Below are 72089 nucleotides of genomic sequence, written 5' to 3' on the forward strand. Positions count from 1 at the left end.
CCTACCTACCCTATACACTAAAAATACCTTTGCCACCCAAATACCCCTACCCACTCTAAATCCTAAAAATACCCTTGCAATGCAAAAACCTTTACCAGCCCTCACTCCTAAAAACACCCTTGCCAATCAAATCCCCCTACAAGTCCTAAACCCTAAAAAAGGCCCTTGCCACCCAAATACCCATATCCACCATAAATGTTAAAAATACCCTTGCAACTCAAATACCCTTACCCACCCTAAACTCTAAAAATACCCTTGCCACCCAAATACCTGTACCTACCCTAAACCCTAAAAATACCCATATGTGTTGTAAAGGATGAATGGTAATGCTATTGCGTGTTTACGGCTGCGTTGTAAAGGCTGTTAGCCAATCCAGGCCTATTGGCATTGCCAATGCTTGTTGAAATTTGACTTGTACGGCACAGGTATGAACTCTGTATAAACTAAATGTATAACATATATTATTACTTATAAATCAATGTTTCTATCTTTACAATATTTGAAAACTAAAAAATAAGATAGAAGCTGTATAAGTAGTGCGTGATGTACACGTTTTTTATTTGCTGAAAAGTCCCATCAGTAAATAAAATCTGTCTCATATTGGGATTTAGTTAATGATAACAAATAATACATAGAATTATAAATGGGTAACAGATAATAAAGGGAATGTTTTTCACCAAGGGTTTCTGTGCGAAAGCAAATAGACCAGAGTGAAGATCAAGTTGTCTAAGATGTCACTCAGAACCGGGGGTGAAAACCATCGCCTTTATTCACTTTTTACCCTGATATAATGTTGTTATCTGAGGCGCCGATACAGGGGCAGAAGAATAATGGGAGCCATTACGTACCATGGCCTCCCACTCCCCACCCCACAAGTAAAAAAATAATCTCTGGCTACCTACCACCCACCCCCACAGCTGGATTCTGCAGTTCCAGGCTATCGCTGTGTGTGAATCACTTTTTACTGCAGACGTCTAGAAGGATATGAGGCAGTACACAATTTACCTTTTCCCATGTGACTTCAGGCAGTTAGGCAGCATTTACCCAGGTGTGACGGAAAACAGGTTTGTCTTCTTTGTAAGAGATACTCGTGTTCACACAGAAACTGTTGCAGAAAGAGGGAGGTTTGGGGGTTGCTCGCACTGCCTTTTCAAGCGTGTAACTAGCCAGCATTTCTTTTGCAAAGTTTACTTAAGGCCTCGAACAAATGTATGTAATATTTTTCAGAAGTCTCTGTCTGAAATAAAATGGTCACTGCACTTTAACATGTTTATGAATAGGATTCAGAGATTATGTTTGGAAATTGCTTTACAGTTTTGTTGAATTGCCAATTAAAATCTGAAGGGGTTAGTTCTATAAAATCAGCATCATATGTTTGCCAGCCACTGTTTATGGTGCCCTATCCCCTTTGTTCTTCATTAAGAAGCCTCTTCCAGTTGCTAGGTCAAATCCCACTCTACATGCCTTTGCCTCACCAGTATCTTTTCTAGCACAAACCGTCAGCTAAAGGCGCACCTAGGGGCACCAAGATAAAATAAATCCATTCAGTCAATCAATCAATCAGGGGTTTATAGAGCGCACTACTCACCCGTGAGGGTCTCAAGGTGCCATTAAAAATTATTTTTTGTCACAAACAAGCAGGTGCATTTCATTGATTTAGAAGCCCTTGCACAGTGACTCCCTTTAGGAGTTTTCGAACGTGGCCATCATTGAAAGAGTGGACGGTTTATGGTGATGTAACTCAAGTAAAATGAGAATACCTTATTTCTATGTCCATTCACGAAACATAGTTATCCACAGTGCTTGATACGGAAAAGCAGAAGTGCAGGTACCCTACCTCTGAGTGCGTGTTTGCTTCTGCAAACTGGCGGGACTGTCCAAGTATTGCACCTTTGCTGAGAGATACTGGTACTTTTCCTTTTAAAATAAAGAAGTGCAGGTACTGCCCCGCTTAAAGCATGTTATCCATGTTTTAGTTATGCTGAACCATGGATGGTTATGGATACAGGTCCTCATTTAGGGCCTGATTCTGAAAGGGCCTCCACACTCATGGCAGTGACCCTGCTGTCGTGGGGAGTCTCCGGAATTGGGGCAGAATCACCGCAAAGAGAATTCTCGTCGAGCATGTGGGTCAGTTACCGGATTGGTTACCAACAAGTCTTGGCAGCAGTCAACACAACAAAAAGCTTTGGGAACTTCACAGGGTCTGAGGTAGTAGCGTAGTGGCATAAAACTGCGGGGCAGGTGAGACCACAATGCACTGGACCACAGGTATTTGGGCAATCCCTCAGAGGGCCCGATGGCCATTGATTCTTGAGATCCAGTGACTGTTTTTACCTGCAGTTTGCAGGGGACTAGTGCCACTAGTCCAGGGGAGACTGAGTGTGCTTCTGGCTTCCACAAGGGTCCTTCTCTTTGAGAGTGTTAAGTTTTGGCCAAGGGCAAAGGCCATTCACCCAGCTCCAAGTCTGTTGCCTCAGGGACAAGGCAACCCTCTTTTGCTTTGTGCTGCTGGGCAAAGTCCTGATGTTGGCAACACAGGTTTCCTCTTGGTCCTTCTTTGATGTAAGTGGTTCAGATCTGAGGTTCTGGTGCCAGGGGTCCCTTAAATCCTAGATTTAGGGGAGTTAGAGGTGGGTGAGCTAGTAGCCAATAGGCAGCTAGTCCCTGCAGCTAGTCCACCCCTGTGATGACCCCATTGGAAGGTGTAGGTCACCTTTTTTACCCAGAACCCACTATTTCTGCCCTCCTAAAGATGGCAGAACTCAATTTTAGGTGTACAGACCAAGCTGCCTACCATAGAGGTGTGGCTAGCCTTCCTGGAGTGCACCCCTCCTGCAAAGCTAATGTTGCACCTTGCCTGGATGGAAGAACACCTGGGGCAATGGAAGGGCTCTTTTCTCCTCTGTGGGACAGCCTAGATGCATATCAGAGGCAGTGTAGCCTTTGAAGCTCACTGCTCTCATGTGCCAATTCACTAGACATCTGGGGGAGGGAGGTGTGACCTCCTTGCTGTCCAGCCTTTGTTTCTGACTCTTGGAAGTGATCACACTGCCTAACAGGAGGTCAGAATCCTGTATTGGATGAAGCAAGCACTGGAAAGTGCAGGCTGGTCAACCAGAGAACACTACAACTGGGGGCAACCTTTAAGGTGCCTTCTAAGTGCATGCCACATCACCCAGGGCACAAGAATCATGTCAAGGGTGAGAGGGCATGTTGTTCGATACCAAACATGACTTATTTAAGCTGTACCATAATGGAGCTGCCAGCCTCAAGAGTGCCGAGTAGGCAGCCCATATTATTCTATTGAACGCTAACACATATCGTAGTTTCCAATGGGGAACGTTACTATAGGGATATATAGACTTGCACTTATATGTCCACACCTTTAATATAATGCACCCTGCCTCCTGGGCTAAGGAGGCCTAACAAAGGGGTGCCTGTTAGACCTGGCATCTTTTGGCATGCTTCCCCTGTCTTTTTGCTTTCTGGCCTCCTGTTTTGATGGTGTGCTGGACTTTGTTTTGCTGGATTAGTGTCTCTGCTCACTTTTTCACTGCTATTCAGTGCTAAAGTGCAAGTGCTCTTACTGTAAATTGTGCTGTGATTGGTTTTCCATGACTGGCATATTTGATTTACTTGTAAGCCCTAGTAAAGTGCACTGTGCATGCTCAGGGCCTGTAAATCAAATGCTACTAGTGGGTCTGTGTAGGAAGCTGGCTCTGTATAAAATGAGGTACAGTGTGCACAGAATCCAGTGGAACCCTAAACGTAGGCAGAAGTAAAAGTAGATAGCATCTTACTCTCTATTTGTGGTAGTGTGGGCGAGCGGTAAGGCATTATCAGAGGGTAGTGTTAAGCTTTTGTTCAACACACTCAGGCAAGGTTGATGTCACACACTCAAAGACTGTACTCAGACCAATTTGATTATATAAAAATATTATTTAGTTATATTTATTTTCTAGAACCAAATAAGCCTGGCACAGGTAAGTGTAAATGGTACTTTTCAAGGCAGGTTGAACAATACAAGCAAGCTGAAGAAACATGACTTTGTTACAGGTATGTAAATACTTTGAACACAGTGGAAATTACGGTTAGATTATTTTATATTACTTTTTAGATTACTTTATGGATTACTTTTTGTACTCAGGGTGATATACCTAGATGTTTTTGTTAGTTTTTAGATATTTGCAGTTTTTCAAGCTCTCATACAAAACCAACTCTACACACAATTTTCACAAGAAAGCAATCAATGCAGTCCTATGAGAGGAAATGAGGTTATTGTTTTCAAGGTAAGTAGTTGAGTTTGGGAGTTGGTTCTCTGGGGTTAGAACCTGTGTTCCCCCAAGGTCAAGGATGCACTCACAAAGTACCCTCAATGGCACTAGGGCAGCCAGATGCAGAGTGCTGAGGCCCAATGTTACCCAATAGGGGATAATGGGCCTCTGGTTGGTGGCTGCTCACGAGCAGGCCACAAGGTTGTGGGAGCAAAGCTCCTGGTGTTAGGCTCAGGGCAAAGGAGGATCCGAGTTAGCACCTAAAGTACACCCGCAGTGGCGCATGGGCAGCGGGCTGCAGGGTGCTGTTTTGGCGTCAGGTGCCCTGTTGTTTTCAATAGGGATTCTCCAGTTGTAACAAAGACTGCAGGCTCGGGGATGAAGATCTTCCGGAGGTGAACACCAGTTGGAGAGGTAAGTTGGGATGCCTGGGGATGCTGGGACACAGTCGGTTTGGCCACCCAAGGCCGTGGGACTTCAGGTGCAGGGGTGTCTTTAGGTATCCGATCTTCTTACCAGCTCCGGTCGAGGTCGTGTGGTCCTCCAGAAAGGGGCTGCAGATGTCGATTGGAGATTCGAGGCAGGTCAGAGATCACCAGATCTCAGGTCAGGATTGCTGGGGAGACCTCCTCGTGGTGTTGGGCCACTCGAACTCGGGCCGTGGTCATCGGATGCAGAGTGGTGCAGACTTGCGGTTTCGGTTGGGGCCAGAGTCTGTTGGTGAGCAAATCCGGTGCTCACGGGAGACAAAGTCTTGCGATCAGAAGGCAGGGCAGGTCCTTTGGGTTCTTGAGGGCTGCTGGCTGCAGGACACACTGGTATTTCGCTGGAGCAGGTTCGAGGTGCGGACAGACCAGTAGGGCTGGCTCCAAGTCAGTGGGCGTCCTACTCTTCTTAGTTCAGCGCAGCTTCTTCCGTCCTTCTCCTTCTCTTCTTCTGGTAGGTTCTTGTCTGAAAAGGCAACGTTCAAGGTTGCACCTAAATACTAGATTTAGGGCGTTGCAGGTAAGTAAAGGTCAGGACCAATGGGTCCCTTCCTTGGGGTGGGTACACCGCCTATTATGCCACTCTCCAGTGGGAGGGGGGCATATGCCTCTCTCTGGTTGGCTGAGTCCCCCATCTGCAAGATGGCAGGGACTGAGAGTTGTGCTTCACCTTGCATCCCCACCTGAGGGGTGGGGTTGACAAAGGTGGGCACAACTCCCTTCCTCACTTGGTTTTTCTGCCGATTCTACCGCCCAAAGTGGGGGTCAGAACTGGTGGGGGCCAGTTGCTGGAAGCAGCAAATGGCTGGGGTAGCTCACAAAGGTGAGCCCATCCTGGAGGAGTAGGCTTGGCACTCGTCCTAGGATGTGCATTGTTCCAGACCTCCAAGAGTGGCAGGCTCTCGACCCAGGGGTCCAGAAACATGTCTGGTGGTGGCAGCTGGTGACCAGCCACTCAGCCAGGACACTAGAGTTAGGTCGTTTTTCAGGGGGCATCTCTAAGATGCCCTCTGAGTGCATTTTTTATTAAATCCCACACTGGCATCAGTGTGGGTTTAATGTGCTGAGAAGTTTGATTCCACACTTCTCAGTTTTCAGTAAAGCCATTATGGTGCTGTGGAGTTCGTAAAGACAAACTCCCAGCACCATATACTCTTAATGACATTACTGCACTTACAATGTCTACGAATTGGCTTAGACACTGTAGGGGTACCTGCACCTGTACACTCACCACTGGTACAGTGCACCCAGCTAGAAGGGTGGCTGACCTAGGAGCAACATGTGAGGATTATTGTATATAACCTTGAAAGAAAAGAATCAACAAACCATGTGAAGGATAACGGAAGATACTTGTAAGTGCTCACGACAAAGCCACTGTGAACGAAAGTGTAAATGACCAATTAAACACCCTACCCGTACAAACTGCAGTGCTCCAAAACTCAAATGCCATCATGCATTATATATGTTGCTTACGGAGGCTGCTAAATGTTATTCTTGCAGGTTGGAGACTTCAACCTGAAAACAACCGTAACCATCCTGGACTGTACTCTAAAAGGGTAAACATGAGACAGAAGTAAGTGAACCAACCAAATCCTACTAACCATGGAAGAAAGCTTACCAACATGAGCGTGCTCACTTACGTGTATATACTGGAGCCTCCAGAAGAAACAAAGTATACTGCTTCAGTGTCTGACCAAATTGGGTATATGGTGGTATCACAGTATAGGAGGAGCCCTTGTCACTGCAAGTAAACAAACTGAAATAAAAAGGGTGCAATGACATATGCAAAATTGAAAAACACCCGTGCGGTGCACCCACTTGCCAGGCCCTAACCTTCCTTTTTTTCACAGGTAAGTCACCCCTAAGGTAGGTCCAAGGTAGCCCCGTGGGCAGGGTGCCATGTATTTAAAAGGTAGGACCTGTATAGTGTGTTTTACATGTCCTGATAGTGGAATACTGGCAATTTAATTTTTCACTATTGAAAGCCTGTCACCCCCATGTGTTATCATTGGAGATGCCTTGTAACATTTTACAAGTGTCACTTTCAATTCGGAAGAGACAGAAATTTAGAACTTAGGTTCCCTGAACTCAGTATTCAAAAATACATATTTTGGTAAAGGTAGTTTTAAAATTGTGTGTTTGAAAATGCCACTCTTAGAAAGTGGACATTGTCTTGTTTAACCATCCGGTGCCACTGCTTGTCTGTGGAATCAATGTCTGGTTTTAGATTGACAGAGGTTTGTTTGTATATTCACTCCCCCCACTCACACATAGGGAGCTGAGGTGTGCCCTGCATATGCTGATGAGCCTACCTGGACTAGAGTGTTGGGAGGAGTTGTCACTAGCACCTGAATAGGCTGTGGCTGCCCTGCACAATGCTGTCTCCACCCCCTGTTGTGTGGCTGGACCAGGGAGAATAGAACTGGTTTTGCTGAGCATGAGAGACTTTCTGAGTAAAGACTTCAAAGGGAAAAATGGGTATACATATTAGACTTAAAACTCCAGAATTTTAGATTGCTTTTGGATCAAGAGGACCCTCTGCCAAGGAGAAGGACTGAAAGCAATTAGGGTTAGTACTATCCATTTGCTGTGTGTTGCTTTGCTGGGTTGTCCTGCAGTTGCCTGCTTCTATCTGAAAGAGGAGAAAGACTGAACTTTGCTGTGAATCCTGATTGAGAAGATTTCCAATGGCTTGATGTAGAGCTTGTCTCCTGGTAAAAAGCCTCAAGGACATAAAGACTTCACTTGCATCCCCCCTGAACTCCACTGCTGGGAGTTCTGACCTGCCTTGTGGTGCCAATCCCAGTTTTGGGCCACTGGTAGTGTTTGTTGGGCTGCAAACCTCAAGAAAAGGATCTCCGATGCCATCTCCGACGACGCTGCCTGCACTGACACTGTGGTCACCACTCGCTGGGTGAGCGCAGCACCGACTGCAAGAACACCTCAGCCCTGACTTTTGAGACCTATATTTTTGTAAAGAAACCTTTTACAAGTGTTATTTCGATATCTGTACGTTGGATTTTTGTTGTTTTGGTCCTGTTTGGTTTAGATAAAGAAACTTTATTTTTCTAAACTGGTGTGGCATTCATTGGTAGTGTTTTCACTGTGTTACTGTGTGTTATGTGCAAGTTCTTCACACATTGCCTCTGAGATAAGCCTGCCTGCTTGTGCCAATCTCCCAAGGGGGTGACCAGGGTTTATTTTAGAAGTGTAAACCCCTTACCCTGACTAGCAGGAAGGGTCCTTACTTGAACAGGGTACAAACCTGCCAACTAGAGACCCCCATTTCTAACATTGGTGGCAGCGGTGGGGTTAGGACTTGCACTTGCATTAGTACTTGAAGCACAGTGATTGGTGTACACCACTACTGACAGCCGACCACTACGTGCTGCATACTGTATTTCCTTTCTTTGGTCTATTTCTGATCTTTCCATTTGTTTGAACTAAAACTTCCTACTGCATCATGCCTGAGTCAAGAGCATCATTAATTGCATCCCTAAAAGTGGCCTTTGAGAAGAATAGGTTGGAAACCTATAATGTGAAGGAGTTGAAGGCTATTTACAAAAATCTTCAAGTCCAAATCAGAGGCCTTACTAGGAAAGAGATGCTGCAAAAGGCGCTGAGGGCCTGGCTAGCAGCTAAAAATACCAGGAGGCATTCTGAGGTTCCTAGTGGGGAGGTCGAGGAGCCAATTCAAATGGTTGATGTGCTTTTATCCAGGCCAGGCCAGGCAGCAGTGGTCTGTCTCCATAGGACCTGGAAGATAGGAGAGAAGCTAGGAGGCATCAAATAGAGTTTGAGAGGCTCAATATGGAGTCACAAAAGATGATCTTAGATCATGAGAGTGGTATCAAGGAGCTGGATTTAAAGAGTAAATCCAGCACAGATGGTGGGTGCAATTCCTAAGTGCACTGATATAGAATAGTACACATTCCCAAGGATGTAGGACAAACGTACCTACCACAAGGGAGATGTCATGCAGAGGTGGTTTCAGGGCTATGAGGCATCTATCCACATGAAAGGGGTCCCTGAGAGAAATTCGGGGGGCAGGATTTCTAACAGTGCCTTACAGGCATTAAAGGCTGTGTAGGTGACTGTGCCACACATGGCGGGAGCACAGTCAAGTTCGAGCAGGTTGCATTGCTCCTGCAGTCTGCAATGGCAGGCCTGCTGTCATTAATTTGAATGGGTCACCCAGGGTGGCGCAAAACCGTGCTGCAGCTCTGGAGACCCCTTTACCACCAATGCCCTGGGTACCGTTTACTATGAACTTATAGGAGGGTAAAGATTTTGCCAATGTCGGATTACAAAGTCAAACATAACAGTTTTAGGATTGAGCACAGGCACTAGGATCTGGGATGCAGACTCCAGTGCGATGTCATAGTTCATTACCATCAGCATTTGGAGCAAAAGGTGGGGGGTGACCATACAAAAAGGGGAAGTTTCCTACAACAGCGCCAAGGTAAGCCAAACAATGGTAAACAATGGGCTGGCTCTACATCCCTTAATGTTCATGGTGAGCCACAATACACCTCACAAGAGACAGCGAATGCGTTTTTTAGTAGTGGGCTCGACCTAAAAAGCCTTTAAAAGCTCTCAGTCCACCCGAGCCAAGAGTGAATTATGCCACACATATAAATAAAATATGTGATGAGGAACATGCGTAAGAATCATATGTAAACTGAGTCTGTATGAAGATTAAAAAATGTAAGAAATGTAAAAAAAACTTTGAATACAGAGAGCATATTGGTGTATTAACGTTTAAGACACAACTTGTTTGTCTTTTCCCCAGTAATATCTTTGCAGAAAGGTCATGAATTTGGGGATGATGTAGGAACTGCTGTGGTATCCACGTCAATGAGATGATCATTTAAGATCCTATTAACAATGTATGGTTAGCTTATGAACATTTCCAACATAGCTACTAAGCAAGTGCTTAAAGGTATATTTTCAGGATGACTGTAGAGAGGTTATATTATATTATATATTATTATATTATATTTATTTATAAAGCGCACTATCACCTACTGTAGTGTAGTTCCTATTTCCCTAATAGGCTCTGCACATTGGAATAATATACCCTATAGGTTTGGCATAGGACTGAGGTCAGTATGCCCCTATCGAGTATACTAAACTTAATTAATTTGTACCAGCTAACTCAGAGGCCACTAGAAACTCCTTATAAACAAGAAGGGAGTAGTTTCTGGCAACCGCATAAACATGACAACTTTGTTTCCCTTTAGAATCGGAACACTCTCAGAATCATGGAAACAACAGAAAGCAGTTTCACTCAGCTAATCGTGCATGCTTAGTTTCTTCAGAGTTACACAGAAAGAATAGACGGGCGTTTCAATAAAAGGATTTATTGAACAGTCTTGTTTCTCGTGTAAGAGATATGAGCTGATATAACCACAAGACAGTATGCAAGATATATTATGTACAGCGTAAGCAGTAGAAAGAAATAATACAGCGCTAGCATTATCTTTTAGCTATGACACATATATTCATATACATAAATAACATAGGCTAAAAATGCGAGTACTAGTTCTACCCCAGTGTACCTAACCTAACCTAAGTGTAGTACTATGTAAGAAGTAGGTGCTGTATTCTATAGGATGTTATTCTATAGTTTAGTATAGGATGCCAAGAGTCCCTCTAGGTTCTAGTCAGCTCCATACCTTGAGAATGAGAGAGGTGGGAATCTCTTTCCGGGTCTCAAACTCTAACACCCCATGAAGGGAGTCAGAACACTGGAAGCTGGATTCTCTGCGAGCAGGGATGACAGCGTCTCTTGTCAGTGTGTCAGGCCGGGACACGGGCTCCTCTAAAGTCGTGATATCCTCCTTATTTGCCGTACTTGTCGTGGCAAGGGAAGGTATAATTATACCTGGAAGGTGCTTAGGAATGTTTGCATTGACGCAAAGTCGGGCAGAGGAAGACGTCATGAATGAACCCTTAAGGAATAGTGGTTCATGCATAATAAATGCGTTCTTGGAGAAATCAATAATCCTGGGCTAGGGAAACTCTCAACAGCTTAAGGGTCTGGTTTCTAAGAACTTGTTGTGATGTTGGGGTGGACGGATGTAGGTGACCATGCCTGTATTTGGATAGCATGGCTAATGCCTACATAAGGACTGGGATCTTATGCTTATATAAGGGCAATGCGAATTGTGCCTATATAAGGACATGATTCAGGAAAACCTATATACGGACAACTAAGGGGGAATACAACACCCACTCCACTTACGAATGAACGATAGTACTAAATGCTAAAACATAAAATGCGAAATATTTAAAACTTGGTACCACATGTTGATAAAAACATTTGTAAAAGCATACTAAAAGAATTTCTCTATTAAAAAAACTTTTGCTAGACATGAAATGCAAAGGTACTGTACATAGTAAAGCAATGTTTCATTTTAAGCATATTTTGACAGTAACTGCTAAATGAATGAACATAAATATATACATATGGCGTAATGGTTCACAATTATTCAAAACTCAAAGCCATTTCTTGTCATGGTACTTAAATGAAAGTGTGGTAAATAAAGGTGACAATGTGTCCCTGGAAGTATTCAAAGAAGTCCGTTCTATATGAATAGTTCTACTGTTAGCAGATTAAATTGCCATGAAAATTCGAATTTAGAGAAAAAAAAATTAATTTTTAGGAAAAGTTCCAAGGTTTGTTTTTGTTTTTAATATATGGAGGCCAAATTCATAGCTTTCCCGGTACACTGTGAGCCAAATCAAAAGTCAATGTATGGGTCTGGTGAAAACATGAAATCCTCAATTCCTGTAGACAAAAGATCGTCTACCGATGTCGGTGATAGTTGGAATACCTTGTTTAGAAGATTAACTGCACATAGATCTGAAGCATCGCCTTCAGCATTGGATGCTACAGCAATGTTCGCGTCTGTTGTTACCTGTGTGCCTGTTGATCCATCTCGTACCTCAGCAGTAGCAGGAAGCGTCTGTGAGATCTCAACAAATGCCATCATCAGGATCGGTAGCCTCTGGGGACAACACAGAGCATGGGCCGTTATCGGGTCCAGCAGAGTATCGATATCCGTTGGCATGACTGATGGGAGTGTTAGACAGATGTCTAGCACGCATTCTTCACCGCAAAGCAGGCAGCGTAGAACAGGTAAGATGCAATCTTGCCAGATTGGTCTGAATGACAGAAACCATGTTGTATTTAATTCTCGTAGATGAGGTATGCCCAAAACTTGCACTATGCACTCACTGCACTTCCGTTCTAGGTGAGCTTTCTCCTGGTTGCTGGGAGTGATGCCGGTGGATAGGCTTGTCATAGCGTAGTAGTAGGAATAAAAATAGGATTCCTGGAACGAGTGCTAGAATTAAATGGCGGACCACCAAACACAGAGTGCACAAAGTTTAGAATGATTCTGAGGACTGCCTGAAACGGTGTTAACAGTCCAGAACATATGGTCTTAAATACGGATCTCTGACATATTATCGACAGACACATTATCGAGCTACACAAATATCGCATCAAATATATCGACATCAAAAATATCGACATTGTATACTTATTTAAAAAATGACACTAATATCGACACTACAATATCGAAATACAATTATATCGATCACACAAAAATCGCACACATAAATATCGCAATACTAAATATCGACATGAGTAAATAAATATGACACATGTCACAAATATCGATAACCAAAATATAGACATCAATAATATCGTTTTTTTTAAATATATCGACAATTCTAACACTAATAAAACCAATATTTTAAACAACATAAAGACAATATTTTCCCAAAACATAGATTTTTCAAATGAGATTCTACTTAAACATAAACATAACATTTATAGCGATCTCAATATTTAACAACATAATAAAAAAACAATGAAATAATTATCACATTGGCATTTCGAACACATTTAAAAAACATTCACTACACATTATAAACAATCTTTTTATATATAATGATTTAAAACTCTCCTCCTTTAAAACTAAATATACTCTTACTTAGCATTTTCCATAAAAGGAAACCAATTAACTAAAAAAAATTCAAACCATCCAATAGAAAGGCCACATACAGAAAACAACCAATAACATTCAAGAAACAATTTAAAACCACTATATAAACCAATTAAAACAAGTCTTCTACTGTGCCTTAAACCAAAGCATTGAACGAAGAAGAAACTCTGCTAAACAGAAGAAACCTACATCCTACTACTATTCTAAAAACGTAAGTAAATATTATTTTCTAACTAAACTGCCAAATTAAACTAAAACACTAATTTATCTTTACTCAAATAAATAACTAACGTATATATTCCATCTCTTTATGTTTCCACTACAGATATTACTCCAAACACCTAAAGAAAATATTATACCTAATGTATTTCGTGTTTCTATGGGTGATGTGGTTAAGCAAAACATGCGTTCTGATGATTGGGATGTTCACGCCATTGAAGCACTGTTTTCAGATTTGAAATATTATGCCGCTTTTGATGCTAAAGATTTATATGAAAATGCGGCTAATTATGCGGAACAATATTGTTTTCAACATTATGTCAATCACTTTCTGCATAAAACAAACACTTTTCGTAATGTTGTAAATTTTACCCAATGGGAACACTGTCCCACTCCCTCTTTCGGCAGTTCACCTACATTAGTTGATAAGTATACTTATGTTACTGATTTCAGTGTTTCCGACCCGGCTTCCTTTTATTTTAAGGTTATGCCTGAGTCTGCCACAAAGGTTAGACTCACACACACCAAGTTACTTTATTCTAAGTCCTTTATGGACGAGTTGTCAATCAAAGGTTATAATCTATGGAAGGCTACTATTGATCTTAAATCGGTTTGGGGTTCCAAACCGTGGCAGGTTCAGGGAACTGAAGCTTTGCATCGTGCCTGTCTTTTACCAAATCATATGTTGTTTTTAAATTCAACCATCTTCCGAACCACCTGTTTCGGATTGCACATTTCTAAACAACTAAAGTCACCTTCTGTGCCGGATCTGGGTGCTTACCCCAATTGGAATAACCACACACATCTGTCCCTTCCTACTTTACAGTCATTGATTTCTAATACATCTTTCAATATTTCGAAATTTAGTAGTGATGGATGGTTAGTTTGGCAAAGCAGTTCAGATACATGTCAACGTCGTTTTGTAGGTATGAAACCGGGGTATACTCAGCAACGAGTGGACCCTCGGTTTGAGTCGTCACATACCGTAACTACATACTCTGTAGGAAAGTTATGTCAATCCTGGCTGCGACATTCCACCTTGGCATCTGTCAAAGTTCATTTATGCAGATTACATGACAAAATAGATTACAATGATTTTGTTAAAGGTCCTGTGGGTGGCAGATCCAAAAGATGGGCGTATGCTATTTACAACGAAGTATGGAAACTGTCGCAAATAGAGGCAGCGTCATGATTGAGAGCTATTGATCAGGCTAATATGGAAAAGGTATTAGCAGTTATTGATAACAGCATTACCACTCTTTCTTCCCGTATTTATACATTGGACAATATTGTTTCTTCAATTGTTGATATTGTGCATGATGATGTGTCTGTATTGTATCATGGTCAAAACCTGTTGCGTTCTGTTATGCAGTTTGCATGGACATTACAAACGTTAAAGGCAGGGAAGTTCCCCTGGGACTATTTTCCACCCCCGCATGGGCGGCTGGATGTTTCCATCTGGCCTTCGATTCCGACCTTGAAGGCAGAGTTCAACAAGATGAGCAGAATAAGGACGCTATTGTCCCAAAAGGAGGTGCCATTGACTTCCTCCCGTGAAACATTTGTCCTTCACGTTGCAAATACGCGTACTGAGGTACAGGCGCTTTTGAATACTGACCTCCCCCTACATTTTGGTGCTTTGATCCAAACAATTTTCAAACTATTTTTGGTGTGATTCCGGCATTTTTTCATTCTATTTTCTCGAGCATCTTTGGAGGTGTCCTGCTGATTCTGGCGCTTGTGGCAGGAGTGCTGCTTTTACTTTTCATACTGCGAAATGGCTGCTCTTTCTCTGCCACACGACAACCTGTCCCGTCTGCATCTTCTCCGTGACAGGATGCTTGACTATTATGGTACGCTGCCATTGGCGACTTTGAGCCTGGCGTATGGATTATCCTTCCGGTATTCCTACTTCACCTGCGTACAGCCAGTCTTTCACTGCCTAGATTGTCCCTTTGAATGGCCTTTGGATTTGTGCTTAACCAACACGGTGTCTCCGGTGCCGGATTATGATCGACTGATGAGGCCCTTAGTGTCTCACGAGTTTGCCTGTTCTGGTGTTCGGATTATGGCCTGTGGTGCGGCGCATGGTATCCTGGGTAATTGGGACATCGCAAGAGCAGCCTATGATTTCTTGAATATAAGCTATCTGGAGGAACAATTTGGTTGCCCTCTGATTGTGCTAGAGGCTCCGCTCATTGAAGAACATGTATGTTCCTTTTCTTTGATTAATTGGACGGCTGAAACTTTTCGTGGCTCTGCAAACGATTTCTTGTTGGAAGCAGTGGCCACGTATGCTGCATATACGTTCAAGTGAACTGTGGTCCTCTAGGTTTTTTCTCCCGTGCCTTTGGACTGCTGTCCACAGCAACATTGTAAAATTTTTCCCATCACACGTTTATGGTATTTTGGTTTTTTCTCCCCTTTTCGGTTTTCATGTTTTCGGCTTTTGCCTGAACTATAAATTGTTTATTAATTGAATACGCCTTGTTCTGCTCTGTCGAAACTGAACTTTGCATTCTCTTTGTTCTTGCGTACTGTATAGTGCTTCGATCAAGGGGGCATGTAGTGAAGACTCCCTTAATACGTACATACATTGTTAAGTTAGCATAACCGCGTTAGATGTTAGAAAGCCATCTTGCCGCTTTTGCGCACGACACTGCGTTTACATGTTATTGCTTAAACAAACTGCTGACTCGAGCTTTGCCTCACACGGAAGCAATCTGTTGTTACCATCCCGAGCTCTGCGCAGCGACCTTGGTCTGTACATGGCGTGACAAAACAGTCTGGTTTGTTAGACAATGCATGTTTTCTACTCTAGGTTGATCGACCCACTATTTAGACATAACACACAGGCAGCTGTAAATACCTGAAAGTTTGTGCTTTTAATAACACAGACATCATGTTTATTATTCACACTAAAGACGAGCCTTCCTGCGAGAAGACTCCTGATGCTCCTGTGATGTGATTTCACTAAGCTGATCTTTGAGGTATGGGGTCCCCTATTCAAGCCTAAGATACCTTCTATTACCATAATAATAATATTAGCTTCTTAGTAAAGGGAAGGTGGTATTATCCACTGTCATTATAATATGATCACCCCTTTTATAATCTATGGTATTGTAACGATGCTGATGGTTTTGATTTTAATCATTTGTCTGCTTGTATTAGCCAAAGTACTGCATCTTAGGACACGTGGTCTATAAAAATAAACTCTTTTTATTTTCACCGTGTCTCTGTTGATTCTTGTTGTGGACTGATGTGAGAATAATATACGAACAGGTATTTCCGATTCCCACCATTCCTGAGAGTATACTGAGTCGCTTGTTCTGGGTTGTCTTTTCATTGGGATCTCTGAGCCTAATCTTGGATAACGAATGGGACACTAATACTAGCCGGATACTGGGTTCTGGGTTCTGAGGTGAGTTTCTGGTACACCACAATTCAATGAGTTGGCAGTATGTGCTGAACACAGAACTTAATTAATTTACTATTCCCACTCCAATCTATATAATTGCTGGACACTGAACTTAATTAATTTACTATTCTCACTCCAATCTATATTTAATTAGGATAGATGCTGGACACTGAACTTAATTAATTTACTATTCTCACTCCAACCTATATTAAATTAGGGTAAGTGCTGGACACTGAACTAAAATAATTTACTATTCCCACTCCAGTCTATATTAAATTAAGCTAAGTGCTGGACACTGAAGTAAAATAATTAACTATTCCCACTCCAGTCTATATTAAATGAAGATAAGTGCTGGACACTGAACTTAATTAATTTACTATTCTCACTCCAACCTATATTAAATTAGGGTAGGTGCTGGACACTTAACTAAAATAATTTACAATTCCCACTCCAGTCTATATTAAATGAAGATAAGTGCTGGACACTGAAGTAAAATAATTAACTATTCCAACTCCAGTCTATATTAAATGAAGATAAGTGCTGGACACTGAACGTAATTAATTTACTATTCTCACTCCAACCTATATTTAATTAGAGTATGTGCTGGACACTGAACTGAATTAATTTACTATTCCCACTCCAGTCTATATTTAATTAAGATAAGTGCTGGACACTGAACTTAATTAAGTTACTATTCTCACTCCAACCTATATTACATTAGAGTAGGTGCTGGACACTGAACTTAATTAATTAACTATTCCCACTCCAGTCTCTATTACATTCGAGTAGGTGCTGGACACTGAAGTTAATTAATTAACTATTCCCACTCCAGTCTATATTTAATTAAGATAAGTGCTGGACACTGAACTTAATTAATTTACCATTCTCACTGCAACCTATATTTTCTTAGAGTATGTGCTGGACACAGAACTTAATTAATTTACTATTCCCACTCCAATCTATATTTAATTAAGATAAGTGCTGGATACTGAACTTAATTAATTTACTATTCTCACTCCAACCTATATTTAATTACAGTATGTGCTGGACACTGAACTTAATTAATTTACTATTCTCACTCCAACCTATATTTAATTAGAGTATGTGCTGGACACTGAACTGAATTAATTTACTATTCCCACTCCAGTCTATATTTAATTTAGATAAGTGCTGGACACTGAACTTAATTAATTTACTATTCTCACTCCAACCTATATTACATTAGAGTAGATGCTGGACACTGAACTTAATTAATTAACTATTCCCACTCCAGTCTATATTATATTAGAGTAGGTGCTGGACACTGAACTTAAATAATTAACTATTCCCACTCCAGTCTATATTTAATTAAGATAAGTGCTGGACACTGAACTTAATTAATTTACTATTCTCACTCCAACCTATATTTTCTTAGAGTATGTGCTGGACACAGAACTTAATTAATTTACTATTCCCACTCCAATATATATTTAATTAAGATAAGTGCTGGACACTGAACTTAATTAATTTACTATTCTCACTCCAACCTATATTTAATTACAGTATGTGCTGGACACTGAACTTAATTAATTTACTATTCTCACTCCAACATATATTTTCTTAGAGTATGTGCTGGACACAGAACTTAATTAATTTACTATTCCCACTCCAATCTATATTTAATTAAGATAAGTGCTGGACACTGAACTTAATTAATTTACTATTCTCACTCCAATCTATATTTAATTAGAGTAGGTGCTGGACACTGAACTTAATTAATTAACTATTCCCACTCCAGTCTATATTACATTAGAGTAGGTGCTGGACACTGAACTTAAATAATTAACTATTCCCACTCCAGTCTATATTTAGTTAAGATAAGTGCTGGACACTGAACTTAATTAATTTACTATTCTCACTCCAACCTATATTTTCTTAGAGTATGTGCTGGACACAGAACTTAATTAATTTACTATTCCCACTCCAATATATATTTAATTAAGATAAGTGCTGGACACTGAACTTAATTAATTTAATATTCCCACTCCAATCTATATTTAAATAAGATAAGTGCTGGACACTGAACTTAATTAATTTACTATTCTCACTCCAATCTATATTTAATTAGGGTAGATGCTGGACACTGAACTTAATTAATTTACTATTCTGACTGAAATCTATATTTAATTATGGGATTAGTAAAATTCTAAATTATAATTAAATTTTATAAATAATTATTTTTTAAAATTTAAAAATATATAAACATTTTAAATGAACTTCCCAACCTTATCCCCTATAACCCAACATTCCGCTCCTAAAATTATTTGTAAAATTCTAAATTTAATTTACAATTTCAAAATAATTTGTATTAAAAATTAACAAATATATAAACATTTTTAAAACACTTCCCACCCTTATCCCCTATCAACCAACATCCAGCTCCTAAAATTATTAGTAAATTTTAAAATTTAATTTACAATTTCTAAATAATTTGTTTAAAAAATTAAACATTATATAAACATTTTTAAAACACTTCCCACCCTTATCCCCTATAAACCAACATCCCGCTCCTAATAATATTTGTAAAATTCGACATTTAATGTACAATTTCTAAATAAACTTTTTAAAAACATTAAACAATATATAAACATTTTTAAAACACTTCCCACCCTTATCCCCTCTAAACCAACATCCCACTCCTAAAATTATTTGTAAAAATCGAAATTTAATTTACAATTTCTAAAGAATTTTTTTTAAAAATTAAACAATATATAAACATTTTTAAAACACTTCCCACCCTTATCCCCTATAAACCAACATCCCGCTCCTAAAAATATTTGTAAAATGCGAAATTTAATTTTCAATTTCTAAATTTTTTTAATATAAAATTAACAACTATATAAAAAAATTTAAAACACTTCCCACCCTTATCCCCTATAAACCAACATCCCGCTCCTAAAAAATTTGTAAAAATCGAAATTTAATTTTCAATTTCTAAATTTTTTTAATATAAAATTAACAAATATATAAAAAGTTTTAAAACACTTCCCACCCTTATCCCCTCTAAACCAACATCCCACTCCTAAAATTATTTGTAAAATTCGAAATTTAATTTTCAATTTCTAAATTTTTTTAATATAAAATTAACAAATATATAAAAAGTTTTAAAACACTTCCCACCCTTATCCCCTCTAAACCAACATCCCACTCCTAAAATTATTTGTAAAATTCGAAATTTAATTTACAATTTCTAAATAAATTTTTATAAAAATTAAACAATATATAAACATTTTTAAAACACTTCCCACCCTTATCCCCTATAAACCAACATCCCGCTCCTAAAAATATTTGTAAAAATCCAAATTTATTTTTCAATTTCTAAATTATTTTAATACAAAATTAACAAATATATAAACTTTTTTAAAACACTTCCCACCCTTATCCCCTCTAAACCAACATCCCGCTCCTAAAAATATTGGTAAAATTCTAAATTTATTTTACAATTTCTAAATATTTTTTTGTTTTAATTAACAAATATATAAACATTTTTAAAACACTTCCCACCCTTATCCCCTATAAACCGACATCCCGCTCCTAAAATTATTTTTAAAATTCTAAATTTAATTTACAATTTCTAAATAATTTTTTTTTTTAAATTAAACAATATATTAACATGTTTAAAACACTTCCCACCCTTATCCCCTATAACCCAACATCCCGCCCCTAAAACAATATAAATATTTCTCATATTATATACATTTTAACTATTTATACAAACAACTTCAAAATATTTACTAAACATACGACGATATTTTCACATGTCGATATTATTACTAACGATATTACTTACATCGACATATCAGTAAAAAAAAAAACGATATTTTTAACATCGATATTATCGATTTCGATATTTTGTGCATTCGATATTTTTGACTCGATATTTCTGTCCCTCGATATTAAAAAGTCGATATATAGACTGCTCACCCTTAAATACATGTACAATGCTGCTCGTAACAGACATGTTTAAGATACGTCCCGTCATTTCTGCGAAATGTATAGGGTAGTTTGTACGTAACAGAGCCTGTATCTCAGCCGAAGTCCTTCCAATTTGTAGATCATAGGTTTCTTTGGCCGAGGTCAAAGGCACGGTTTGTTTCAAAAGCATGGCTTTCAGTCTGCTTAAAGTATCAAATCATATAAAAGAGACATTCAATGAAGGCCATAGAGGCGACTCCCTGACTGTGTCTATTTGGGGGAACAATACTTGCATGCAACAAGTAACCCTGGAGCTAACCGTTACCAGATATGGGATTCCTGGCAACATGCCACAGCAACTCTGATCATTCAACATGAGGTAACTCCCAGTAGAAAGTTGGCCAAAAGTTGGATTAATCACAGCTGGTGAACCTTGCAGGTGGCAGGACAAGTTTGCCACTGAACCATTACAAGCCCCGTGTAAAGAAGTGTTCCGACATACGAGTGAACCGCTTTGTGCATTTTCACAGTGTGTACCGCTTAGAAACACTTTACGCCCCCCACTCCAGCATCTGTGTGTCTAAGGTAAATCCTAGGATGTTTTAATGTATTCTTTACCCAACCTTTCATATTTGCCTGCTTGCATTTGTTTGAGGCAATACTGAAAATGGAAAGTTGTGACAGGCAGAGTTATTTTGCCATGAATGATCCATTCTGTAGCTGTTTTTTCTGCTACCGTAAATGGCAATTTTTCCAGCTTTTCAATGCTCAGCACTGTATACTTTGCTCCCCTTTGTGCTAGTTCGATCTGTTTTTCAGTGAGATTGTATTCTGAAAACAGAGACGACGTGTTGCTGAAACGCCAAGGTACATAGCCTGCACGCAAGGATTGCAGCGTCCAGCCTAATAACATAATAGAATGTAACTGAGATTGTCTTGTTGTAATATGAATAAATCTTGTTCCAGTATGTCAATAGCAGAGGATACAATGTTGCCAAGTGAATATATTCTGGATGACAGAGTCGTTAGCCCATTGTCGCCCACAGCGAGAGATTTCTCTAAAGTAATACGATCAATTTCACGTTTTCTTACTGTGGCCTCTGCTTGTGTAACCTTCCATATTTCTTTATAAGCGGCATAAATGTTGGCATATATGAAACGTTTTTGACGCGGTTTTCTTGGACCTAGCAAGAAATCCCTAAGGACTGTGCCTTCTTTAAGTAAAGATAAGTGTTGTTTCACATCCTCGTGTGTAGCTTTTTCTAGACAATTAAGGCATAATTTTCCTGCACTGGATGTTGTTACCACCCCTGGATGCTGTCTTTGAACATAACGTGAGTCTGGCCTATTGATAGTAAAACCCTGTATTTTATTTAGGAATCTTTCTTGACAGATGTTTGTGTTTTTGGGCCAGAGCAACCATTTTTCCCAATCAGGATCTGATCTGTTGTTCTGTAGAATTGTGTCTACTATGACCGCTCCCTGTGTAGTGTTATTACTTGCAGGTTTTGGTACAGAAGGTGAGTTCATGTCTTTGATCTTGGCTAATCCAAGGCAAGACGTTTGTTGGACAGTGTCATTTTAAAAACATTATTTACTGAGGGATGATGCAGGCTCTAAACAAAGCTTCTATCCCCTGCACTTGCCAATCTTTTGAACCCCAGACAGATTTTGTGTCAATTGCGTCTTTCCAAAAGTCGAACCCTTGTCTAGACAGTTGGGCTATAAAGGCTGCAGAATAAATCTGTTTTGTATTAGTTAACATATTTTTCGTTCCTGTTTTGTTTCTATAAGTAAAAGGATTCTGCATTGGATGTATTGTACCCTGAAAAATATGGAAACTTATTTGCAAACATTTTTGGACTACCCAATGGTGGTGTAGGACAATGTTCCCATTGGTTGTACATAAATACATTTCTAGGTGTTGCAGTTTTATGCACGAAATGATGACCATAGTGGTTGTAACAATAAAGCTGTTCATAGTCTGATGAACCCTCTAAGTTTTCATTGCTAGAGAATGCAGCAGACCTTTCTAGATCAGACATCATGTTATTAACAGTCTCAAAGTCCCAATCATCAGAATAGGTACTGGAGGTAATAAAGTCACTTAATGAAATTTTAAATAAGTGTGGAATCTTCAAAAGATCCGATGGGCCGAATATATCATAATTTGTTTTGTCCCAAACTATTCCATCTTGTATAGAAACGGCTGTGATGTTCACTGCTGACAAGTCTCTTGCTTCACGATGGGATGATTTGTGTGGTTTCAAAAGTAAGTTCACATTTTTAGGTCTCGGGCTAGGCAGCGCATGCGCTGTCTTCTTGAGAGATGCTGTATACACTATAGTGGGGTAAGCTCCACCCACTTTCCGCCCATCTTTTTGATTGGCTTTATTCATAAATTCTGTTTTCTGATTGGTGTTTGGCTTGTTAGTCCTGCCTCCTGATGCCTATGTCGTCATTTTGCTCCTTCCGAGGCTAACAGACCCTTTACTGGAACAGTATTTGCTTCCCTGTGTGTACCCCACCGCCCCCTCCCGCAGTTCGCAGTTTTTTCGCCCCCTCTCACTCCCCACTCCTGTTCGTGCTTTTGTAAATGTGGAAGCTGCCATTTGTAATGCAATACGTCTCGTGTAAATGCGAGCCATATTCCATTGCAAATGCTTGTTTAAAAATAGTGCGCAGTCACTAGCACGCCCACCTCCCGAAACATTGTTGCAAAGACCGGAAGTCAGGCGTCTCGCACCTCAGTGTGGGCGGGGCTCCCATGCACCGAGGAGAGTCCCGCACACTGGTCAGAGGAAGACTGAGTTTCCCCAATTGCACCAATGCCACAGAGGGGGTTCGGAGCCTCGCAGGCTTCCAGAAAAACAAGCCTTGGCATAGCCAATAGGTCTCGCTTTTGGGACCTTATAAGTATTTAGTTATGCAACTGTTGCATGGCTAAACACTTATATAGTCCCAAAGGCGAGACCTATTGGCTATGACAATGCTTGTTTTCTTTCTAATCGCGGCACCGGTGCTTTACTTTTAACACTAAAAGTAAAGCACGGGTGCTGCGATTATAGCAAAAGTAAAGAAATAGATGTTTGTTTCTATTTCTTTAATTTTGCTATAATCGTGGCACCGGCGCTTTACTTTTAACATTAAAAGTAAAGCGTGGGTGCTGCGATTATAGCAAAAGTAAAGAAATAGATGTTTGTTTCTATTTCTTTACTTTTGCTATAATCGCGGCACCGGCGCTTTACTTTTAATGTTAAAAGTAAAGCACCGGTGCCGCGATTAGCAAGCTAAAAATGCCAACGTCGGCCACAGCTTGCAGTGCATGTGCACGAGAGGTGCGCGCGCAGCAGTAATCATGCCATATGGCGTCTCTGCTGAAGCGCGCGCCCGCGCACATGTACTGCAAGCTGTAGCCAGCAGTAGCATTTTTTAAAGCCCTTACTAAAGTCTCTCCGAGCAGCGCATGCGCGCTGACTCAGCGAGACCTAAAAAGCAGGGCTCCATGCTGCTGATCCCACAGTCAGTCCTTCTCGGCCCCTCCTACCTGCACTCCCGTTCATGCACTTTCTTCGCGTGCCCATAGCCCCCCCTGCCAAGTGCTGTCTGATTATCCAGGGCTAACATTCTCGGCGGCAAATGCCCCGCATTAGTGTCACTCCTGTGTCTTTGACGAGGATAGTTTGCCGTTTGACTTGGTCTTATTAGTGATTAAGAAAGCAGAGATAACGCTGGTGATCCGGACGTGTGTCGGCTGCAAGCGGAGCATGAATTGGCAACAGTAGCGGCACGGGCATGGCATAGGGCCGGGGGCGCGCATGGGCAAGCACGAGGGGCTGCCGAGTATGAAGGGTACCCCAGACCCCCACAATAGCAAGAGAGGTGTGCTGTGCTAGGATCGGAGTGTGTGTGTGTGCGAGTGTGTTTGTCTGAGTCAGAATGTGTCTGTGTGTGTGTTGTATGTGTGTGCCTCTGAGTCGGTGTGTGCAGGTATGTTTGTTTGTGTGTGTTTGTGTCTGAGTCCATATGTATTCGTGTGTGTTTTTGCAGAAAACGGGCTCAGCCCTGGTTCAAGCTCCCAGCCGCTCCATCTTCTGCTCCGCCTCCAGCTCCCAGCCCACCTCCTCCCAGCATTCGGCTGCTTTGCACAGTGCCTCCTTGTGCCCATGCTATGTGCTCACTCACGCCCTATGTGCAACATGGCACATGGTCATGCATATGTCCGTCTACTGCACTCTATGCACACAAAGTATTATTACCTGGAAGTATTCCACACAATGCCCAATGCTGGGGATTCCAATGCAGTCATTACATACAGACTGCAGCTCTACTCACATTGCACAGGGCATCGATTCACCCTGCAGCTTTGAACTATGCCTGGTGCACTCCGACTATAATAATGAGCTTGTGAGTCATTTGCTCCGGGCACAGTAGTGGCCATTCCTTGTCCTGCCTACAGCATACACAGGGCATAGGCATATCAATTCACGCATAGAGTGTGGCCATCCAACTAACTGGCACAGTGTATTCAGTTTCCGTAGTTCACCCCACGTGGTCCTGTCGGCCCACTAAATCAGAATACCGCCATTCTAATTGTCCCAGGACTCTTCGACATTTGCATAGTGCCTCCTTATTAGACCCAGCTTCTAGTTGGTGTCTACCACAGATTTTGGAAAGGTCACCTCACCCACAGGTTATTGTGACATGCTTCATAATTGGTGACATAACCACACCTAGGTAAATAGATGCTACAATGGTGAACTCAATTTGGAAGTTGCGAATTTATGTTCTCCGGATATAAGCATTGACGCAGAACAGTGTTTAAAACTATCTTAGTGTATATTTCCTATGTAGATGTCTGAAAAAAACCCTATTAAATCTTCTATACAATCAAATTTCCTAACATGTCTCCCTCTTATATGTACTATTCCTTGCCTTTTGTACATCCAAATTGTGTAAAGTGATGAGGTATAAGGCTTTCAGGCTTGTACCAATTCAATAATATTTTTTTACCTGCAAATTAATTTTGATAACAAACAAAAAAATATTGATGGTGTCTGTTAATAGTTACCAAAGTACAATGCAGTGTTATCTTCCGCGTGCCCCGCGATCTGAAGCGCCAGGAGTGGTGGGCAGAAATCGTTCCCGTCGAGGCAGCCGAAGGCTGTCAGGGGAGGCTCTGGACTGGACATCAGCCTTTAGAAAAGGCAGGGCTCCTTGCGGCTCTTTTCGGTTCCCAACAAAGGTATAACTAGGCTGTCAGGAATAATATTTATTTGTTGAAGCAAAGTCTGCGCTAGCAGGAGGATTTGGGCCCGGACTCTAAAACTGGCTAAAACATTTGTTATATAAGGTCCCAAAGGCGAGACCGAATTAGCTGCAAACAGCAGAATTAACATACAACAATGGTTACAAACAATGTGAATAGACTGAAGATGAGTTCTGTATCGCTTAACAATTATGTCCATAACATCTGCAGAGATAAACCTAGCAATAACCTGAATAGAATATATAGTAAAAAATGCCAAAGTCTGGTCTTCTGCCCAAGATGCTTATGATGATGAGATATAAGGAAACACAGAGAAGAGCATCTCTCATTCCTCCTAAAATGTAAGCTTGTCTCGTTAGCTGATACATGCACTCTCTTCCTCTTTTGGAGCTTCTGTTTGGTTGGCACCCCAATGTGTAATCTCATCTGCCCCGTTCGTACTTCAGAGGCTTTTCTTTTAGCACTATGCAGTATTTTTTTGTAGACCGGATGTCAGACCTGATGTAGACCCGGCCATCTCGCACTGACCCAATTGCTACTCTTCGAAGTCTTGCTCCATTAGCCTAACAGTGACCCCTCCCCCCCTTGCACATCCCTCATATACTACCACAACTGTGCTATATGTCCACTTTTACCCTTGCTCTCTGTCTTGCCTCGGCAACATTAGCGTCCCAGACGACTTTGCTTCACTTTAGTGGCCTCTGAAAATGTGTCCCCGGATTCAAAACTTCTCTTCCTTTCACAACTACTTGGTTAGAACACAACCACATTCTAAATTATTTGATAACCATAAAAATCCATTATTAGTGAAGTATTTACCCCATTAGAATCCAAAAGATACCAGGTATTCCAAAAATTACGTAAACTTAATTAACAAAAGATGAAAATATCAACAACCTGAAACCTATTGAATTTGGATAAATACTCATATAATGGGGATAATGTGTACAACTGGGACACTTGCTAATTAAAGGGAGAACTTGACAAAGCCAATAGACTGGCTTGGTGGCGCCAACACATGCTTTCACAAATGCTGATTTTTACAAGTGGTGCGAAAGGGGGCTTGACTGATCACGTCACTTTATCACTCTGCATGCTAACAGTTACATTACATAATAAATGTTGGCATCTATACAGGGATTTAAGTGGGCCGGGTCTTGCCGGTGATGACGTTTTAACAAGCATTTGCAATGCAATAGGTCTCACATTTATGCAAAATTAAGATATTGACATTGTAAATGACAATGCCTTTTATTATTGTTTTTGATTGTGAAACCTAAATAAAAGGCATTGACGTTTGCAATGCCAGTAGCTTAAACTCGCGTAAATCCGAGACCTATTGCATTGCAAATGCTTGTTACTTTCAGTGTCCAAATAAATATATCTTCCATTTATCAGCACGCTTAGAGTCATTACTAAAGCTAGCAAGAGCAGAAAGAAAAATATCCCGGAAATTATCCATAGTTCAATCCATGGTGAAACCAGATAAGTCTTTTCCAGGAAATGAAAAAAGTCTTGTACTTGATCTTTGAAAGTTCTTTGGGCTGGCATCGTTTCTCACTTGAATCCTCAGAAAACATATGAAAGTTAATGAAAGAGCCAGAAACAGTTCAGTCAATTGTTGGAATTGCATCAGGATTCATTGAAATCACTGGAACCAGTTGATCACGTGTTACGTTTGTGTAGACAGGTCTATCTGGATGAACTGTTACTTGTGTTTCAAGAGGGATGAGTTCCATAGCATTGTTGCTTAGTCCTTCATCTCTAACTGCTGAATTATTGATGGTTATGAGTCTTTCAGTCTGAACCTCTTGGATAGTAACAAGAGGAGTACGTCTGCGACTTGGTCAGAGTCCACAAGACATACTGCTTAGTATTGGCCACATAGTGTGGTTTGATAAGGTTGATTGACACAAATCTTTTCTCCTTTTTTCCAGCAAGGGGCAGCAGAAGTACTGTTCTTGTTCCGTGGATGGCTAGGACAGGCACTGGTTGTCTGTAAGAAGGACCAAATTCCTTCTTGTCTGCAATCTTCTCTCTGACTAGATACGCAACTTTTGGGATCCAGACAGGCCTTGCTGGGACGGCTGGATTTTCCCCAGTGGTGGTTGGCTTCAGAAACACTTTGCTTTGTTTCGATCTTAGTTCATTTACATCCTGTAAAACAGCCAAACGATCTTTGATATCAAAGGGTTTACTTTCCACCACTGTGCCTTTACATTTGAGATCAGGAATCCGGACAAGCATCCGGCACTGTGCAATCATCCCGGACAGCGCACTACGCAGTTCGCATAGCGCTATGCGTATCTCGCGAAGTGCACTTCGCGTAGCTACACGTAGCGCTACTACGCAAACTACACCCAGTGTTAGTTTCATACAAACTGCAAATGCCTACTAGCAGTCTTGAGGAATTTACTAAGGGAAGGATCCCGTTCCAATCGAAGCATCTTCATAGAGCAGGACTTCCTTTGGTAAAGTGCTTCCTTGCACATAGAAACCTCAGTCTTGTCAGTGCTCCAAAGGGAATCAAGGAACGAGGCTTAGCACCAAAAGCCAGTAAAAGAATTACTTTATTAATGTGCTTTTTAAGGCAATCAACTCTCGCTCCTCAGATGTGGCTCTGAAGTGTTCCCTTCTGAACACGGCATGAACTTTCTACTTTTAGCAACCCACAAAAAGAACTCAAATAAACTTAGCATTAATATGCATGCAAAGTTAACAATAGTTGTATGAAATCCCAAGACTATGGATGGGCATGAGTTCCTTTTCATCCTTGAAGAAATAATAATACATTTAACAACTTGTTTCGTTTAGCAGTTAATGCAGAGAAGAAATGCAATAATTAATACTGAATATTAAGTAATTCTATATTTTTAAAAATGTCAAAGTTGAGGGGAAAAATAGAGCACCTGGGCTTTCTTTTATACTTAACCCAAGTAGTCTTTTTCCAATATCTATCTGCCGGAGGTTTATTTATTTATTGCAGGGTTAATAAAAACCTTTGCAAGACAAACACACATATACGATAAAAACAATACAGAATCAAAATACAAGCAAGTACGAAAAGCTAAAAAGATTTCCTTTAGAAATCTAGATGGCTACAAAGCATAGTTTAATCTAAAAGTGCCGGAGTGCCTGTGCAGAAAAAGAAAAGTGCCATTATGACTAAGCAGTACCTCTTTATAGATGTAAATTCTGTTCATCCTAGCAAGAAGGACTTTCTGATTCCACTTGCTGTACATGTTCTAGTTAATAAAAGCTAAGCAATTATAAAATCGACATAGGAAAGAGAACGCACCTGATGTAAACAGTTTAAATCGCGAAATATCACTATCACTATGATAAGAGTTCACCTTAAATCAGTACATTTTATGAAAAACAGGGACAGTAACACGTTCAACCTTCATTCTCTGGGGAACTAAGCATGTGCAGGAATATGGACATACATGTAACCAATCTCACACTCAGTGCAATATTTGTCGGATTTAGGGGCACTATAACGGCCTGCCTACATGATCCGGCTTTCAGGGCTTTGAAGTGGGGCGGAGTAGCTGTGTGCGAGCTTCTAGTAACAAAGAACACAGACATATTACAGGTAAAATTGAATCACATTCCTCTGTACAAAGTCTATATTCCGCCTCAAGCGATCACTTTTGCCACTTTGGTGTATGGTCCAGTATTGGCAAGGTTGTCGAGTCTAAAAGTCAATGATCTGCTTTTTGCGTGTTTTGAGTAGTTTGCGCCCAGATATAGGGCAACATGTACGACCGTTTTTAGCTGTCGCAAATGGTAAATTGGGCAATTTGCGATTGCCAAATAGTGGTACAATGATGTAGAGGCGCCAGGGCCTAGGGAAAGTGGGGGAGCCAGGAGTGGATGGCCAGACTAGAGGCCAGATCGAAGGGCGAGCGGGATGTGGCTAGGAGCCATCCACAAGCCGCACCCAGCAATAGCCGGGCCGCCGCCGCGGGTCTCTTAGGGGCTCTCACTTGGCGGCAGCTAGCTACAGCAGCCACACTCACCTTCTGAGCCCCATCCCACCCCAACCTGCGATAGCTAAATTGGTATGTGGCATGTAGAAACCCTATCTTGCGAGTCAGTAACTTATTACCGACTTGCAAAATAGGGTTTGCGACTCGTTATAGGGGCGTGACAAGGGCGTCCCTTCCTAATAGCGACTCGCAGTGCCATGTACAACTGTTTTGTGACTGAAATGTGGTCCCAAATCATTCGCATTTTAGCACCTAAGGAAAGTTGGTGGTAGACCAGTCGCAAATGAGAAGGGGTCCCCAAGGGATCCCTTCCCCTTTGCGACTGTGTGCGCAAATATTTTTTAAGAGCAGGCAGTGGTCCCACGAACCACTGCCTGCTCTTAAAAATTTAAATTGAAACATTTCATATTTCTTCTTGAAACGCATCTCGTTTGCATTAAAAAAAAACTGCTTTATTAAAGAAGCAGTCACAGACATGGTGGTCTGCTGACCCCCACAGGGTACAATCCCTGTGAGTGCCAGTCATTCCCAATGGGTCGCAAATTGCTACCTGCCTCGTGAATATTAATGAGGCAGATCCGTTGCAAACCATTTGGGAATCCTAAACAGTGTCTCAGACACTGTTGTACATTCCATTTTGCGAGTCCCAAATTGCGATTCGCAAAAAATCACAATTTGCCACTCACAAAATGGAATGGTCATACATCTGGCCCATAATTCCTTACCTGAGATTATATAATTGCAAAACCATCCAGGCACAAGACAAGTGGGCCAGTGCCCCTTTATCCAACAGTCTGCCTATGGACCACTGCTTTTTTTAATCACATTCTAGCTAGAGCCCAAGCTCCATACTTCCTGGATATGTTTAGGTATTAGGCATGAGCTTCCTTGCCCCCGGCACTCTTTAGCATGTTAGAGGTTCCGGCTCTGGCCTTGTGGCACAGCTTGATGAATGCACTTTTACATCAAAGAATAAAGTGCAGAAGAAGAAGTTAGAAGACACAGAGTTGATCTAGAAGACTGGCTGAGGAGAGATGATTAGGAGAATAGGTATTGGGCAGGGCTGGTGATGGGGGCATATTCCTCTATGTACTAATTCAATAAAAAGTAACAGGGCAGTTCGGAAGCCTTAAAAGAGGCTTGTAAACCTTGGGAAAGTAGTCTGAGTAAAGATTAATGTAGGAGGTTTGAAGGTATATTCTCATAAACAGAAGTGGTTGCAGAGTGTCTTACAATGTAAATTGATGAACTTATTTAGACTTGATCGGTTGCAAAGAAAATTAACACTGTTTATCAAATTAGTGAAACATGGATTTTTTTTTTTCTTGTAGATTCAGTCAGTGTTTTTTTTGTTATGTTGCGGCATCGATAACTGTCCATTCATGAATGAATTGTATGTCTTAGAAATACAACCACAACCTCTCACCGGTCCAGTTGATGCGCACCTTGGTGTGGAGTCTGTTTGGTTCTTGGTTTGTTTCATTTAGACGCTCACGCTGTCAGAGGCTCCTCTGGGCCCTGTGATTTAGCGCAGATATTTTAAATTAATTCTAAAGTGAATTGTATACTTTGATTTTGAACTGCTGAAATTTAAAACTGAACTGCATATTCCGTGATTTTAACTGCACTCTGTTTGCTAACCCCCCTTATTGTTGTGCAGGTCCACTGTTTGCGTTTACCTTGCCTTTATCTCTGTATTCGCCCTGATCTGTCCCCTGGCTGGCGATCGTAGCGCCGCCTGGGACCCGATTTTGGCCGCCATCTTGGGTGAGGACCTCGGAGCGGAGACGAGGCGAGCGGACTAGCGCTCGGCCCCTCCCGCCCTCAGCCCTACAAAAACCCTCCTTGTGCCGCAGTCCATTGATAGACGCTCACGCTGTCAGAGGCTCCTCTGGGCCCTGTGATTTAGCGCAGATATTTTAAATTAATTCTAAAGTGAATTGTATACTTTGATTTTGAACTGCTGAAATTTAAAACTGAACTGCATATTCCGTGATTTTAACTGCACTCTGTTTGCTAACCCCCCTTATTGTTGTGCAGGTCCACTGTTTGCGTTTACCTTGCCTTTATCTCTGTATTCGCCCTGATCTGTCCCCTGGCTGGCGATCGTAGCGCCGCCTGGGACCCGATTTTGGCCGCCATCTTGGGTGAGGAGCTTGGAGCGGAGACGAGGCGAGCGGACTAGCGCTCGGCCCCTCCCGCCCTCAGCCCTACAAAATGGCCATCCCTCCCCGGAAGCGCAGCGGACGAGCGCAGCGGGCGCGTCGTAGGCGCGCCGGAGTCTCGCCTGAGTTAAGCCCGTCTGCGCCCGTCCGCGGCCTGCCGGGCCCAGGGCCCTGGAACGCTGCCCCTGCCCTCACTTATTCCGCTGCTACCCTCAGAGCACTACAGCACTGTCCTTGTGCTCTCCCTTCTGCCGCTTGGGATCGCCTAGTGTCTCTTGGCATCTCGGCTGACACACCTTCATCCCCACCCATATATCAGGCTCCGTCTGCCCCGACCCAGCCTGAGTCCCGGATTCGTATACTCTACCTCAATACACGCTCCCTCCCTCAACATCATTCTGACATATTTCTTCTCCTGACAGCCGAGAACCCTGATGTCCTGCTGCTCACCGAGACTTGGCTATCTGACCTCTCCCTTCCAGATATCCTGGCTGCTCTGCCACCTAGCTATTATATGCTGAATGCCAATCGGCCTTCAGCGCGCCGTGGTGGAGGTGTGGCAGCAATCATACGTAAAGATCTTAAATTCATTGCTTCTTCTTCGCTCTGCCTCCCTGAGGTTGAGAATCTTGTTATCAGCCTAGCCTCCGAGGCTGGAGCCCTGACCCTCATTGTTCTGTACCGTCCTCCTACCCCTATGCCTTCGTTCTCTGCTGCCCTCAGCGAACAGCTTGCCGCCCTGATGATTGCCTCTGCTCGTATCGCCATGTTTGGCGACTTTAATTACTGGTATGATCAGGCTGATGCCGGTCCTCATGCTACCGAACTGTTCGAGGCACTCCTCAGTTTGAATCTGACTCAACATGTCACTACTCCCACTCACATCGGGGGCAACATCTTGGATCACATTTGGTCGATGGGGGTATCGCTCTCTGGCCCGATTATCTCTCCATGCATCTGGTCAGATCACTCTTTGATCGAGACCTCTATCTCGGTGCAAGGCCCGGTCAGACTCCCGCCGTTGGAGGGTGGGGTTGCCAGGAAATGGAATGCCCTCGATTTTCCTGCCTTCCTCTCTCTTCTTGCAGAAACCCGACCCCCTCTTAGTAACACCTCAGGCGTCAACGCCTTGGAGGCTGATATCATTCACTGGCTTACGATAGCCAGCGACCAATTCGCCCCCATCTCTCGGTTCCCTCGATCCCGACATAGCAATTCCCATAAATGGTTCAACTCAGCTCTGAAAACTCACCATCTTGAGCTACGTCAAGTGGAGCGTAGGTGGAGGCGTAATTACCTCAGCACCGACAGGGAGGCTTACGTGCTAGCACGCAAGGAATATAAAAAAGCCATCATCACCACTAAGGCTGCCTTCGTCTCCAAGAGAATACTAACTGCCCCCAACAAATCCAAGGAGATATTCAAGGTTCTTGCTGAGTTAACTTCAGACGCCAGGACACTCCCCAACCAGGCGCCTTCCGCTGAGTCCTGCGAGGCTCTGAACTCCTTCTTTATTGACAAGATCTTGACAATCAAAAATTCTATTCCTCACTCTACCTCCCTGACCACTGTCGTAGCCCCTTCCATTAACGCTTCTATCCTGACCTGTTTCCCCCCCCTTGGTTCCGAATCCCTAGCAAAACTGGCTACACGTGTGAAATCTGGCTCCCCTCAAGACTGCTGCCCTCCCTCAGTGCTTCGCCAGATCTGCCTTACTTTTCCACACAGTGTTCTTCCCCTACTCAATGCCTCTCTCAGCTCCGGAATAGTGCCCAGGTCATTCAAGGAAGCTATCCTGGTTCCTCTGTTGAAAAAACCTGGCGCGAATCCATCTATTTTCGCAAATTATCGGCCCATTTCCCTCCTGCCTTACTTGTCTAAAATTCTAGAAGCACATGTCACTGCCTGCCTCTCGCAATTTATCGAGGAATCCAATTTCTTAGAATTAAATCAAGCCGGCTTTAGACCAGCCCATTCCACCGAGGCTGTCATTCTCGCCGTGATGGATAACCTCAGAATTAACGCCGACAGAGGTCTCTCCCAGGCCCTGGTCCTATTGGACCTGTCGGCGGCATTCGACACGGTGGACCATGCCATCTTACTCCACCGTGTCGAGTCAGCAGGAATCCATGGGCTTGCTCTGACCTGGGTTAGGTCTTTCCTTGAGGGAAGATCTCAAGCTGTCAAATTGGGCCCTTTTACAGCTCCTAGCACCCCGCTACTCTGTGGCGTCCCCCAAGGATCCTCTTTGTCCCCCCTCCTCTTTAATTTGTACCTTCAACCCCTTATTCACTCCTTGGGTAGGTGGGACGTCACTGTGTTCAACTATGCGGATGACTTACAAATTATTTTTCCACTCACCTCCCCTGACGCTACCACTAATTTCCAAATGGTCATGCTACACATCCAGCATTGGATGAACCAAAACCAACTGAAGCTCAACCCAGGTAAAACTGAGCTCCTCCTTCCCGGGAGGAGCGCCGCCCACTGGGGCCCTCAGTTCTGGCCTTCTGAGCTCGGCCCTCCGCCTTTACCAGCTGACTGTGTAAAGAGCCTTGGAGTCATTATTGACTCTCAGCTCACTCTCAAGGCTCAGGTGAGCGCCGTAACTTCCGCCTGTATGTTCCAGCTCTACCGGATACGGAAAGTCTCCTACCTTCTGACCCCGGAAGCCTTGCTACAGGTGATAATAGCCCTGGTGATGTCCCGCCTGGACTTCTCCAATTCCCTGTACCTCGGCCTCCCTAAATCCTTGCTATCTAGGCTCCAGCTCATTCAAAACCAGGCTGCAAGACTTGTCTTTAGAATCCCTAGATGGCAGTCAGCCAGACCCTTGTTACTCCAACTACACTGGCTGCCCATCAGTGAAAGAATAGCCTTTAAGGTCTATTGCCTGGCTTTTAAAGCTCGGTCAGGCCTCTGTCCAGCTTTCCTGAAATCTCTGGTCATCCCTTACTGTCCCTCCCGCACTCTGAGGTCCATTCATCTCCAGCTCCTAGTCATCCCTCGCTTTAAACTTTCTAGATTAGGCGGCCGCAGCTTTTCTTACCTGGCTCCCAAGCTGTGGAACTCTCTCCCTCCCCTCCTTAAGGCTGAGTCCTCTCTCCTGCCTTTTAGGAAATCACTGAAAACTCTGCTTTTCTCACATGCCCGTTAAGCCTCTCTGTACATCCCCGTGGTCTATCAGCGCCAGGAAACTTATGGTGACAGCGCGCTCTATAAATTCCCCTTAACATTAACATTAACATTAACATTTTGCATACCGCAGGGACAAACCCACTGGCCTATGTTTGTGAACTAACTCCAATATTTCAAACTTAGTGCATGACTATGTTTGTTGTAAAGAGAGAGCAGATGAAAGAACCCAGGTATTGTATGATTGGAAGAGATTTGCATGCTGAAAACCACGTCTTGTGTAACGCAACAAACATAAAGAAAAGACAAATTACTGTGGAATCTCAAAAAATTGAAAGGAGATGCAGAGGAAAGAGACAGCAGCTGAGAGCATGAATTTGAAATTGGATACAAGCTATACTGGAAGAAAACAGATTGTGGTCCAGATGTTCTACTACTGGATTTGCAAAAAGTAGCAGCAAATTGTGCACCAACTTTTTGTGAATTCAATGATATTGTGTGATTCGAACTATGTATTATACGGTTGGTTCACAAAATTACCATTCATAGTGGGTCGCAATCCGACATACCACATGAATTTTAATGAGGTAGGTCACAAATTGCAGTGTTCTCCAATTGGATGCCAGTCAGGTGCTCACCCTGGAGTTGACTCAGGGGTTTCCCTTCGATTCAGGAGCAAAAGAGTTAGTTACTTGTTAAAGAGACTATATATTGAATCTTCCATTGAATCACCCGGCTTATTTCACAGGGGTGTGTGTGAAGTTGCAGGTAAATTGGTTAGAGCAAATTAACAGTATTGGACCTGGCCCTCTCTGCAGGGTCACACCTAGGTGCCGATCACGATCCGGTAAAAAATTCCCCCGTGCGACTCGTATCGGGTCTTTTTACCGTACGAATCGTACAAATGCCGTACGAACTGGCAATCACGATTCGCATGGTAAAAAGTCCATACGACCCGCACCGGGAATCATTCCCCACACGTCCTCGGGTCGGAAAATGTGTCCGACACGTCCTCGGACGATTTACCTTACAAACGTAAAAATCCAAGTCCGACCGAGGAATCACGATCCATCCCGTGCGTCCGAGCCTACAACCGTATGGAAAAAACACCGTCCGCACCGAACACCAATAGCAACCATGGAGACATGTGCCCGCATACGCGCCCAACACTCCCCCCAGCCCCCGTACGTCCGACACGTACCCCCCGTATATGTATACCCCCACCCGTCTATGTACACCCCAGTACGTTCCAGTCGTACCCCCACCCCAGTACGTGTCGTACCACCGTCAATGTAAACCCCCCCACCCCTGTACGTGTCGTACCACCGTCTATGTACACCCCAGTACGTTCCAGTCGCACCCCCACCCCAGTACGTGTCGTACCCCCCGTGTACCTACACCCCAGTACGTTCGAGCCACACCCCCACCCCAGTACGTGTCACAGCCCCGTCTACCTACACCCCAGTACGTTCCAGTCGTACCCCCACCCCAGTACGTGTCGTACCACCGTCAATGTACACCCCCCCACCCCTGTACGTGTCGTACCACCGTCAATGTACACCCCCCCACCCCTGTACGTGTCGTACCACCGTCCATGTACACCCCAGTACGTTCCAGTCGTACCCCCACCCCAGTACGTGTCGTACCACCGTCAATGTACACCCCCCCACCCCTGTACGTGTCGTACCACCGTCAATGTACACCCCCCACCCCTGTACGTGTCGTACCACCGTCCATGTAAACCCCCCCACCCCTGTACGTGTCGTACCACCGTCAATGTAAACCCCCCCACCCCTGTACGTGTCGTACCACCGTCAATGTACACCCCCCCACCCCTGTACGTGTCGTACCACCGTCAATGTAAACCCCCCCACCCCTGTACGTGTCGTACCACCGTCCATGTACACCCCAGTACGTTCCAGTCGTACCCCCACCCCAGTACGTGTCGTACCACCGTCAATGTACACCCCCCCACCCCTGTACGTGTCGTACCACCGTCAATGTACACCCCCCCACCCCTGTACGTGTCGTACCACCGTCTATGTACACCCCCCCACCCCTGTACGTGTCGTACCACCGTCCATGTACACCCCAGTACGTTCCAGTCGTACCCCCACCCCAGTACGTGTCGTACCACCGTCAATGTACACCCCCCCACCCCTGTACGTGTCGTACCACCGTCAATGTACACCCCCCACCCCTGTACGTGTCGTACCACCGTCCATGTACACCCCAGTACGTTCCAGTCGTACCCCCACCCCAGTACGTGTCGTACCACCGTCAATGTACACCCCCCCACCCCTGTACGTGTCGTACCACCGTCAATGTACACCCCCCCACCCCTGTACGTGTCGTACCACCGTCAATGTACACCCCCCCACCCCTGTACGTGTCGTACCACCGTCCATGTACACCCCAGTACGTTCCAGTCGTACCCCCACCCCAGTACGTGTCGTACCACCGTCAATGTACACCCCCCCACCCCTGTACGTGTCGTACCACCGTCAATGTACACCCCCCCACCCCTGTACGTGTCGTACCACCGTCAATGTAAACCCCCCCACCCCTGTACGTGTCGTACCACCGTCTATGTACACCCCCCCACCCCTGTACGTGTCGTACCACCGTCAATGTACACCCCCCCACCCCTGTACGTGTCGTACCACCGTCCATGTACACCCCAGTACGTTCCAGTCGTACCCCCACCCCAGTACGTGTCGTACCACCGTCTATGTACACCCCCCCACCCCTGTACGTGTCGTACCACCGTCTATGTACACCCCAGTACGTTCCAGTCGTACCCCCACCCCAGTACGTTCCTGGCGCACCCCCAACACAACCTCCTAAGTACGGAGCGCACCCCATGCCCCAACATCACAACCGCATGTACGAGTCGTACAAAGCCACACACAAGGACCAAATCGTACAACCAAATGGCCCATGTACACACCGTACACACGCTCAAAACGCACGTACACAACAAGGACAAAACAAAACAACTCAACAATACACCATTCGAAAGGCACACAGCCACTAAACATGGCCAACAACCACTAAAATAACACAATCACTGACCTGCAACTGTCAAAAACAAACAGAGGCCCAATACACCACCACTCCTTATAACACACCCACCCAAAATTCAAACACTGCCACACCCACCCATGGACCAATAAAAAGGGCCCACACACACAAACCATGAGCCTTTGCAACAGACCCACTGCTGCCAGACACCACAGAACCAGACTACAAGCGACACCACATCTTACACTTGCACACCTTCACACGACCACCCTCACAAACACCCTCTCATCACATTCACACACACACACAACCATCCACACCCCCCCCAACATCCACACACCCCCCACACCCACACCATCCCCACCCACACCCCTCACCATGCCCACTACCAAGAATCCAAAGTTCAGTCACCGAGAGTTGGAGGTCCTTGTTGATCAAATCCTCAGAGTCGAGCCACAGATCTTTGGAACATTGGTCAGAAGCACCAGCCAGGCAGCCAAAACAGCCATGTGGCAGACCATCGTCGATGCTGTGAATGCTGTTGCGGACACCAGGAGGACCAAGCAGGATTGCCAGAACAGGTGGTACGATCTGCGGAGGAGGGTCAGAGCCAAGAGACAGGAGGAACACGACCAGGCCAACGCCACCGGAGGAGGGCCCTCCCGCAGACCCGTACAGTACCATCCCTGGGAGGAGAGGGTGATGGCCATACTGCCGGTGGAGGCAGTTGAAGGAGTAGAAGGACTCCGAGACCCGGGTGAGTACACAAACAACGCACCTCACATGGGGGGAACTGCAACCACAAACAAAATTACTAACAGGCACGCAACCACCACAAGCCATCGCATTACTCAACCACACTCCATGAGCAGGCACATGCCACTGCTGCCACCATGCCCCATGCACCCAGCTGGACAATGTCAAGTCACAGGCCACAGAAGACAACAACACATGACACGGTAACCCGGATGGCGGGAGTGTGGGCACCAAGAATCACATAGTGCGACTCCAAAGCAGACAACAATGCCCTCTGCCCATATGGCCTAGGTCACAGCCAGACAAACACTGTGTCCCAACACAGGAATGACTTGCCAGCAAATGGCGGATGCCTTGCATCAACACATGGGGGTGAAGGCACTGTTTTGCACATGCCAGCAGCTAATGAACAGCCAACAGTGTGAAAGAGTGGCAGCACACACCACCACAGCAGCAGCGCACAGACACACAGCAGACAAAATGGGTGCCTGGAGATCAGAAACAAACTCACATCAACAGGCCAAGGGCCACTCAAAGATCTGCTAACAGTGTGTGCCCAGGAAGCTGGGCCAAGGTGACAGAGGGTGACACACGGAGGGAGGGAGAGGGGGACACAGAGGGAGGGAGAGGGGGACTGAGAGGGAGGGAGACACAGGAAGATGGACAGAGGGAGGAGGCTGACACACAGAGGGAGGGAGAGGGGGACACAGAGGGAGGGAGAGGGGGACTGAGAGGGAGGGAGACACAGGAAGATGGACAGAGGGAGGAGGCTGACACACAGAGGGAGGGAGAGGGGGACACAGAGGGAGGGAGACACAGGAAGATGGACAGAGGGAGGAGGCTGACACACAGAGGGAGAGGGGGACACAGAGGGAGGGAGAGGGGGACACAGAGGGAGGGAGAGGGGGACACAGAGGGAGGGAGAGGGGGACTGAGAGGGAGGGAGACACAGGAAGATGGACAGAGGGAGGAGGCTGACACACAGAGGGAGGGAGAGGGGGACAGAGAGGGAGGGAGAGGGGGACAGAGAGGGAGGGGGACACAGGAAGATGGACAGAGGGAGGAGGCTGACACACAGAGGGAGGGAGAGGGGGACAGAGAGGGAGGGAGAGGGGGACAGAGAGGGAGGGAGAGGGGGACAGAGAGGGAGGGAGACACAGGAAGATGGACAGAGGGAGGAGGCTGACACACAGAGGGAGGGAGAGGGGGACACAGAGGGAGGGAGACACAGGAAGATGGACAGAGGGAGGAGGCTGACACACAGAGGGAGGGAGAGGGGGACACAGAGGGAGGGAGACACAGGAAGATGGACAGAGGGAGGAGGCTGACACACAGAGGGAGGGAGAGGGGGACACAGAGGGAGGGAGAGGGGGACACAGAGGGAGGGAGAGGGGGACACAGAGGGAGGGAGAGGGGGACAGAGAGGGAGGGAGAGGGGGACAGAGAAGGAGGGAGACACAGGGAGAGCAAATCAGTCCTTTGGTGTGTGGGAATGTCTGCTCGTCAGCAGGTGGACTGCGTGCATGTAGACAAGGGTGCCCAGTGCCAGAACCCCCCCTCTTCATCATGGCAAAACGCAGGGCCATGTTACAACCTGTACACGAGCACAAGGACAGCCACCTGCATCATATGAGTGTGTGGATCCACTCCATGTGCACATGTACAGTGCTACAAGGAAGGCGCAAACGCATAGCTCGGCACACATGCACACTCCACTGCTGACTGCAGTCACACTTGACGCAGCAAGTAAGACTGTGCCACACATAGTTAAAGGGGCCAAATTGGTGCCCAAGGGACACACACATGCACAAGTGCACTGTGAGTGGAATGCAAGACAGATCCTAATTCCAAGAGGAAATGTGCCAACTTTGTAACGGATGCAACATGGATGTTGCATGGATCAAAAGTAACATTGTCTCTCTCACACACAGGTCAACGTCGTGCTGCACCCCCCAACACTGGGGGGGAACACTCACAGGACCCGGATCTGCAGGAGACCGATCCCACCGGCAGCGACCACTCTCACCACTCTGCGGACGACCCCGACCGACCTGGCCCCTCTGGTGTCCAACCACCTGCAGCACCTGCGTCAGGTACAACCGTGCCAACCACCACCCCCACTCCTGCCACATCCCAGGAGACACCCAGGATCCCTGCCCCAACACCACAATGCAGCCAGGCTCGCCAGGAGGGACACGGTGTCCCGGGCACCCAGGAGGAGGCAGGCGACAACGCCAATGCCACCCCTCAGGGGTCCCGGAGACCCCATGTGCCCACAAGTGCAGGCCAGACGCAAGTGGGCAGGGGTGGTGGGAGTGGAGAGCGGCGGAGGCGCGAGCCTGACCAGTTGGCTGGGGATCTGGTATTTTCCCATGTCCGTAACATCCTGGACTCATACCGGCAGGACACCACGGGCATGGCCCAGGTTGTGTCCGTCCTCGAGGGGATCAAGGTCCAGCAGGCCCAGCAACATGCGGAGCTAATAGCCTGTCTACAGCTACACCAACGGAGGATGGAGGACAGACAGGCTGAGCAAGTGACGGCGTCCCAGGGGATTCACGCTGAACTCCGTCGGATGGCCGACACCATGGCCGACCCTCCCTGTGCCAGAAGGCGGAGAACATCACCACCCACAGGGAGGGATCATGAGGAGGAGGAGGAAACATCCGACGGAGCATCCCAGACGTCGTCACGGCCTGCTGCTGAGGTTCCCCGCAGGAAGCCGGGTCGTCCACGGAAAGGACCGTGAGGGTGGCTGCTACATCACCATCTCCCAGGACACCTGGCCTGGCACCTGGCCCACTGGAGCAACAGCATCACAGCATCAAGAGACATTCTCTGCCACATGGCCCTGCTGGTCACTGGCTGACCAATGTTGACAAAGACTGTGGCATGGACTCTGAGGATTTCCAATGGCAAGGACACCAACTCCCCTACTGAACTTTGGATTCCCTAATCCCGGAAAGGCCCTCACTTGGCCCCCCCCCCCCAATAATAAATCACACTATTAAGAGTAGATGCCTGCTGGTAGCATTATTACCTAACATGTGTCTTGTACAGTCTAAACATGCCTGAGTCATCTGTTCACTTCAACCATCCACACCCTGGGGCCTGAGTCTGGCACAGGACACATGGGTCACAGTTTTCTAGGCAAGACAGACATGGAGCACCATACACACCCGTGATGGTCAGAACCAGCTGAGGGGGTGGCCGAACAACCGTGCTGACAGACACATTGAGTACAGCAACAGTCATGCGCAGAGGTCAGGGATCCTGGCCCGTGTCCTGGGGGGCACCCAGGTACGTGTAGACAGGTGGCAGAACCATGTCCTGCAAGCTTGAGTCCGGTGGATGCAGAGAATGGGGTCATGGACAACGTTGGATGCATGGGGATGGCACATGTCACAATACCCACACAGTCATGGACATCATGCCCATTACACAGTCTCAGCACACACACACAGCTTGCATCTTGCCACTCGACACATTGACACATAGCCACAATCAGGGAATACCATGCCAGACATGCAGGATGCACCATGCCAACACACCAGCATTGACTGAGAAGAGGCACCTTGGAGGCATAGGGACACCTTTAATAGTCATGTGTTTGGGATTGCAGAGGCAACTTGAAGTACACATGAACACATCATGTGGAGTAACATGTGGCTCCAACACTGGCACCCCCCTTCTGCAGCACAAATGCGTGATAGCCATGGAACTGGCACACAAGTGTCGGATAATAGCTAAATACCCACAGCTGCTCACGGAGAGCCTGCCATACACCATACATCCGCTGATGTGGAAGTCCCACGCCATGTCAAGACAATGTTAACCGTATGTGTCCGAGGGCAGTGTCACACACATTGATGCCTTCATCACAATCCACCATCCCATCACTGATGACTGACAACCAGGCAGCCCATCTATTCAGGTGTACCCAGCTGCATGTCGTGTCCCATGGGGATGCCACATGTCTGCAGAGGACCCAAACCCCGACCGGGGCAGTGTGCACACATCGTGAACAACTGCCACACCCAATACACCCCAGATGCATCCCTTACCCCATGGAGACTTCCAAACGTGTCCGTGCCTGTAACGCTGAGTCAGCCCACGATGCCATGTCCATGAGGAATAGCAGTGCCACAACAATGCAACCAGCAAACGGCATGCGCAGGTACCTGGGGAAGAGAGACACACAAGTAGTCAGCCACAAGAAGCACAGCCACTTGCATGTGCATGTACTCGACACATGTATGTATGACAACATGCTAGGTCACAATTATGTCTGGGGAAATACTACCATCACTGCCACCATCACTCCAGTGACACACCCACACACACCTCTGACCCACGTGCCATACATGCAGGTGGAGACACACATCACAACGCATGCCACACGGGGACCAATGCGTGCACACTCAGACCCTGGTACTCACCACTAAGCAAAGAAGTCGCGTATGAGCCGAGTCCGGATGTCCTCTTGCGGCTCCACATCCTCCACATCACTAGCCCCATTGCCAAGCCCTTCGTCCTCCACGGGTGGATGGTCCTCGTCATCTTGATCCAGGATGAGGGGCACAGCTCTTTCAACTGCCATGTTGTGCAGCATGCAGCAGACCATGAAGATCTTGCAGACCTTCGCCGGGGCATATGGGAGTGCGCCGCCGGTCTTGTGGAGGCACCGGAATCGGCTCTTCAGCATGCCAAACGTCCTCTCTATCACTCGCCTTGTCCGGCCATGGGCGGTGTTGTAGCGGAGCTGGGCTGGCGTGATGGGGTTGCGGAGAGGTGTCAGCAGCCAAGGCATGTTGGGATAGCCAGCGTCCCCTAAATGGAAAGCACATGGATATCGTTAGAACAGGCGAAGCGGTAGTGCTGCTCGGCCAAACAGAATACAGGACAGACAGACTGTACCCACCAACAACACATGCACGTTCGTTGCGCAGCTGCATCATCATATCAGGCATCCCGCTACGCCTCATGATGTAGGCATCGTGTGCTGATCCTGGAAAACGAGCACAGACATGTGAAATCACCATGTTGGACAGACACACCACAAGGGCATTGATGGAGTGGTAGTGCTTCCGATTGCGGTACGCCACCTCCCGTGCGTGTGGTGGTACCAAACCTACATGTGTCCCATCTATGGACCCAATGACATGGGGCATCCCTCCCAGGGCATAGAAACCACGTTTGACCTCAGTCATCTGTTCAGGGGTTGGGAACTTGATGAAGTCATCCAGGTGAATCAACATGGCCTCCAAGAAATCATGCAGCACACCGCTGAACATGCTCTGGGACATGCCACCAACATGAGCTATGGTATATTGGAAGGTACCCGTGGCAAGGAAATGTAGGGCAGCCATTACCTTCAGCTGGGGTGTCAGTGCCGTAGGATACCTGTGCTGCGGTTGCAGGTGTGGTGCCAGTCTCGCCGTCAGCTCCAGAATCAACGGTTGGGTGAAGCGGTAGAGCCGGATCCTGTCATTCTCCTGCATGGTGGCCAAGTCTGGAATTCTTCGGGCAACAGGAGGCGCTCTGCAGTAATTTGGAAGTGACAAGGAAGAGTGAGTGCACTACGAGAACAACTCATGTCTACTGAGCACATGTAAATCTGGCAATACACACATGCCACATAGGGAGTCAGGCATGTGCTACATGCCCAGGACACGTATGGATGCAAGGTGACACTCCTTCCAAGACCCAGCCACACACGGTGATTGAGAACCTCCCCATGCCACGCCATGGGAATAGCTGTGTCCCAGTGCAAGTGAACAGCCCGACGCAAGACAGAAGTGACATACACCCACACATCAGCAGAAGTAGGATGCCGATTGTAGAGACTGGTAGCGGAACACCGGAGCCACAGGTCACATGACATTACACTAGGCCTGCCCACACACCTTGCCATGAAGGTGCACATGTCATGACTCACCACACATTCCTTGTGAGGATGCTGACATGGCCTTGTCACGCTACTCCGTGTCCCATGCATACATGTGCACCTCACATCAGATACCACATGTGGCATGGTGTGCGGAACAGTGTGCAATGATAATCTACACACAGACACATGTTGGTTGCTGCAACGGCTGCAGCTTTTGAGGGTGCTACAACATCAACCTGATGTAAATCCCGGACACATAAATGACATAGTCACATTGTGCACTGTGGGTAGTGACAAGTCAGGTTTCATGACCCCTGTACCGGCCATCATGGGACACTTCCGTGTGTTGGTGTCCGTGCCATGCCAGTGACGCTCACCCCAAGTGCGCAGTACGACATGCACACATGTCAAAGGAGTCAAGGGCATGCCTGGCACACATTGCACCCTCACACAGTACACCTGTACACATCTCATCATACATCTGGTGCCTCCTCCACTCAGGAGGCATGTTCCACATCACAGCCTGTCACACCTGTGCCCCACACATGTAGTAATGCACAGACGATGCCTTGATGTCCATTCCTGGACAAGTATGTCCATCCATGGACAAGTATGTCCGCCCTATTCCTACCTGTGTGTCGACTATCACCACAGTGATGTGTACAAACCGGCGTACTGCTGCTAAGAGGGCCTGTGTATGTTCCCCAATCACTGTGGGAGTGCTGCCGTATGTGTACCCATCGTGATGGCGAGCGTACAGGCATTTGTACGGTCCGTACCACAACGAGTACGCATACGCGTGCAGACCCATAGTGATAGTGAGCGTACATGCGAGTGTACGGCCCTCTCACTATGGGTCTGCACGCGTATGCGTACTCGTTGTGGTACGGACCGTACAAATGCCTGTACGCTCACTATCACTATGGTTCTGCACGCGTATGCGTACACGTAGTGGTACGGACCGTACACTCGCATCTACGCTCACTATCACTATGGGTCTGCACGCGTATGCGTACACGTAGTGGTACGGACCGTACACTCGCATGTACGCTCACTATCACTACGGGTACACAGACCCATAGTGATAGTGAGCGTACAGGCATTTGTACGGTCCGTACCACAACGAGTACGCATACGCGTGCAGACCCATAGTGATAGTGAGCGTACAGGCATTTGTACGGTCCGTACCACAACGAGTACGCATACGCGTGCAGAACCATAGTGATAGTGAGCGTACAGGCATTTGTACGGTCCGTACCACAACGAGTACGCATACGCGTGCAGAACCATAGTGATAGTGAGCGTACATGCGAGTGTACGGCCCTCTCACTATGGGTCTGCACGCGTATGCGTACTCGTTGTGGTACGGACCGTACACTCGCATCTACGCTCACTATCACTATGGTTCTGCACGCGTATGCGTACACGTAGTGGTACGGACCGTACACTCGCATCTACGCTCACTATCACTATGGGTCTGCACGCGTATGCGTACACGTAGTGGTACGGACCGTACACTCGCATGTACGCTCACTATCACTACGGGTACACAGACCCATAGTGATAGTGAGCGTACAGGCATTTGTACGGTCCGTACCACAACGAGTACGCATACGCGTGCAGACCCATAGTGATTTTGAACGTAGGCATGCATGTACGGGCCGTTGCCATGCATTTGGGGTGCCCTAGGGCCCGGAAACGCACCGTACCTGTGTGTGATTCTCCTAATTACATAGGGGACAAGTATTAAGGCCTACATGCATGCTGGTTGTCATGGCGACCAGGTTCAAATTTCGATTTTGTTCTGGAAGGTGCACAGCAGAAGTCAGTTGGAATTCTTCTACTTTGTTGCAATGTGTTTGTGGGGCTGACATCATGCAGGAGAATGAAACCGATAGAGAACCCACAGACTGCTAGGTTTGAAGGGATTGGTGGAAACATAGGATGCAAATGTGAGTGACCAATCACTCTGTACTCCTGTGCATGAGACTGGGCAGAAGGCCACATATAAGGCAGCCAGGTCCCATGAGGGATTACTTGCCTGCACATCTTTGCATTTGTCGACCAAGCTGCTGCTACTGATTCCCTGGAACCATGTCAAGGGCTGTGGAGAGGACACAGCCATTCACCCTGGAGGAGAACATGGCTCTGCTGGATGTGATCCTCCCACAGTACCCCATGCTGTATGGGCGACCAGGGTATCAGGTGAGTGCATAGGCCACTGCCACAGACTGTCCCTATGTTGTGACTGTGTCTTCAGGCATTGTGACCCGGTGTGACACACATGCCATGTACTGTCGGGGGGGTACCAGGGGGGGGGTGCCTGATGTCTCCCAGCAGTGCCCTGAGACAGGAGGGGTGTGTGCAGAGTCCTCCCAGCAGTGCCCTGAGACAGGAGGTGTGTGTGCAGAGTCCACCCAGCAGTGCCCTGAGACAGGAGGGGTGGGGGCCTATAACTCACAGCAGTGCCCTGAGACAGGAGGGGTGGGTGTGGAGTCCTTCCAGCAGTGCCCTGAGACAGGAGGGGTGGGTGTGGAGTCCTCCCAGCAGTGCCCTGAGACAGGAGGGGTGGGGACCTATCACTAACAGCAGTGCCCTGAGACAGGAGGGGTGGGTGTGGAGTCCTCCCAGCAGTGCCCTGAGACAGGAGGGGTGGGTGTGATGCACAGTGTGAGCCTTGATCATTGATTGTGACATTGCCATCATTCCACCTGAGTACCCACTATGGCACGTACTGCCTTTTCCCTCACCAGAGGATGATGTCCCTATGACAGAGGTGCAATGCGTTGGCTGCATTACATGCCATGTAGTAACCAGCTATTATGTTCACATATGTCTCTCTGTGACATGTGGCTGGTGTATTGATGTGGTGTCACTTGTACTTCCTCACAGGTAGGCGCCTCTGCCAAGGAGCAGATCTGGCTGACCGCCGTCAGTGCCGTGAGGCGTGTGGATGGTCGGAGGCGGAGCCTGTCCCAGGTGAGGAAACGCTGGCAGGATATCCGGTGCTGGACGCGGAGGATTGCACGGCTCCTGCTGGGGGACTCACCTGAGAGCCACAAGAACCGCGGCCGCCGCCGTCTGACCCACCTCCACAGGCGTGTGCTGCCGGTGGTCTTTCCAGACCTGGAGAGGCGCTTACAGGCGATGCAGCAGGCGGAAGGGGGTAGGTACATGTGCGTTTGTTGTGTGTCACCGGCATTTGTAAGGGCACAGTGGCATTAATTCACTGGCAGGGTTTAAAGGTGCTGTGCCCATCCAGTTTGCCCAAGTGTAGCGCTGCGCCCCTGCCACCCTTCCCCTCCTTGCAATGTGTTCCCTGGTCTGTGTGTAGTCACTCCTTCACAAGGTAATGTAGGCTGGCGCTTTGTCCACGAGAACAATGACTGTAGCATCATGGGTGGTGGTGGTGGGTAACAGGTTGTGGGACCTTGCCTGTGAACTGTCAAGTTCACTGCATGTGGGTTCCATGTCAGTTGGCACTGATGCTGGCTCCAGACATGGGAGTTGGTCTCTCATGTGTCATGCCTTACAGCGCGCATGTCCTATGTAGTGGCCTGTGACATGATGTGCATGAGTGTGCGCTACGCATAGTGCAGGGATGGTGACGTGTGTAGCAGTCATTCCCATTCAGCCATTCAGTAGCATGTAGTTGCGTGCCCAATACTGTCCCCTGGGGCACCTTATCCTCAGTGTTGTTTGTGTCATCATCAACGTGGACACTCTCACTGTCTACAGCGTAGGTTGTGCTCTGTGCCATTGTCCCCTGTCACCATGTATATAGACGTGCTATTATGTACAGGTGTCCACTGTGCAGCCTGACCTGATTGTCCCTCTTCATACTCACAGTTGCCAGTGCCTGTGTGTCTTGTTATACTCATCTGAGGATGGGCACTGGTACCTCATTATTTGTACAGGCGCACCTTTGCTGTTTTGCGTCCAATCTTGCCTTTTGCCTGCCACTGTGTTTATCACCCAGACTATGAGATGTTGGTGCCACCTGTGTCTCAGCAATTAGCATCGTGTGGGGGTTGCTTGGGGCGGGCAATGCCTATGTGTCAAATCCTGATTCCTAATTGCTGGGTCTGGACAGTGTGTGATGTTACTGGACACACACGCAAGGTGCAGTGACCGAGTTATGTTGGGCATGTTTGCAGCATTACCTATGCAGCATGTGTCTCAAGTTCATGGATATTGTCCCTGGTCATAGGTATTTTCACAAACGCTGTGTGGTGCAGAGGCAGTGCAGGATTGTCCCCAGGGCCTGGGTGCTATGTCAGACTCCGTTTCCTGTCATCAGCTATTGTCTCATGCTCTCCATGGTATTTCAGTGGCATGGTGGCTCAACCAACTGTGTTTCATGCCCTACATCGGTACCTTGTTTTGCAGATGTTAGGGATCTGCCTCTTCAGGCTATGCAATGTTGACTATGTAGATTGGACTCATGTGACAGATGTGTACAGGTGTCTGATTAATTTCTGTCTCTCCACCCTGCCCACAGCATCGTCGGGGGACACAGAGGGAGACATGGACACGGACCAGGCGGAGGGACCGAGCACCAGTGGCAGCCGTGACATCGGGGCTGGCACATCGAGTGGGACAGAGGCGGAGGATAGTGTGGCCGAGGACCTGTCGACTGGCACATCAGACTACGAAGCTGACAGGTCCGAGGAGGATGTCTCAGGGTTGGCGGAGGCTGCACCAGCAGCTGACAGTGGAACAACACCTGCCACCGCCCCCTCAGTTCCCACCAACCGCCTCCCACTTGCTCGTGTCCCTTCCCAGCGTGCCCGGTCACCGCATGTCTCCTTCCTGCCAGGCACCGCACCCCCTGCCCCTGTCTCCACTGCTGCCGCCAATGCTGAGTCTATGGACATCCAGCGGCAAATGCAGGTTGGTCAGGCTGCGATCCTGAATGTCCTCCATTCCCACGGGAAAACCCTCACCAACATCGAGGCATTCTTGGAGGGCATTCATTCTTTGCAGGCTGACCAACGCAACTTGCTGAGGTCCCTAGACTCCACACTGACTGCAGCAGTGGGTCTCCTGCAGCGCGACCTCCCCCCACCTACCCCTGCCCCATCCACACTTCCCACTTCCATGCCTGTCCCACGTACACCCAGACGTCGGCATGCACCCACCACAACAGACACAGGCACCACACCAGCAGGGAAGGTCCACCGCACTCCTCCTGACACGCACACACAGGGTGAGATAGGCACACCCACTGGGTCGGGGGGCAAACGTGTGACACGCAGCCAGAGTGGGAGTCCGCATTCCACACAATCCACTCCCTCCAAATCCCCTCCCCTCAGCTCTCCTGGCCACATCTCCCCCAAGGACTCCTTCATGGCCGCTCTGTCCCTGAGCCCCACAGTTACGCCACCACGCAAGCGGTCAAGGAAGTCCTCGGTCAGGGTGGTTGAGTCTCCCCCCCTGTCTCCACCCTCCCCCGGTGGAGCTGCAACCCATCCCTCTGAACCACCCCCCTCCTTGGGGCCTGAGGTCACTTCGGGTGCAGGGGACTCCCTGGAGGACCTTGCTAAGGTGTGTAGTGCCATCCTGGCCTCCGCCTTTGGCCATGACACACCCCCTGTGGTTGAGTCCTCCATCCCTGCACCCACAACGCCGCCCCTTTGCCCTGATGTCCCTGCGGTGCCTGTTGCTTCCCCCCCCCCCTGATGCCCTCACCAGTATGGAAGACGATGGCATTTGACTGTGCAGGCAAGGTAGGGGACACACATCCCACTGTGTCCCCCATGCAGCTGGGAATAATTGACTGCCCTATGGCCTTTGTTGACTTTGAACTGCCGTTGATCCACGGACATTGTGCTCATGCTGATTAAAGCTTTTTTTTTTTTTCATTATCACACTCCTGCTATGGTGGTATTGGTGTTGGTGGGGCTGCTACATTGTTTTGGGTGGTGTTTAAGGCTTTGGGTGTGTGGGATTTGTAGTAGTGTTCTGCTCTTTGGGGCCACCCTAGGATCTGTGTGCCATCACAAGGTGTTGGCTAACTTCCTTAGGTCATGTCAGCAGTTACTGCATGGTTCAATTGTCCCAGGGTGTATTCCTTCCTCTGTGTACCCAGTTTCTTCCCTGCAGGGTGTTCCCAATGTTTAACGCAGAGCTGTGTCTACATGAGCTGTGTGTGTGACGGAGCCCTTCTACTTTGGCCATGCATGCATGGCCATGTCTCCACCTGCAACAATCGTGGCATCCTTGGTGATCACTGTACTTGTGTGTGGAGTCAGTTGACATGAGTTCATGGGGACATGTTCCCTTGTAGGCAGTATGGATGTGGGTAATTGTGGCATCACACACATGTGTTACACCCCTCCTGGGTGTGGACACTGCTGGGAGGACTCTGCACCCACCCCTCCTGGGTCTGGACACTGCTGGGAGGACTCTGCACACACCCCTCCTGGGTCTGGACACTGCTGGGAGGACTCTGCACACACCCCTCCTGTCTCTGGGCACTGCTGGGAGGACTCTGCACCCACCCCTCCTGGGTCTGGACACTGCTGGGAGGACTCTGCACACACCCCTCCTGTCTCTGGGCACTGCTGGGAGGACTCACCACCCACCCCTCCTGGGTCTGGACACTGCTGGGAGGACTCTGCACCCACCCCTCCTGTCTCTGGGCACTGCTGGGAGGACTCACCACCCACCCCTCCTGTCTCAGGGCACTGCTGGGAGGTCTCTGCACCCACCCCTCCTGGGTCTGGACACTGCTGGGAGGACTCTGCACACACCCCTCCTGTCTCTGGGCACTGCTGGGAGGACTCTGCACCCACCCCTCCTGGGTCTGGACACTGCTGGTAGGACTCTGCACCCACCCCTCCTGTCTCTGGGCACTGCTGGGAGGACTCACCACCCACCCCTCCTGTCTCAGGGCACTGCTGGGAGGTCTCTGCACCCACCCCTCCTGTGTCAGGGCACTGCTGGGAGGACTCTGCACCCACCCCTCCTGTCTCAGGGCACTGCTGGGAGGACTCCACACCCACCCCTCCTGTGTCTGGGCACTGCTGGGAGGACTCTGCACCCACCCCTCCTGTGTCAGGGCACTGCTGGGAGGACTCTGCACCCACCCCTCCTGTCTCAGGGCACTGCTGGGAGGACTCCACACCCACCCCTCCTGTCTCAGGGCACTGCTGGGAGGACTCTGCACACACCCCTCCTGTCTCTGGGCACTGCTGGGAGTGATGGGCACCCACCCCTCCTGTCTCAGGGCACTGCTGGGTGGACTCTGCACACACACCTCCGATTTCTGGATATGTGCGCTTGGCACATACACGGTGGGGTTACGCACACTGCATTAGAGGTGAGGGTACGAGTCTACTGACACTGGTGTGGTGGGGGTACGCTCCGTACGTCCGCGGGTGGGGGTACGGGTCGTACTTACACTGTTGGGCTGGGGGTACGCTCCGTGCGTCCGCGGGTGGGGGTACGGGTCGTACTTACACTGTTGGGCTGGGGGTACGCTCCGTGCGTCCGCGGGTGGGGGTACGGGTCGTACTTACACTGTTGGGCTGGGGGTACGCTCCGTACGTCTGCGGGTGGGGGTACGGGTCGTACTTACACTGTTGGGCTGGGGGTACGCTCCGTGCGTCCGCGGGTGGGGGTACGGGTCGTACTTACACTGTTGGGCTGGGGTTACGCTCCGTGCGTCCGCGGGTGGGGGTACGGGTCGTACTTACACTGTTGGGCTGGGGGTACGCTCCGTGCGTCCGCGGGTGGGGGTACGGGTCGTACTTACACTGTTGGGCTGGGGGTACGCTCCGTGCGTCCGCGGGTGGGGGTACGGGTCGTACTTACACTGTTGGGCTGGGGGTACGCTCCGTACGTCCGCGGGTGGGGGTACGGGTCGTACTTGCACTGTTGGGCTGGGGGTACGCTCCGTGCGTCCGCGGGTGGGGGTACGGGTCGTACTTACACTGTTGGGCTGGGGGTACGCTCCGTACGTCCGCGGGTGGGGGTACGGGTCGTACTTACACTGTTGGGCTGGGGGTACGCTCCGTGCGTCCGCGGGTGGGGGTACGGGTCGTACTTACACTGTTGGGCTGGGGGTACGCTCCGTACGTCCGCGGGTGTGGGTACGGGTCGTACTTACACTGTTGGGCAGGGGGGTACGCTCCTTGCATTCGTGGGTGGGGGTTCGAGTCGTACTTACACTGTTGGCATGGGGGGTACGCTCCATGCATATGCGGGTGGGGGTACGGGTCGTACTTACACTGTTGGGCTGGGGGTACGCTCCGTACGTCCGCGGGTGGGGGTACGGGTCGTACTTGCACTGTTGGGCTGGGGGGTACGCTCCTTGCATACGGGGTGGGGGTAGGGTCCGTACATATCCGTCCCCACGCTATGTGATGTTTGTGCGGCCCGTACCCAGGCCTTTGCCACGTGGGTGCGATCCGTCCCGCCATTGTTGGGGTGACGTGTGTGGGCGTGGTCCGACTCGTACCCACGCTCTTCAGGCGTGGGTACGGGACGTACCTGTCTGGTTGTGTTGCCGGTTCGCGTGGTGACGGACTTCCGTTGTGGCGGTCGCTGGATTATCAGGACACGCCCCCACCCCCTCGTGGTGACCAGGGCATGGGAGTCAGGTATGTCCAGGCCATGTGTAGTGTGTCACTCATGTGGTTGTTTTGTGGCCTGCCCTGGTCTGCCACCCCCACCCCACCCCACTTTCCCCCCTCCCTTAGTTATTCTGACCTTCTGCGGCGTCTGCGTCGTAACCTGTAGAGGAGGTGTACTGCTATGAGGGCAGGGATGACTCGTAGGTTCGGGTCCATGTCTGTCCGTCGCGTACTGGTACTCCTTGCTCGCGTCGTCCTGTCGCGTACGGGTCCTCCTTGATCGCGTCGTCCTGTCGCGTACGGGTCCTCCTTGGTGGCGTCGTCCTGTGTGTCCGTCACGTACTGGTCCTCCTTGTTCGCGTCGCCGTCTGTCCGTCGCGTACTGGTGGTCCTTGTTCGCGTCGTCCTGATTTCCCGGCAGTTTTTGGCTGCCGCAAAATATTCACCGTGCGGGGTGACGTCGGTGCGAATCGTGATTCCTGGGTCGTGAATGGCTGGCTGCGTGCGTCCCGACGTCAGGTCGGCGCTTTCCCGGATCGCATTGGTAGGTGTTTTTTGTTCGGTCGGTCTTTTTTACGATTCGTACGGTAATGGTGTACCCGTGCGAATCGTAATTCCATGTTTGTATATTTTGACGACCGGGTACGCGTCGGACGGAGAATATGCTCCGTCCGACGGTTCGTACCCGGTTTTTGCCGGATCGTGATCGGCACCTATATCTTTTTGCCTTTTCCTTCCAACTGTTTGCTCATTTTGTTTTTTTTTGGCCTTAGAACTTTGTGAACTTTAACACAGCTAACCAGTTCTACATTGATTGTGCTCACTTCCTTAAAGATGGTAAAATTAGTTTACACCTGATTGGGTTATTTAATTTACTTATAAGTCTCTTGTAGAGTGGTATACCATACACCCAAGGCCTGTAAATTAAATGCTACTAGTGGGCCTGCAGCACTTATTGTGTCACTGACTTAAATAGCGCTTACAACATGTCCCAGGTCTGCATTGCAGCCTGAATTTAGTTTCAAACTTCCAATTCGACTTGGCAATATAACTGTCTTGCCAAGCATTATACTCCCTTTTTATGACAAGTAAGTCGCCCTAAGGCAGGCCTTAGGGTAGGGTGCATTGTAATTAAAAGGTTGGGCATGTACATTTAAGTTTTACATGTCTTGGCAGTAAAGGCCTAGCCATCCCATAGAATGAGATTGGGTTGCCTTATAACATTTAATAAGTGCTAACTTTTAATTGGGGGCAGATAAGCATTTCATGTTTGGTATATATAAAATTATAATTAAATGTCCTCTTTAAAAGTAAAGTCGGCTTTTAAATTACAATTTTGAAAATGCCACTTTTAGAAACTTGGCATTGCTTTGCACTCTGCTTTCTGATGCCTGCTGCCTCCTACTGGGTCAAATGACTGAGTGGAGTTGACAATTAGGACTTTGTGAATTTCTCCCAGACATTCATACAGTAGAGATATTAGGTGTGCCTGAATGGGCCATATGCTGGCAGGATGGGGGATGGAGCTGGGTACAGTCCCACGTGCAAATGATTAGGCTGAGCTATGCCTTCACACAAAGGGCTTGTCAACGCTACATTGACTCTGCAGCCAGCTTGGAGCCAGGGCAGTGGAGTCAGGAAATTACAAGCACATCAAAAAGAAACCTCTAGGAACTTCTGCCACATCAAAGAAGTCACCAGCTATACAAATAGGGCCCCCAGATCAACTCTTTAGATCACTTTCTGGACCTGCGGAAGGACTCTTATAGGGCAGCCAGCTGCTGTGGCTTGCCGTGTACCCCACAAGACTGCTTTGCTGCATCTGGAAGGACTGCTTTCCTGCCTGGAGCCTTGCTTGAACCCTCAGAGATGTATCCTGTTGCTCGAGCCCTGCTTCTCCACCTGAACCCAGAACTACTAGAGTGACTCTAAGTTCTACTTTGCTGGCCTCCTGTTCAAGGCCACAAAGGCATAACAGTCTCCCACAATCTTGAACACCTGAACCCAGCCTGGGTGAGACTCTGAAGTGAGCCCCTCTATTCTTGGATACTTGGTGGTGCTGCTATAGGTGCCCAGATAGCCAAATCCAAAACTTGGACTTAGAAAATTTGGTGCAAAAAAATGGTTTGAGAACCGAGGGAAGACCAGGAATAACCTGTTTGTCTGTCTGTCTGAGCTGCATCACCAGTCGGCCTGGCTTCAACTAAGTTTTTCTCTAAAGCAACAAATCCTGTTCTGCGGTCCTTCACCAAAGGGTATCCAGCCTCTTGGAACTCTTGTCAACTACAGCCTCCTCCCTCACGCTACTGTAGATTTTCAGCTTCCATAAAAGTGACTCAGTACAAACAAAGAAATCTTTACTTCAACTTCAGCCCAATCCTTTTTTTGTATCAAACCCAAGTTTTTATTTTTTTTTGTTAAAACTAGCGCCTAAAAGATCAAAGGGCCAACCACAAACATCTAGTCACAAGAGAACGAGTCAAAGTCGAGAATTATGGCTGAAAGTGATGGAGGGAGGTTTGGATACAAAAAGTTGATTTGGCCCAGTCAGTGCTTACTTTCGGACTTAGTAGAATTTCTGAGAGAACTGTTCTGAGAGCATAAAGTTCAGCAAGGCAAGGCTGCAGGGGATGTTCAAGGTGGGAGCATTGAGTCGAATCCACAGTGAAGATTTCTACAGTCGGACTTAGGGCCTGATTACGATCTTGCTAGGAAAGCCCTCCGTATGACTCTGATCCGAAATGCTTTCCCATCGAATCGCACTGTGTGAGTCCGACGGAACGAGTATGATGCAGCCGTATGCTAACGCACTCGGTTCGCTAGGACTCCACATTGAACTCGATGGGAACCTGTGTACCGATGCGTACACAGGCTCCCACAGCAAAAAGGGGTGAGCAGGGAAAAGCGTATACCCTGTTGCCGGCACCCCATGTTGCCCGCCACACTGTGCATGCATGAATCGGGGGGACCCATGGGCACCCCCTATAACCGATTGGAAGGGCTACAGGTGAAGGGCGGCCTGCTACGGCTCCCCGAAGTCCGATTCCAACAGCCATTTTGTCTCGTTGAGACTGAGGCGATACAGCTGACCGAATCATGCATTGTACTCACTCGGTTGGAATCCCGCTCCATTGCGCGGCATGGTTCGTCTGCGAATGAGTCGGTCGGACAGGATTGGGTTCCAGAAACAATTCGGTCGATGAGGACGAGATCTTCGCATCGTACTTGGTCGTTCGGAGTGGGTGACGATTCGGTCGGAAACATAGGTTCCGAATCGGATTCGCAAGTTCCAACACCCATCTAGAGGCCTTCCAAACAAGATCGTAATCTGACCCTTAGTCTTTGAAATGAAAGTCAAAAATCTCCAGCGGGACGGGGCAAAGGGTTGTAGCTGAAGAGAGTTCAATGAGGCCGAATACCCCTTTGGCGAACGACCACTGAAACTGATTTGCTGTTGCGGAGAAAAACAAACGGGAAAAAGCTGCAAAATCAATTTGATCAGCGATGCACCTCGGGCGGATAGGCGAGCCTGTCTCCTTCTGGTTCTCAGAGAATTTTTGGGCAAAAAGTTTTCAAGTCCCCACTTTCAGATTTTTTCTATCTGGTCACCTTCAGATCCACTTGAAAGGGTCCAGGACTGGTGGAGCACCATTTGGAGGGCCAGGAATCACTCAGGCTGGGTTCATTTGTGGGTCTAAAGTGAAAGGAGCTTCTTGTCTTTCTGGGACCCACATCAGGAGGCCAGCAAATTAGCCCTTTGGAGACACTCTGGTGGACCTGGCTTCAGGATACAGGTCTGGTCCTTCTTCTCCAGGCAAGAGGGTAGCAGTGCAGATTGCGGAAATTAAGCAAGGCAGCAGCAGGCCAGCAGAGTGGCATTCCTTTCAGCCGGACAGCAGTACTTCTTCCTGGCAGAGTATACACAGGTCCAGAGTGTACTGAAGAGTTGGTGTCTGAGGTCCGCTTTTTATACACTGCTGCCCTCCTTCTGGAAGGTGGCAGTGGTTTCTAAACAGTGACTTTGAAGTGCATGGAATTTCCTGACTTCCCTGCCCTGGCTTCAAGTCAGCTGCAGAGAAAATGTGTAGGTGTTAGAGCCTTTTTGTGAGGGCAGAGGCAGTGCTTAGTTCCACCCTGTCATCCTGCCAGCAGATGACCCATTGAGGTAACCCTAATCCCTCTATTGGGTGACTGTCTGGGAGGAATTCACAAAGTCTAACTGTCAGTTACACCCAGCATTGTGATCCAAGACAGGCTACAGGTTAAAAGGAGATGAGGGCAGAAACATACCAACTTTCTATAAGCAGCAAATTTGAAGTAAAAAAACAGATTTTACCATTAAATAGGATTTTCCATTTAAATTCCAAAAACACCAAACATGATATAGCTACCTGCTCCCAATTGGAAATTACAGTGTATTAAATGTAATAAGGACTCTCAATGTTATCCTTTGGGAGAGGTATGCCTCACAGTAGTGGAACATGAATTTAGGAGTTTTTCACTATTACGACATGTAAAACTTAAAGGTACATGTCCAACCTTTTAATTACAGAGCACCCTGCACTAGGGGTTACCTTGGGTCTACCTTAGGGGTGACTTAAATGTAATAAAAGAGGAGTTTAAGGCTTGGGAAGTGGGTTTGAATGCCAAGTAGACATGGCAGTTTACAATTGCATTCAGGCTGCAGTGGCAGGCCTGGGACATGTTCTAATGTGCTACTTCAGTGGGTGGCACAATATGTGCTGCAGGCCCACTGGTAGCATTCAATTTACAGACCTTGGATAAATGATTACCACTCTGCAAGGGAGCTACAAGTCAATTAAATATGCAAATTGGGTATAAGCCCATTTGACCATGGTTTAGGTGAGTGAGCACAAGCACTTTAGCACTAGTTAGCATAGGTAAAGAGCAGAGTTTTAAGGCCTTGGCTTTGGTGATGCTTGTTGTAGTAATTTCAGTACTCAACTTTTTCAGCTTTTTCAAAAGACTATTAAAAGATTATTGTGTGTAACAAAATAATGTATGAGTCGGTGATATCTTTAGTGTATCTTTTGTGAAATATGTACATTTCGAAAAGTGTTCAGCATACAAAAAAAGGAAATTCAGTCCTGTGAATGCTGCCTCCATAGATCGAACAGCAAATCAACAGAGTAAGAAACATCTCAGAGTATACTAATTTGAAGTAAAGGGGGTTGTGTGTCAAATGAAGGCCACCGTGCATTTGGAACACCTATGAATTGAAGGACAGGAACACTGAACAGTAAAGTGCAGTGATGAGGCTCAGTATTAGAATTGAAGGTGTGTTTAAAATAAACTTGAGTTGTCTCACACAAGTTATGTTTCTTTACAAATCTCAGTTGTTACAAGTGGGCTCCTCCGTGCAAGCAGCCACGGATGAGAGAGACAGGGGGGTGACGGCTGGATCAGAGTATTCCACATAGGTTTTCACCACCGGTCCATTAGCGCTTAATCCATGATTACTTTTCATGTGATCTATACAGGATACGTTTACATAGATTAGTCAGTGTTTATCCGAAAAAACTGCAATGATCGCCATGGTCTGGTCTTCATGGACCAACGGTGGACACCTGACAAAAAGAGTAGCATGGTCCATAGGGAATGAGAAGGGAGGGTTGTTTTACTTGGAGCTCCCACAGGAATTATTGGAGTGGAGAGAGGGTCTGCAACAGGAAGTGACAATGACTGAGAAATGAGCAAGAAGGAGAAGGGTCCTAACCATGGCAAGTGAAAGGAGTGTCAGAGACACAGAGCTTGTACGAATAAATAATCTTACGATTGCTATTGGGGGTGTGGGGGTCAGACGTCCCTCGATGTTCTCACTTCGGTGGTTTAATGGCAGGCATTATGCTGGAGTTGATATTTCAGTAGATCTACATTAGAAACTTGATATTATGGTAGCACACCATGCTGGCCCTACTGAGAGACAGTTCTGTTAAACCGTGTGGCATTATGGGTGGTGGGGGTCATGTCTGTGATGGTTCTCTGCATGGAAGAGAATGTAAACTAAGAGAAGTTTGATCCCAGCTAGTAAATCAAGATGCTTTTACCGCATTCCAATTGTATTGTAGGGAATCATGCTACCGTCCTCTACACAGACATTTTGCTCTTACTTAGTCTTGTAGTCTTAATGGTTTACTTTTAAATTCCAGGAGTAAGCCCGGGTAGTCATGTAGTTCAGAAGGAAGTCAGGAATACTACACCTGTAAGTGACTCCTAACCAGGGAAAATTCCTGGCAAAACCACCCCACCGGGATTAACACCTTTCATTTTGTAGGTTTTTCAAATTCGCCACCACACTGGTCCACCTGCCAACATATTTCTCTCATTCCCTGGCACCTGGACACCCTGTCACCTCAACCAGGCACCCCATCCGTACTACCTGCGTGCTTCGACGTCCTTCTGTTTGTCACTAACCTGTTTCTCTTCAATGTTCATCTCTGAAAGTTAGACACCCTCACACCTTCACCAATTTATCCAGGCAATATGCCATGTCGATCTCCTAACTTAGGGCCTCATGTAGGTAAATAAATTTTACCGTTTCTTAAATACCGAGCCGTACCGAATCGGTAAATTAGAATCGGAAAGTTATATGTAGGTAAAAATTCGGTAACAGTTACCGATTCGGTAACATTCGGTAATCACGAATCGGAATTCACCGAATCGGTAAATACCGAGGTGGTATTTACCGATTCGGTAAATACCGAGGTGGTATTTACCGAATCGGTAAATACCGAGGTGGTAGTTACCGAATCGGTAAATACCGAGGTGGTATTTACCGAATCGGAAAATACCGAGGATACTACCACCTTCCCTTTACTAAGAAGCTAATATTATTATTATGCTAATAGAAGGTCTCTTAGGCTTGAATAGGGGACCCCATACCTCAAAGATCAGCTTAGTGAAATCACATCACAGGAGCATCAGGAGTCTTCTCTCAGGAAGGCTCGTCTTCGGTCTGAATAATAAACATGATGTCTGTGATATTAAAAGCACCAACTTTCAGGTATTTGCAGCTGCGCGTGTGTCATGGCTAAATAGTGGGTCGATCAACCTAGAGTGGAAAACATGCATTGTGTAATATTCCAGACTGTTTGTCACACCATGTACAGACCAAGGTCGCTGCGCAGAGCTTGGGATGGTAACAACAGATTGCTCTCGTGTGAAGCAAGTCTCGAGTCAGCAGTTTATTTAAGAAATAACATGTAAACGCAGTGTCGTGTGCAAAGACAAAAAGATGGCTGTCTAACATTTAACGTGGTTATGCGAACTTAACAATGTATGTACGTATTCAGGGAGAACTCACTACACGCCCCCTTGATCGAAGCACTATTTAATAGGCAAGAAAAGAGAGAACGCAGAGTTCAGTTTCGTCAGAGCAGAACAAGGCGTAACCAATGCTGCGCCAAAGTCCGAAACTACAAAAAATAGCAGCATAGAATTCTAAAAAAAAATGCAAGTAGATAAAAAAACTCAAAACGACCATCAGGAAGAGAAAAAAGAGAAATAAAAGAAATAAATGTTGCGCCAGGGTGCTGTCCAGTAGCACAGGCGCAATGGACGACAGTCCAGTTAATACATGAATGTATAGGCAGCATATGTGGCCACTGCTTCCAACAAAAAATCGTTTGCAGGGCCACTGAAAGTCTCAGCCATCCAATTAAGTAAAGAAAAAGAACATACGTGTTCTCCAACCATCGGAGCCTCTAGCACAATCAGAGGGCACCCGGAATGTTTCTCCAAATAGCTCATAGCCAAGAAGTCGTAGGCGGCCGCAGAGATGTCCCAATTACCCAGGATACCATGCGCCGCACCACAGGCCATAATCCGGACACCAGAACAGGCCAACTCGTGAGACACTAAGGGCCTCATCAGTCGATCGAAATCCGGCACCGGAGACACCATGTTGGTCAAGCACAAATCCAGAGGCCATTCAAAGGGACAATCCAGGCAGTGAAATACAGGTTGTACGCAGGTGAAGTAGGAATACCTGAAGGATAATCCATAAGCCAGGCTCAAAGTCGCCAATGGCAAAGTACCATAAAAGTCAAGCATCCTATCACGAAGAAGATGCAGACGGGACAGGTGCTCGTGTGGCACAGAAGGAGCAGCCATTCCGGAGTATAAAAAGGAAAAGCAGCACACCTGCCACTAGCGCCAGAAGCAGCGGGACACCTCCAAAGATGCTCGAGAAAAGTGAATGAAAAAATGCCGGAATCACACCAAAAATAGTTTGGAAAGAGGTCACGAGACCCGAGCCCACAAGTATAAAAAAATGAGCCTGGCCGGTCGTGGACGAGGCATTGAAAATAGTTTGGATCAAAGAGCCGAAATGCAGGGGGAGGTCAGTATTCAGAAGCGCCTGTACCTCAGTGCGCGTATTAGCAACGTGAAGGACAAATGTTTCACGAGAGGAAGTCAAAGGCACCTCTTTTTGGGACAATAGCGCTCTTATTCTGCTCAACTTGTTGAACTCTGCTTTCAAGGTTGGAATCGAAGGCCAGATGGAAACATCCAGCCGCCCATGCGGGGGTGGAAAAAGAACATTATTGCAGCAGACAACTTTCTGCGAGACAGTTACTATGTACGGGATTCCCACTAACATCCCGCAGCAAGCTTCATTATTCAAAATTAAATAACTACCGTTTGCAAGCAGCGTGAAAGAAGGTGTAATCACAGGCACTGGGATACCTCGTAGGACGCACGCCAAATTCGGGGCTTGTACATTGCATGCGCCGTGTAAATTGAATGTGCCTACATACCAAGGAATGGTCTGGTGTAGTGGTACATTCCTCGCCTTTCAAATAAACCTCAGTTCCGTCCCTAGTACATCTATACGTAAAGGGGAGGGACCAAACCTCATGCATGAAAGCGGTGCCCAGCGGTTCATACCTACCCAAAGCATAATGTTTCATACAAGACGTAAACTTAAAAAGCGCGAAAGGGAGAGTTATCAATCCGTGTACTAACCACGTAGCTGAATTGATCTCCGCTACAGAGAAAGGCAACGGTTCTAACTTTTCAATCTGTAACAATGAATATGTAGCATCCTTCATGGACATAAATCGCTGCTTGTCAGTAAGGTTGTAGGGAAGGAATAACGATGTAGTGGTCAGATAGTCCCAAGGGACCCTCCCTGCCTTTAACGTCTGCAACGTCCATGCAAACTGCATAACAGAACGCAACTGGTTTTGACCATGATATAACACAGACATATCATCATGCACAATATCAACAACCGAAGAAACAATATTGTCTAATGTATAAATCCTAGAAGAGAGAGTGCTAATGCTATTATCTATAACGGCTAAAACCTTCTCCATGTTTGCTTGATCAATAGCTCTCAATCTGGAAGCCGCCTCAATCTGCGACAACTTCCAGACTTCGTTGTAAATAGCATACGCCCACCTTTTGGTTCTGCCACCCACAGGACCCTTAACAAAATCATTCAAATCGGTATGCACATTGATGGAGTGGGTGGACTTCCTGTTCCTGTAGATGTGCTCTGTGTCAGCTGGTGGACAGATTGGGATGTGTGTACCATCAATACAGCCGATGACATGGGGGAACTGTGCCATGTGATAATAGTCTGTTTTTGTTTTCTGCAGTGCAGCCTGTGTGTTGGGGAAGCTGATGTAGTGGTGCATTCTCTGCATCATGGCATCCAGGAACTTCCTGAAGAAACGTGACAGGCAACTCTGGGATACACCACCCACCGCAGCTATCACCACCTGATAACTGCCGGATGCCAGCAGATGTAGGCTGCAGAGCACCTGCACATGTGGGGGTATGGCGTGCGCCCTTCTTATTGGCTGGTCCAGGAGTGGGTGAAGGTCCCTGATTAAGTCCATGATGGTTTCGGGGTGTAGCCTGTACCTCTCATGTATCTCTGCATCAGTCAGCTGGAATAGTGTGATGCGCTGTCTGTAGATGCGTTCCTCCCGTCGCCAAACCCTCAGTCCTGCTGCCTGTAGACGTAGGCGCCTTGCAATGACATACATAGCGGCCATGTTGTCCACGCTGTTGCATTTTGGGATTGCTTATATGCACTGTTGATGGTTACCACCTGCTTTCAATCCGTGTTAATTACCGACTCTTATTTACCGATTTTCTTGGATTTCTTAATTACCGAGTGCTCCTACATGTCATTTTGATTTTTACCACTTCATATTTACCACTTCATATTTACCGATTCGTTAAGTATGTATTCGGTAAATCTGATTCGGTATTTTAGAATTCGGTAAATATGATTCGGTATTTACCGCCTCATATTTACCGAAAAGTCGTTTTTGGACTCCTACATCTCACTTGTCTGAATGCCGGTCGGTAACGGCATATTTACCGAAAATCGGCCGTTACCGACCGGTATTTGGCTACCTACATGAGGCCCTTAGTGTTTATTCATTCAATTGTGGAGAACACCTAAAAGACTAATTTCTCAATTAAAAGCTCCCACTCAGCACATTCTTTAGTACCTAATGGTGAACCGGGTTGTCTCGATGGACTCTGCGCGTTGCAGAAATTCACTTATTTTCCATTTTGCTCGTTCTCTCTCACGAGGCTCTTCTAGACCAGCTCTGAAATCCACCATGCTCGGCGTTGCTCAAAAATGCCTTTCGACAGCTTGTAAAATGTTGTGCTTGAAAGAATGCGAGATGGTGTATTGTGCATTTCTTATTTCCTACTGTTATAATCAGCATCCGCATTTAGACCAAACAATGAGTCATTTCTAGTTAGATTGCAACTGCAAAGAACAAAGACGTGCTAATTATAAAGGGCACAATTCCCCCTGAATGTGCCCGGCTGTGCGTGGTTGTGCTGCAGGGTGCACTGACTCAGCAGCAGGCACATATAGCCGAGGGGAGTGAGGCTGCGAGAGGATGCTATTTGTGTGCTGGGACAAGAGCAGCTGCACACGGCCCTGCAATTGACACAGAAGCAGACCCCCAATCTTTACATCAGCCATTTCATAAAACAGGGCGAAAATCTGCACCAAATGTATGCGTTCCTATTTCCTTTTTGTCGAATCAAGTCCGAGATTTCACAAGATGGATTTCAACAGTAAAATGGCAGATGGCACAGGCACAGTGACACTGTCTACAAAATCAACTTAGAATTCCAATGTGAATTAAGATGCCAGAGTAATATTTGTCAGGTCTCCCTGCGTAGGAACAGGCAAACAGCGGTCGTGAAGCTTTAAATTGAATGTACAAAAACCCCCACAAAACCCAAGACTGGCTTCCAGACAAAGGGCTTAGGGCCAGATGTATCAAAATAGCATTTTGTGATTGCCTAATTGCGAATCACAAGGATTCGCAGTTAGGGAATCGCAAAATGCAATGTATGCAGGTGTATAGTACACATTTTGCGATTCCTAGGGGGTCGCAAATGATCTACCTCATGAATATTAATGAGGTAGGTCTCAATTTGCGACCCCCTAGGAAACGCAAAAATCAGGGGAATAATGGCGTGCTCAGATCAGCAGACCATCATGTCTGTGATTGCTTTTAAATAAAGCCATCTTTTCTTTTTGTAAAGCAGCCTGTTTTCCTTAAAGGAAAATGAGATGCTTTACAAAACGAAAAATGAAAAGTTTTCTTTTCATTCAGTTTCATACATACGGATGCGATTCGGTATTAGGAAGGGACGCCCTACACACGTCCCTTCCTAATACCGAATTGCAATCCCATTTTATGATTCGGTAACAGGTTACCGAATCGCAAAATTAGGTTTGCTGCATCGGAATAGCAATTTTTGCATTCGTAAACGGGCAGATTCTGCGAATCTGCTCGTTTGCAAACGCAAAAAGGCTTGATACATCTGGCCCTTAGGGACGTATCTAGCATAACCTAACATTTGTATTCGTAAAGCACACGTTCACCCAGAAGGGCATCTTGGTGCTGAATTGATGAGTTCAGCGGGTAGGACACTCTGTAACAATACCACATTACAGTGAGACATCTGACAGTTAGACTCAGAGTGGTGCATGCTGTTAACATCAAATGATTTTGTGGCCAGAGTTAATGGCAGTGCACTCCTTTCCCAGTTATTGACAATTGTAGCAGCAGTGCTCATGTCCACTGACTGGTGCTCAGCAAAGGAGTGGGAGTAGCCGCGCCAACACTCTGCAACATGGAACAAACAGTCCCATAGCATGAGAGGTGATCACTCCTGAAAGAATAAAGGGCCATATGCATGAACACATTTTCACATAGACACAGAATGGGCAAAACCCTTTGATACATCTGGCCCTAAATGTCTTGAGGGTGGGCGATAGCTGGATTTTCTTCATTGGTACATATTCCTTATTCTTTGATCAGGATCTAACCAACACGTGTTTCGCCACTTGGAGGTAACCAAAGACTTCTTCATTGCAAATAGTTTAGTTAAGAGCAATCCTCCAGAAAAATTGACAATTGCGGTCATGTACAGTGGTCAGTATACCTGAAAATCTGTAACTGTTTCAGGGTAACACCTCGGGATGTTGGTGAATCACTAAATAGTCCAAACATATGAAATACAATAGAAGAAATAACTACAGAAGCAAACTTCTCTTTCATTAGATGCTTTAGTTTCCTGCTATTCACAAATCATTTCCCCCAAGGTTTAGCCCTGTGAATCCACACGATGCATACATTTCTAGGAGTGCACCTGGAAACCCTAAGTGAACAGTAGGACCCTAAGTGAACAGTAGGACCCTCAGTACCAATGGCCTCCTAATTCTGACAGGGCTGACAATAGGTGCTTCCCCCATCGGAATTATGAGATCCGAGGGAACACTGCATATTCCTTTACTTTCGCCCAGAGATTTCAGCTGCAGAAAACAGTCAAAATCTTTGTGCATGAGTAAGGAGAAAATGAGGAATTACTGGGGGGAATCCGACAAATAATGAGCTATTCTCTGGTAATTCCTAATTTCTTAGTCGACTCTACTTGTGTAACTTGTAATGGGCTAGATTTTTTCTATCCCTTGATTTACCAGTAACCTCATTATTGGTAAATACAGGGGTGGGGGAAATCTAACTCATTTATCTGGCCACCCAAAAGGAAAGTCTGAGAACTTAAATAACAAAGCCATTTGTGGACACTGGGCAAGAGTACACTTAGTATACGACTGCAGCAGACCTGGAATGGCAAATCACAAAGACACATTCTGAAATGTATCCACAATGGTAGCCTGGCATTTGTGTGTTGATACGTTTGCCACATATTTCGAATATGCCACACATGAAAACCTACCACTGAGTTGTAAACGAGGGAGAGTATGGGGGAAAGACCAACAAATGGGTAAATGTCATCCAAAATGAGTCTGGCAAAGGGAAATCAAGCAACGGCACAGGGGTGGCCATGAACATCCACTGACACACCTTCATAAGCGTAAGCCAAGCCCAGTTCACTCAAGGTTGACACAAAACTGCTCACATAGTACCAGAGGACAATCAGACTCACGTTTAAACCATATCAGCGTTAAAGTAAGTCAAACACCACACCAGACCACTCACAGAAACTGTGATGCAATTACGTAGAAACCAATAGTGACAAGAAATAACACTACCAAGATAAGGATAAAAAGTAAATTAATACTTGACTGGAACAATGGTGTACACAACACATTCGACCCAAACTCACAAGAGGGCCAAAAAACAAAAGCAAAAAGTAATTGTATAGTTGGAGAATGCTCAGCAGAAACGTATCAAAAACATATGAACAAACAAAGAGGGGAGAAAGTGTAGCCTTATGTCTAGAGCTGCCGACATTGGAGCTGGGGAACTGGGTTCGAGCCTCGGTGTCGGCTCAGAATCCTGTGATTCTGGGCAAATCACTTAGGGACATATGTATCAAGCCCTTTTCCCATTCGCAAACGGGCCGATTCTCAGAATCGGCCCGTTTGCGAACGGGAAAAGGCCTTTTGGAATGTATCATCCCAAAAGGGCATCGCAAATTAGAGAATCGCAAATTTTGCGATTCTCTCTTATGCGATTGCATTTAAGGAATCGCAAATTGCGATTCCTTAAATGCGATGTAGAAAGCACCTAAGTTGTGCGTATTTGGCATAAGAAATTGCAAATTACCACCAACGGACAGTTGGTGGTAATTTGCGAAATCTTTGAAAAAAGCACTTTTTTGCTTTTTTCAAAGTGCCATGTGGCAGACATACATGCCCTTAGGGCATGTATGTGCGCCACATATGCACACATGCTCATTTCAGGGGTGCATCAGGGTGTCCTTATGACACCCTTTCAACCTTGAATTCGCATTCTCAATTTCCGATTCTCTAATTGCTAATCACAAATTGAGAATGCCTTCCCATTCATTCCTATGGGCCTCGACGCACATAGGAATGAATGGGAAGGTATTCCTTAATTGCGAATCGCGATTTGCGATTCGCAATTAAGGAATATTAGGGAATCGCAATTATTATTGCGATTCCTACATACATGGCATTTTGCGATTCCTTAATAGTAATTTGCTAAAAATCGTTATTAAGGAATCGCAAAATGGCTTGTCCATACATATGCCCCTTAATCTCCCCACGCCTACCAAAAATATGAATGTGTTTTGTGTAATGTAACTTGTGCTCATGTAAAGCGCTCCAATACCTTCAGGTCGAAATCGCACTAAATAAATCTGAAAAAAGACAAATCGCACACATATAAACACTGCAAACATTATACACTTTAAAAAGAAATGTAACTGAAAAAGATAGCTGTTCACTTGCCTGTTTGGGAGGGAACTCACTGATAATACCCGCATCACATCCTTGACCAGCTGCACCTCAACAAATGACTGGAAGAAAATCAGCCACCAGCACAACGCTTGCACCGTGTAGGCATCTATGTTTATTCGCACTGACCCTCAATGTGAGAAACAACTACTTGAGGAGAAATAAGACATAAAAAACACGGACCAAACTCTTTACCATGACTGATGAAGAGGTGGGGTTCTACTGATCCAGATACGATCCTGGATACGTGAAAAATGAAGTTATGTGATTGAAGAATCCATGTATTCACATCTTGCTTGCATGTGACGGTGCATATGTCCTCTAACTCCATCTCCTTATCCCTCTTAGACCTCCAATTACTGTGCCTTAACCCAGGTATTTCAAAGCACACATGTGGACCCGAGGCTTCATAGAGCACAAATATAACATACTCAAGGCACACTCCCTCCTGAAGTAGTGTGCAAGATCATCCTTACCTGTAGCATTTTGAATAGGGCTCCCTGTTTTCCATTTTTACTGATTTTTACAGATAAGTACAGACAGAAACCCATTTATTTTCCTGTCTGTATTTATTTTTAAATGTGGATAAAAACGGAAATTGGGTTGTTCTTTGAGTAAATCTAAATGCGGTCAGTCATGGCTGCCAAGAGAATAGCTGTGCGGATTGACAGGTAAGGGTGTTAAAAACAGAAAGGAATTTTCTTAAACAACAGTTGATGTGCACAAGGTTGATACTGTTATGTGTATGTTTTCATATACGTACATTGAATTATCACCTGTGGGTTTTCATATCATTGAAATCTCTCGGGCATTTAAGCATAAATGGCAACTTATCAGTTATGTACATGTGAAAATATAATACTTTAGGATCCATTTTTTTCCAAACCAAAACATAAATACAGACAAAATTAGCAAATAATAAATATGGATAAATACAGATGGAAAAGTAAAACAAAGAAATACCATAGTGGGCGGAATTTGCATAGTCGCGCTAAGCAAAGCTCCACGAAACGGTAAAAAATCTCCGCGAGCAAGCAGAGTTCCGCGAAGACGCGGAATTGCTTGTTCCGCCCGTTTGTGATACATTTTTCCTGTTCGCAAACGCTGTTTGCGTGCTCGGTGGGAAATATCTCCCGAACTTGTCAATGCGGTCGCCAATTGGCGCAGCCATCTTCTTTTACTTTTCCCACCCGCAAGCGATGCATGTTTCCTGTTCGCAAACGTGGGCGCGTCCGAATGACGTGTTCGCGATCGCACACTCTCGCGGGATTGAGCGGCCAGCTACCAAAATCTTGTGGCACACGCGAACGGATAGGGAAACTCATCGGCGAATGCAGGGATCCCGAAAGTCACTTTTCCACGCGCGAACACGCATTTTAAAATCGCGAACAAGGGAAAATTTCTGCGATGCCGCGGATCACGGAATTTTTGGTAATTCCGCGTTCTCCACAGAACGCAGAATTGCGCAAATTCCGCATGCAGAACAGAGTTTACCGCCCAGGCCTACATAAAACCAGGAGCCTCAATTTTGAATAATGTGACCTTGCAAAAGGGAGCCCATAACTACCAGCACTATGTTGCCATCCAGGCCCCTGAGCTTGCCCGAAGCCCAGAGGTCAAGCATGGTCTGTATGAGCACAATCAACTTCTAGCTTCACCCTTTACCTAAAAGGCTTGTGTGGATGTTGTGTAAAAGTCGGTGGACAGTGTTGGCTCAATGATGACCTGTGAGACATCTCTCTGAAAGTATTTAGGATCCTGAGATGACATTCTCGGATACACCCTGATATTACTGCTATACATGGACAAGTGAGACACAACACGAGAGAGTAAATGATACACGCGCAGAATCAATTGTAATATATTTCTTCGATACATGATCAGGATCTGTGGCAAAAAAATGCTCTTCCCATGTGCTGTGTGAAGATTAATGTACCAACTGTGCATATGCATACACATCCTTGGTAGGACAAACCAAACCAGGTACATAAGAGAAGCATGTAGCTGATGGGAAACATGTCTGTGCATGGCATTGCCAAAGACCTCTTTAACCATCAGAGGCTTCTGTCCAGTACTCCATCCTTTCTGTTACCTGCTTATACTCTTTATTCATATCCTCTGCCGCCTACTTATACACATACTTGTGCAGAGGTGAATAATATAGATGTGCAAAGTTAGCAGCTCCTGAGCCATCTAGAGGTTCTACATGCTGGAAAAGCAGCAGAATGGCGTTGGTTTCTGCTGCAATTCCAGCATGGAAAACCTTCAACAAGTCTGAAGGCAGCACATAGAGGTTCCTCAACTTTGTATATGAAGAAGTGGACATCATTGGGTACTCGGGACCTCGAAAAATGTATTTGCCTAAGGGAGGGGGGAGGTGTGACACCCATCTGACCTGTTATAGTCCAACAGTGAAAATCTGTTTGAGTATTAGAGTGGAAATCTGTCAAGCTATCACCAGGAAGTGTACGGTGATGAAGATTGTCAAAAGAAAAGTCTGAGAAGCACACCGGCTCAGTTGAAGGATCAAAGCCCTGGAAATTCTTTGGAGGTTTACCCAGCCCTGCACAAAACACCAGTCACAGAACACCAAACAAACATAGCAGGATCCCAAGCAGTGATGGGCAGGCCACAGGACAGGTGACCCACTGCACTTCATTACACTGTAACAAGGGGCACGTAACATCCTCCTTTACTATGTTTACTTAAATGTCCATGTTGTAGTGCTATGTGTACAACAGAAGTGCACAACAAGCAACATCACTTTATTAGTTATATCACAAAATTACATATAGACCTGTACGGACTGACCTCTCACTCTCTATATCTCTCTCACACACAAATGCACACACACAGGCGCATGCACACACAGGCGCGCACACACACAACACACTCTCTCTCTCTCTCTAATTCTGTCTCCCTTGGATCTAGTTCATGGAAATCCTGGAGAGGTCCACTAGTTCTGAAACACTACACTGCAAAGGGCGGTTGTGTTTAGTGTAGAACAGGTCTTAGGACAGGCTAGACCGTGCAATATATGCACTGCACTTGCATATGGGACTTGCATATGAAATTTGGGATTCATCTGGAGTATCTGCAGGGTAGGTGGCTGCCGTAGGTGAGTCCAGCTTGGTTGGGACAAACACTCGTGGTCTTGGTCTTTGCGCCTTTATATTTGCAATCCAGTAGAGCGCCAGGGGATGGAAAGTTGGGAATGGCAGAGATATGGTGATGGAGGAGCGATCTGGTGTTGAGACAACAATTTTCCTACCATTGGTGATGCTGGGTACCACCATGATGGTGGACTGCAATAGCAGAGTTTTTTCCCATATTTGCAATTTGGCCTCCTCTAGTAGATATAAAGACAGCTGCTTCTTTTTCCACTTCCCCAAGTGCAATTGTTGAGAGTTGAGTACTTCTTGGTCTATGATCGTGTGGCAGAGTGGACGTGTGTTTAACATTGTACAGAAATATTTGACTTAGGTAGTGACTGTTCGGCAGCGACATTATCATAATAAGTGCAACCTTTATGTTTAGATCTCAGCCATAGTCAGCTTTATCAGTCTGTGTCAAGAGACCTATTGTGTACAATATCATTGCATAAAGAGGGCTTTGCATCAGTCCTTTGCTTTTCGTTGGTTGGCGTTCATGACAATTACTTTTTCTTGCGTTTTATTCAATGGCTTACGTTCCTCTTCTTTAGTTTGTCGCTCCACTACAGCATATTTTCTTTACCATCCTTTTAATTGGATAACCTGCATCATTCTAATGATTGCATTCAGGGAACAACATTTTTATTTTGCTTTCTGCACTCCATGTGAATGCATATATTGTCCTTGTTCTCTCTGCCCTGTACTGCTTTACCCCTCACATTGACTCCGGCGCCAACCCCTCCATATTGCTTCCCACTCCCCAGCTCATCTATTGCTTCCATCACCCACCAATCCAGTTTGGCTTATTTTTTGTTTTATTTTGCATTCCCCCATCACCTCTGTTGCTCCCCCATGTCTCCCTATTAAACCATACCTCCATTTCACTTAGCTGTGCTCCACAACGTCATTATGCAGTTATGCGAATGCATGTACATACATAGGCTATCCTGTTTTAGGTTAAATCTATAATAAGTGATAAAACCCACTGAAAGGAAAACAGCCCAATTCAGTGT

The sequence above is a fragment of the Triturus cristatus genome, chromosome 11 (assembly GCF_964204655.1).
Source record: "Triturus cristatus chromosome 11, aTriCri1.1, whole genome shotgun sequence".
NCBI lineage: Eukaryota > Metazoa > Chordata > Amphibia > Caudata > Salamandridae > Triturus > Triturus cristatus.